This window comes from Pinus tabuliformis, chromosome 9, assembly GCF_031772625.1.
Source record: "Pinus tabuliformis cultivar Carrire ecotype Pingquan chromosome 9, CPIR1, whole genome shotgun sequence".
Lineage (NCBI taxonomy): Eukaryota > Viridiplantae > Streptophyta > Pinopsida > Pinales > Pinaceae > Pinus > Pinus tabuliformis.
The window spans coordinates 981,814,347-981,886,435 of record NC_142307.1 but is presented as its reverse complement, the minus strand read 5'-3'; positions in this window follow the sequence as shown (position 1 = coordinate 981,886,435).

The window sequence follows — 72,089 nt, the reverse complement described above, 5'->3', positions numbered from 1 at the left end:
AAATGGATCGTTATCCTGCAAGAGTTCGACTTGGAGTTCGAGAAGTCCAAGTCTAAGAAATCCTTAGTTTTTGCGGAATTGATGTGTGATTTCCCGCGTGCTGACACAGAGACTGTGGCAGAGGAGTCCATTGCGGACGAATCTTTGTTTCTTATCAGTACTTTAGATCCGTGGTACGGGGATATAATCATCTATCTCCAAACCCAAACCTTTCGGCCTGAAGCTTCAAAGGCGGAACGTCGAAAAATTCGGTTTCAATCCCAGCAATACAAAATTATTGGAGATACACTTTATCGCCGGGGGGCAGACTTAGTTTTTCGACGTTGTTTAACTCACGAAGAGGCTGAGAGGGTTTTGAATGATTGTCACTCTGGAGCATGTGGCGGTCATATGTCTGGGTATGCCACAGCTCAGAAGGTGTTGCGCGCTGGCTATTTCTGGCCGTCTATGTTTAAAGATTGTATCATTGCAGTCCGGAAGTGCCACAACTGTCAAGTGTTTGATCGCAAGATGCGCGCACCACCTGCTCCTCTCCACCCTATAATTGCCGTTGGTCCATTCGCCAAATGGGGTATCGACTTTATTACTTGTAACCCTCACTCGGCCGGGGGGCATGCGTATATCATCCTCGCGGTTGATTATTTTACTAAATGGGCCGAGGCGATGCCTACATTCGACGCAAGCGGCAAAACAGCTGCAGTTTTCGTATTCAATCATATTATAACTAGGTTTGGTGTCCCACAAGCAATCATTACTGACCATGGGAGCCATTTTCGAAACATCATGATGACTGAGCTTACAAGCCAGCTTGGTTTGCGCCACGATAGCTCTACTCCTTATTATCCGCAAGCCAACGGTTTGGTTGAGTCTATCAACAAAGTTCTGGTTATCATGATCCGACGAACCATTGGTATTCATCGGTCGAATTGGCACAACATGTTATTTTCAGCGCTATGGGCATACCGAACCTCAGTGAAAACTTCAACAGGGTTCACTCCTTTCCAGCTAGTTTATGGCTTGGAAGCTGTGTTACCCATTGAATGCGAAATCCCATCACTTCAAATGGCTGTCGAATTACTTCCAGCTACTTCCGAAGAGGAGAAACGTTTATTGTACTTAGCTAAATTAGATGAGACTCGACGTGACGCTGCATTGGCAATCGAGACTCACGCGAAGCGAATGAAAGCTCAGTATGATAGAAATGTGACCCCTCGAAGTTTTTCGGAGGGAGACCTAGTGCTATTATATGATCAAGCTAACGATAAGCTAGGTGCTGGAAAATTCGTTCCTATGTGGCATGGACCCTACATTGTAAAGCGAAAGCTAGCAAAAGGGGCTTATGAGCTGGTAGATTTTGATGGGGACTCTTTGGGTAAACCCAGAAATGGACTTTACCTAAAGAGGTATTATGCTTAAATGGTGGGTATGGAGAATTTTTAGTTAGGTTAGGTTTTCTTTCTAGCTAGTATGTTTGTTAGTTTAGTCAGTGTGCTTAGCTTAGAGAGTGTGTTTTTCGTCGTTATTCTGGCTTATCTTGGTTTTACTCTTGATATTGCAGATGTCGACGCCTCTCCAAACATACATTGGATTTGCTGATGGTGCTTGTCGTAGTACACGGAATATCTCTTCCGCAGCTTGGGTTATCTATTCGCCCTCTGACGAGTTAGTTTCTATGCATGGGGTAAGCCTCGGTCAAACAACGAACAACATTGCAGAATACAGTGCAGTGGTTGAATTATTATCCGAATCTATTTCATTTGGAATTCGACGTTTGATAGTGAGGTTAGATTCTGAACTTGTTGTATTACAGCTTAATAGAGTTTATGCCATTAGAAATCCTGTGTTATTAAGGTTGTTTTTGAGAGTGCGTCTCTTGGAACGTGAATTTGATTACATTGAATATCAGCATATTCCAAGGTCTTTAAATACATTAGCAGATGCAATTGCTTCTCGAATGTTGGACAGACATTTACGATAATCATGCAAGTAAATTTAAAAACATTTCATCACATATGTTAAACAAGATAAGCCGGTAATAGTGATATATATATAGATAGGAGTGTGTCAAAAAATATACATCGTCTTCGATCATAGGTTGAAAAACACCTTATGATCGGCAAAAATGATAAGTACAAAAAGTCAAAAATGTCACATGTGTCTACAAAGTGACTAGCCAATCACTGGTGGTGCTCCCTATACGACACCACTGCACGGGCTACCTTACACAAAAATCTCCTAAACGGTCCAGGGACTGCGACTACATAGCGCTGAAGTCTGATAGGAATATCATCTATGGTAGTCTCAGGTATATCCGCCGTCAGACGCTCTAGATCCTGCTCCAACTCAGCTAGTGACTCTGCAGCCGCGTCCTGTGGGGCCGGTACCGGTGCAACTGGATGTCTCCTCTCAAAAGGCCGGAGGTTGGCTGGGCGCTGTGGACCAACATCTGCATTTTGAAAATTTTTACTGTCAGTTTTGAGACGATATATATAAAAAACAAAAAAAAATACATAATTTGAAAACTTGTGAAAAATAAAGTACCTCTGTCATCCCATTGTTCTCCCTGTGGAAGAACCATGTCCGGATCACCTCGAAAATCTACTCCGGCATACGGAAAGTCCTGGATCGAAAAAACCTGGTCCTCTAACCAGTGAAAATAACTATCAGAGAATCGAACAACTGCCGCGCCCTCGTCAGGATGCCGGGCCATCACCGTAACCCATCGTATCAGCTTTGGCTCCCGAGGACCCAAGATATCAACAGTGAGTTGCTGAGGGATCAGCATCGGAACTCTCTCTAAGGCAAAGCTCACAACTAGAGGCCCATATCCAAAGGTCTTCAGTCGTCCGTTCTTTGCCCTAGTCAGTTGGCTCTTCATATTAGCCGACACAGCATCACACCAGTTGAAAATGGTGCCTTGGTAACAGTCAATCGCCATCCGCATTTGGGACCCGGAGGCAATATGTAAAGCGGCTGCGCCGCAAATTCTGGTAACCGTGAAAGCTATAACTTTGAGTTCACGCAGAGAGATGTGTTTGATTTCCACGCCTTTCGCATGGTGTGCATTGGGTGTGCACCAATCTGCCCGGAGACTAGCAAGGGATTGGCCACCCGGCCTAGTCCCGGCTAGATTGAGTTGCTCGCCTCTATTTGGCAAGCCAGTGAGAAAGTATATGTCAGAGGGCTCTATCTCGAGCTGGTGCCCTCCGATGTAAAAGCATTGCTCTTGAACGTTCCATCTCTCAACCAGCCATTCCAAGAATCTCACCTGAGCCCTCATGCCAGGTATGGCCCAGTATTTATATAGTCCGCATGCTTTTAGGGCATCAATGGAAGGTTGATGTTCAATTGCGGCTAAATCAACGTCCTCGTGCTCTCTTTCTCTCCAATCCAACATGGTGAGTGCCCTACACACCAAGAAACAAAGATTAGAATTGATTTGGGAAATTTTAAATGGTTATTGTGGAGTTTGGGGTTTCAAATTCCGCCTTTCGCGGGGACGCACCCCGCGTTTAGAACACAGGGCGTCGGGACGCAGCTGGCCTGAAGGTGGGCTGCGTCCCCCGACCTTTTTCCTGTATAGGAAAAAGTCGGGGGACGCAGGTCACCCGAAGGGCACCTGCGTCCCCCGCAGAGCGCATTTTGAAACCCAAAACCCCCCAAAAATCAAAACTAAAACCTAAAACACAATTTTAATCGGATGAAATTGAAGAGTAGGATGTTGTAAAATACCTGGAAGAGACGGCGTTCGATTCTGACGGTCGGATTTTCCGCAGCGACCACGGGAAGTTTCTTGCCAAAAGCCCTTTTTTCAACCTCAACAGTAAAATGGTAAAAATGACATGGTAAAAAGTCTTTTTATAGGTTTTTTGGATGAATTTGTTCATTTTTCACCATGGAAGGATGTTTTTCGATGTATTTTTGCCTATCTTAAACAGGTATGAGTAATGTGTCGTTTTTGTGCAGGACAAAGGGATTTAGAGGGAAAATTGTCATTTTTCACGAACCAAAATATCAGAGTCATCTTTTAAGCCCTTTTCTGACTCCTAAAAAATGAAAAGATTGCCGAGCGTTTCTTTTACACTCGTTAAAACGGAATTAAAAGACGGTCCCCTTATAGCTCTTTTCTGACCGTAAAATCAGGAAAAGATTGCCGGGTTTTTGTCGTTTCAAACTCGATACGGAAATAAAACGACGTGTCCTTGATCGCTTTTTACTTTTCAGGTCAGTGGCACTAATTATGAAAGTACTCCTTGGTCGCAAGATCAAGCGGTTCCCCCAGGTATTATTTTATACTTTTTCGGGCTTGAGGGACACAAATCTACGAAAAAGTTCAACTTGGAGTCTTCTTAAGTTTTTCAGACTCTCTAAAATTGAAAAACGCCGAGTTTCTCCTATACTGGGCTCGTTAAACATTTCACAGTAAAGGACCTGTTCAATTACAAACAGGAACGAACCACTCCTTCCTAGGGTTCGAATCAAAACTAGGTTGGACTCATCCGAAGGATGAGCTTATAATCAAGCATATGTTATCCTCCTCAAGCTTGTTAAAAATAAAGAGGTACTTGCCAGAAATGGTGGGGGAAAAGAGAGAAGAATGAGCCTATTTGTTACCTTTTGTCTCAGAAGAAACTTTATTACCACTCTTGAACACGACACTTTTCATTCACCTGGGTTGGGAAATCCTTTACCTCACAGTTGATCAAACCACTTTGAAAGTCTTCAGCCGGGTTCCGGGGATTAACTTTGAGTTATTCATCACCAAGCCATCTGTCGTGTCGTTATGTGTTCAAGAGGTCTGCAAGCAAAACTTTCATCTGCAAAATACTTGTCATCCATTTGACCATCCCTGAGTCAGTCCTTACAGCAACATTTCTTCAACTTGAACAATGATTTCGTGTTGCGGGCTTGCCTGCAACGGGTCGCTTTCTATCGACATCAGCACATTATCTAGAGAGATGACTTAGAAATCGTCAGTACCTTGAAGTCTGCATGCATCAATGGCAGGTTTCTCGCCTTTGACGTCAGTTTACATCATTGACTTTCGATCGAAGGATTCCGTGAAATGTTCGACATCAACTCATTCATTCACATCTCATGGATTGTACTGGGTACTTTGAGAACCATTGACATTACTGGTGGTCTCTCTCACGCTTGTTAACAGTTTACATCATCGACTGGTAATCAAGTGGTTTCTACCATGTTCGACATCAACTCATTTATTCGCATGGCTAGAATCGTACCAATTCGGGAAGTAGAAATGAAGACCCTGGATCTAGTTTCCACCATCCAGGCTGCGAGGAGTTTTGTATTCATTATCTAAGTAGACTAATCATAAACAGATGGCTGCGCCCATACTGTGTCTACAAAAGTCTATGATTATGATGTACTGCAAGATCATTCCTGTATCAGAGTAGTTAGTCTGTTAGTTAAAGTTTTGATCTGAGTATGGGAATGCCTACCTCAGTGATGATATAATCTTATACATGTATTTTGTGTTGAAAATTGCAGGTTCTGACCAGGCTCTCCACGAGATAATCCTTGAAATGATAAAGCGCTTCACCCTTCCTAGATAATACAAAACCCTAATCTATTACAGGCTTCGCACTTTAGGGGGCAATCTGTTACACTAAAAAATGTCACCATGACTATTTACAGTTAGTATGGCTCTATCAACAGTCATGCTATCCTCTTAGGCAAGTCTTATGCCTCTGCTCTCCATGTCAAACTCCAAAAAGAGAGAAAGTCTTTATAAATGTATTTATCTCTGGGGACGCAGGTTCTCTCAACCTTACCTGCGGGGACGCACCCAATGTTCACAAAAGCTGCGTCTTTGGACGCTCTGTATGTAAAGGGGCAGGTGCGTCCCCCTGTAAAGGTTAAAATGCGCAAGTTTCATCTTTAAAAAGTTACTTGTGGTCATTTCTAGAGCATTCTAGAAGGTTGTTCGACGTGTATTGAGCGCCTCCAGATGGTTCATGCACTCCTACCAAAGAGGAACTTATCCCATCAATAAGGGAGCTATCCCATCCAAAGAGGGGATTATCCCATTGATGGTGGACCTGATTAACTTCCTCTTGAGCACTATAAATACAGGCATTGGGCCAGAAGGAGAGGGGTTGGAAGCTATACATTTCTAAGGGTAAATGCTGCAGGAATTAGGACTCCCATTTAGAAGCTTGTGAGGAGAGATTGCCATCTTTGCTTGTTCTATTTGGAAGTGGGTGAGCTTTGTCAAAGTAAAGGAGAACTCTTGATGGACCCTGGGAGGGACTTGCACAACACCAAGGCTCAGGTTGTATTTGTTCCTTTTGTTACCTATTAATGCAAATGAGTCCATTCTTCTCAATAACTTGTTATTTATGAGTTGTTTCATGTACTCCTTGGTCTATGTGTTAAATATGTTTTATTCTATGAGATTATCAAGTGCTATTTAATCGTTTGATTGTTAGTGTATGCAGGTTTCAAAGTGAAGGAGGAGCTCATCCGGATCAGCGGAGCTGGACTGCTACAACAGCGTTGGATTACAGGTAGGATCTAAACACTTGATTTCCCATATAGTAAATGCATGTTTAGAGAAGGATTGCTCTTGTTTGTCTTGTTTGTCACTAGAGAGTCTTAGGCTCCTAGGGAGGTTGGTTGTGTCCGCACAATCGACTCTTTCCGCCTGACACTATTTATCTCCAGCAGCAAGAATTATTGTAAGAGGATATTTCTTAAGGTCTAATTCACTATACTAATAGCAAGGATCTACTATCTTCTCTAGTATCTCTTGACTTTATCTTCCATCCATATATTTCATATTTTCCAACATTTATTTGGAAGTCTCATAGTTTCTTAGCTTATCAGAATCAGAATCTGATCAATCTTTCATGGTAATCTTCTTTGCATATGGCATTATATTCATTCTTCATTCCACTCTCTGCAGTTGTCCATACATCTGCACTATAAGCCTTTAAATATACTTTCGTCCTTACCTTCAAAGGTAAATATTCTGATTTATTCAAGAATTGTACTCCATTTGGGGTAAGCCAATATGAATAAGCCATGGCCTCTTGTGATTTTCTTTCTAAAGGAGATTGTGCTACAATTGATTTCTCTTCTCCATCCATGATCAGGAATATATTATCTTCATGGGCATCTACAACATATTATACATTGATTGGGAATTCATAGCATCTGATATGATTTATCTTCTTCTAAAATTTCTTGTTCTTATTCTTCCTTCTATTGGCCATATTTTCTTGGATATACCTTCGAGCATTAAATTGTTCACTCTAATACCCATTGTTGGAAATAATATTAATAATGAGATGGGGGGTGAATCAATATTAAGGCCAATTTAAATTTAAATTTTCATACATTCAACAGCATATGATGTAACCAACAACATGAACCAATGCATAAATCACACAACAACACCATAAATAGTATACACATGTGAACACAGAGATTTTAGGTGGAAACCATAAAGGGTTGAAATCACTATCATTTCTTCTTATTATTCAATATTTTTTTGCATATGTTCACTAGAACCAACCAATAGGAAGCCCTTACTCCCTTTTTAATGTTTTGTTAGCACCCACTAGCAAGAAGCACTAACTCCCCTAATTTGCAAGCACCTAATTTTAGGAGCACCAACCCCTAATTGTTTTGTTGGAACCAAACAGTAGGAAGCACCAACTCCCTTCTTAGTTTTTCAAGCACCCACTCCCTCTTTGTTAGACATCCAATTAGTTTACAAAAAGCACCAATTCCTTGATTTTGAAAGCACCGAATTGCAGGAGGAAACAACCCCCAAGCTATTCTTCAGACACCCACTTAAATGGAAGCACCAACTCCTTGATTTTGCAAGCACCCACTTGCAGGAGGCAAAAACCCCCAAGCTATTCTTCAGACACCCACTTAAATGGAAGCACCAACTTCCTGATTTGTAGGCACCAACCTGTTGAAGCTACAGACCATTATTTCATACATTTTCAAAGTAAACCCACAAATGCTCTATTCATAGAAATCTTGTTTCTCTTCACTACAGCTCTCACTCAATGTGATTTCATCTCTTTAGTTCAACAATATTTGTCTGCCTCTGTCTTAATTCTGCAACTCTTCTAACATTAAAATCTAACAACATCGTATATCAATATCATGCACTCTATTCTCCTTAGATTCCAACACTCATGTTCTTTGTATCATTATTCTCACTTACTCAACCTACTCTACAACATCTTTTAGCCTCCTTTTCTCTACCGGCCCATGCAACCTTTCTTGTTAGCACTATCTCATACGCTCGGCCTGCTCATGCATAATTCTAATGTAATGTCTCTTAGCTCATATATAGATGCTTGGCCTTCTCGACTCTCAGATTTCTCAGCTCTCATATGGTTGGCCTTCTCCATCTCTTAATCTTAAATATACAAACCAACTCATTTTTTAAACAAGTATTATGCCTCATGTAGTTTTTATGCTCCAAATACCATGGGCATCAATCATAGTTTCACCCCTGGTAAACTTGTTGTTAGACCAAAATCAAGAGGTTGGGTTTTCATAACCATAACAATCCTTTGACTCGCTCTTTAACGCCAAATTTTAATTGTGCCACGCCATGCTAATATTTATAGCTTCTCCAACTAAGTTCCTAAATATCCAATACGTAATCAATGTCACCCATCACTTTATCAACGGGATGTTATCGATAAAATATGATGCACCAATCTAACAGTCCACCATTTTCCAACCACGAAACTGTTCCTTTAGTTTCCATAACAAAATTCATCGCCAACCCTAACTTTATTTCTGTGTTAATTTAGAGATGGAATACTAAGTTTAAAGTTTAGACTGCCTAATTTTATTTACAATTTTAACTCTACTGACTTCAATGATATTCCAAATATGGCGTAATGCCCCAAAAGTTGGCATATAATGCCAAAGCACTATCAAACAGTGGAGTTGAACCTACTGTGGGAAAAATCAATATTGTAGAGAAATTATTGCAATAAACTTCCCAAAGGCCCCATATTCCTCAAACATTGGGTCTGTCACAATGACTATAATCCTGGGTAATACTTATCCATAGGCCAGAACACACCTTTTGTATCGAGGGATAAAGGCCCAAAATCAAGACTATATATCAATTAAGTCCTCATCTCCCAATCATTATGCTCCCAAATCTTTTGTACTGGGGGCTTAAATGCTCAAACATTAATCATGACTGTAGAACAATCCACACCCTTCTCATACGCCCAAATCATTGTATACAGCCCAAAGTCTAGAAGGCCAAAATTACTTGTATAATAAGCCTGGTCATATGCCCTTTGTTTAACACATAGAAACGTTACAAACACGAAACTAGTGTTATTTCCAAATCCTATACAAAACGTTAGATGTCAAAAATATTCTTGTTCCTTGCTTTGTTAACCTCGAGCATGTCTAGTGTTGCACCTTTCTTTCTACCTCTGTGGCGGGATGTGAAAATTCATGTTTGTTGAGGGTGAAGTTTCTATCTCTTGCTCTATCAACGTTAGCCTCGTTACTTTGAAACATTCGAGATATCCTTTAGCTACAAGGTGAGATGACCTCATCCTTGTGTCACCTAACTACCAGGTGTCACTTGAATTTGGCCCTCATCTACCTAAAAACGCCAAATCTGTATGTTGCGTGTGCTCTACCTAGGCTACCACATCATCTATTAACATCATGTTGATGTCATCATACCATTTCATATACCACCTATGCACCACATCACTTTATTCAACCAATAAGTTCATGCCATGTGTCCTTCACATGTTCTTGTGCCATGTCATATGTACAAAAGAAGGGGGTTGAAGGACTTGTGTTTTTGGCCATAATCCTTCGTTAATTTGAAAAAGGGTCGGGGAGAGATTTTAATGTTAAATGCATGTGTTTTGAATAAACTAATCTCTTGGTATGTTATCCTATGCCACACTCCATAACCTTGTCGCACTCCAATATGCCATGCCTTGATCCTGCCTGGGGTGAGACTTAAATATTGATGGAAACTACCAAGATTAAATCTCATCTCTCGAGTTCGTCACCTTATCGTGTTGAATGTCATGACTTAATACTAGGCTCTAGTCCTAAGGTGGGACATGAATATACATAGCATTTGACGGGAGAAGGTTTTATCCCTCGATCTCTAACTCTCGGGACTACGAGGTTGTAAACATAATACTTCAATAGGAAAGGGTCAGGGCACAGTGAATTTATGTTGTGTTGTGATTTCTGCAATCCCTCCTTAGCTTGGAAATTTGTTAACAAGTGTTGTTTCTTCTGGGCTTGGAAATTTCATTAACAAAGGAATTTGTTAACAAACACAAGGTCATGTGGAAGCTTGAGGCCCATCACTTTGCATGAACTTCAAACTGAAATAACTTTTGATTCCCTTAGAAATTTTCAGGCTGCCATATACCATTGGAAATGTATTTATGAGTCCTATCCAACCATGCACTTTACAAGAGCATCTGAGATGATCCCTTAGGGTATAAATTCCTTCATCAATAATCAATTGTACATTGTATCAACAATTCCCATACTCAAAATCATCTTATCTATGCACTGATGTCGACATCGGCACCAACACATAATTCCAACAATCTTCCCCCCTGGAATTTATGGAAATATCCCATAAGAATAATATGTGATTGATGTCTCTTCCCCCCTTTGACATCAATAGAAAAGGGCGACATCTTTCTCTCTCCTGATGAGCACCCAATATTTTTTTTCTTTTCATTCACCTCAATGAATGATATCTCTCTATTGAGGCACTTAAATGTTGCTATCCAATCTCAACTACAATTACTTATTTACAAAATTGGCCAAAGACACCTGCAAAAACAATCATTAGTAAACAAACTTCCTGATATTTAATGTTTTTTTTATTTCTCCAAGGAGGAAAAACTTAGGTCAAGAGATAAAAATTCCTGCAATCAAGAAAAAATGTCATTTCTTTCTTGTATTTTTTGAACTTCTTTAGAGTGTTGTGTATATTTGATATGCTCCCCTTGAACATATACTATATCTTTTGGATCTTCATCTAGTTTTGAAACTCTATGGCTATTGACTTTGTGTGTGATGATCCAGTGACTAATCACTTCCACTAAACAAACTCACCATCATCTTTTCTCCCATTGTTATAGACATTTTTGGGCACTGCAACCCCAATCATAAATGTCCATAAACCAAGGGCTCCTAAGTCCCTAAAGGTGTTGTTCCAACCCCTAAAAGAACAAGGTCAACTAATTACAGCATCTCCCAGAAGTTCCCCATGAAAAACTACTCAGATTTGGTCAAAACTGGACCATTTCACCTGCTCCATGGTCAAAGTGTGTTGCATCCCACCTGCCTACACACAGTAGGTGCGATGCGTGTTGAAAAGCCCTTCTATGGGGTGCGATGGGTGAGAGTGGACAAATGGAAAGGTCAATCCGCAAGGTGGAGGATCATGGAATCTTCCAGAAACTTCTCCTGTGACACTTGCCTCTCTGCATTCGCCCAGGGATGAGTAAGAGATCATCAATCTCCAAGTGGAATCAAGAACTATCAGAGACAGGACACTAATCAAATCTCAAAAGCTGACTCACCCCCCTTGAAAACATCTATATATGGATCCCTCATCCCAGAGATCCAGAGGCTGGAATTTTGTTTCTTGTAAGGAACTGCTGCTGGTTTCTTGGTGCAATATCATAGTGTTGGGTGATCTAAGCTTTTCATGAGGTGAAGAAGGGCTTTCTTGCTGAGAGGATGATGCTGGGTCAGAACAATTGGTTGTAATCCTCTTTGCTCTTCCTTGATTATCAATAAATCTATTCAAGTTTTCCTCCACATTCTTGTATGATTGATGTTATATGCATTTTTGTGATCAATATATATCTAATCCTATATTGTTTATGATAATAGATATATGTTCTTGGATAGTGTTATGCTGCTTTGATTCTACAGGTGCTCTTTGAAGCTGGGTAGACGAGGAAGCGAATGGTGAAGACCTATCAGAAGGGGGAGGAATCGAGCAAGGAACCAAGCGCAAGACAGAGGTTGGTCTCCTTTATTCCCCTCTTATCTATTTCTCATAAAGGAAAACGAAAGTGGTTTTAGTTTGTTTGTTTCTAAGGTAGCTACCAGCCTTAGTGGGACTAGCAGCTCTGCATAGACACTAGATTTCTCGATAACAAAATGGCGACTCCGCTGGGGAGCGAATAGATTGTTTGTTTATCTGCATTTGTTTACTTTATAAACTTACATACGGATCCTAAAGTCAAGCCAGCTAGCCTTCGAACTACATTTTCTATGCAAGTGCAAAGTAGATCAATGTTGTTTCAGTCTATCTCTGGGTTTTGTTTATGAATTAAACAATTGATTTACAAGCTCTCTAATTGCCCTTGTGGTGGCTCTAGTAACCTCCTTAGATCTACCCATGTGATTGATTTACTGATTACCACTTACTCGGCCTAAATCCCTGAACTGAGCTACAAACTATGACCCGGAACCCAATTAAAGTCTCGTCCCTGGTCCATCGCATTGTCTCTTCTTTGAAACCTGAATGCATCGCACTTCCTGAGTGTAGTAGGTGTGTTGCATTTCAGTTTCCCTGTGCTACAGGTGCGCTGATCAGACCTCTTCTGCTCTTAGATTTTGACTTCTGTGTCCACTCTTTTCAGCTCTATTCAGGAGTTTTTCTGTCTGTAGTCAGTACACCTCTGTTAAAAACCCCCTTCCTTGCCATTATTCCTCCTCCATTGTGCAAAGAATTGTAAATTTTTTTATGTATTTTGATTCATTTTCAGTTCTCCTTTACAAAGAAGTAGCGTAATTGTACTGTCGTTTCTTGATTTGAAAGTGTCGCAAGTGTTGTTTTCAGTCATAGAAGAGAATCTGATTGTTCTTGATAGTCGATTACACTGTTACTCTTGTATTTGATTTGAATTAGTAGTTTTTCAAGTGTTGAAAGAAATTTTTCAATTCCGAATAGCAAAGTGTCATCATTGTCCTCATTTTGTCTTGAAAAGAAACTTGTTAGTAATGTCGCTTTGAAAAATAATTTAGATTTGCGCTTAGATTTCTTTTTATCATTCACACATTAAGAAGGATGAAAACAAATACATGCATGTGCATTTTCATTTAGACTGTTTGTTGGTTTGATTTAGGACAGTGCATATAGTGTGTGCTCTCTGCTCTTTGTTGAAAGAACGCCATCTCTCTTTCCTTAGTAGCTAGGATTTTCATTGCAAAAAGAAGACTAAACGACTATTTATCATCTTAGATTGCATTTTAGGAATTGTACATCTACATCACGTGGTGAACCTGAAAGGAAAATTTCTTAAACAATATCAACTGTAAAATCAATTTAATGAATCTAAAAACGCTTTGGAACCTAACGCACAACATCTAGAAGTCTAGGCTAGAGACGTATTTCGGCGTCGTAAAGCCTGGTAACTATTGTTTTCACTGTTGGTTGGGTTATTCCTCCACTTTGAGACTATAAGTGCCAGTACAGACTTGTGCTCCCACATACCGTCGAGTATATTTTGGGAGACCACAATAGGCTTTATCCTTTATCCATAGGAAGCCGTATATGCCGCCCTATCGATCGCAATGCACTGAACACAACATTCGGGAAGATTGACTGCCGTACCGTAAAAAGTATTCTGCAGTTTTGCGATTGGTTTGGTAATCCCTCTGTCTAGATTTCCAGAGCATTCTCTTTCGTTCCTTTTCAGACTCCTTAAAGGAAAAGGTCCATCCGAGCACTTGTCACTTCAAGCTCATTAAAAATCGAAGGCAACTAGAGTCATCTTTTGTTTTTTCTCAACTCTTAAAAATTGAAAAAACAAGTTGTGTCAAAGCATCTAAAATTTATTTTAATCGGAATAAACGTCACCTTTCCTACGTTGGTCTTAGGTTGAGAAAAATGGAGTCCACCAACCAAGGAGTTCCCCTTGGAGGAAATCCTAGTCCCTTCTCCTCTTGGGGAGATGTTGGTGCACCCCATATGGCCACATTGTCTCTTCCAGGATTGACAATCGACTTGCCCGTATGGATCTTCTCAACTTCTGTCGTTCAGAACACCGTGATTCCTGAACAATCAAGTCAGCAACTAAATGATACCAGAGTTGCCCCCCAACCCTCCACTTCATCCAATTCTTCCTCTCCTCCTTCCTCTTCGCTTGATGAAGCTGGTAAAGCCAAAAATCAAGTAAATGAGAAGAAGAAGGAGAAGAAGAATAAAGAGAAGAAGAAGAAGGAGCCTAAGGCAAAAAGGGGCAACCAGGCATCATCTAGCAAAAATCCACACACTGCACCATCCAGGCCTAAATCGCCATGTGTCATTTGCAAAGGGGACCACTATCATCGAGATTGTCCTTGCATCCTTCGGATCTTAAGGGACTGGTCTCCTCGTTTGCACAATCCGGTGTCATCAACCTCTGACGATCATGTTGAGCATACACCGTCAACTAGGGAAAGTGAATCCCCTGGACAAAAAGGAAAATATAAATTTCCTTGTAAATTGTTTGAAGGCAATCACGCCGTCCACCGTTGTCCCTTCTTGGATGAAGCTAAAAGAGTTTTGGACGACCGTCTGGTTTCACCGTTACGGTTTCCTCCTTGATATAAGAAACTCTTGCCGAGTTCATCACTAGTTGAAAATCCTGCTGACACGCCCTTGTGGTCGGCCGAAGCATCTATCATTGAAGATAAACCATTTGAATCCATACCAGACAAAAGTCAAAAGGTTGAGGCGGCAGTTGACCCGGTCTTGCCTTCAGAGGACCTGTCTTCAGATGATACAGTCACCGAAGAGAACAAGGATGACACCGTCCAAATTCTCTTCGTAAGCACAGACTCCGATGAACATGGGGGTAGTCTACCCGTTCCTTTACCGCAGGAAGGAAGTTCGTCAGAGTCATATCCGGCCGTTTATTCGGTCCCACCTCCAAGCAACCTGGTTTTTTCCTTCGCCTGGAATCTACTAGGCAGACCCCGTTTACCAGCCAGTGCACCATTTCGAATCATTGCTCAAATATATAGAATGGTCATGGCCGGTACCATCATAGATGAAGGGGCTTCTGTGAGTATCCTTTCCTCAACTACTTGGAAAGCGCTTGGTTCGCCATCGCTTTTGCCTGAGATGAGAAATCTAACAAGATTTGACAAAGGAACCAGTCGACCGTTAGGGATCCTTCCCAATGTGCCGATAACATTGAGAAGGAAAACAGTTCACATGAACGTAATGGTAGTCCAAGGACCCCTGGATTATAATCTACTCCTTGGACGAGACTATATTTATTGCATGGGAGCCATTGTCTCCTCACTGTTTAGAGTAATGTGTTTTCCGCATGAAGGAAGAGTAGTCAAGCTCGTAGACCAGCTTTCATTCCCTGGTTCACACATAGCAAATAGTCATATACCATCCCTAAATGGTCTTTTCACGCAAGGAATGTCTCATTAATCCCCAGTCCGTCCACCCGATGAGCGCGAGTGATTCGGAGGACATGACTGAAACCCAAGGGGCATGCACCCTGGCCTATTTCAACAGGAAAACCTTGGGTATCGGGTAGGTTTCTGCGGAGGATATATGATTGGCTGACGCACCCGTCCATTTTGCAAAATTGGATTAGACCGGAATAAGATACCTCCGCGAGAAGGTAGGCCTTTCCCGATAGAACAAATGTTTTGTCTGCAAATTGAAGGGTAACCTGAAAAGGTATGCTTTTCCTGATAAAACAAATGTTTTGTCTGCAAATTGAGGGGTAACCTCGAAACTCTGCTTCACTATACTTGGGGAAATGCAAACCTTTTGGCGTGCAAGCAAAGAGTGACCATTTATTTTTTAAATTTATAGGTCCTCTAACCCTTTAAACTCATAGGATTGGTCGTTTCCCAACTTGCATAAAGAAAGGATGCAGGGCAAAGCTTTGAAAAGATGTCGTTTATATATGAGACATCCTTATTATACGACTGGATTATCGAGCAGTTTTAACGCGGAATTCAAGCTCGTTAAAAAATGAACATAAGAAATGAGCAAATGTTCCTCCAGATTTTAAGCTCATTAAAAAATGAACCAATCTCCGGTAAATAACCATCGTGAATGTATTATCATCAGCCTTTGAAGCCCTGGTCGTGTTCTCATCATCACCTCCACTCTGTATTGGCCGATCATTCACCTCCACTTGATTGTTTACCCTTTTTGAGGAACAGCTGCGAAGAGTGATCCTATTAGCCATCCTTGTGACACTACCGTGATTGTAAAATTCCAAACCTTACCTGGAATCCACTGCTACCCGAATTTATCACTTGTTCCTCAAAAAACGAGTCTCCTTTGAGCTCTTTTCAACTGACTCGTAAAATATGAAAATATTGTCGAGCCATTGGCCTCTCCAGCTCGTTAAAGTGACCGGAAGTGCTATCCCTCTAGATTTTAATCTTTTTTGGACTTGAGGGGTTATTACACAAAAATATCGAGCGCTTGTTTTGTTCGGCTCGTTAAAAGTACCGAAAATTCATCCCTTTTGTATTGTTTTATACTTTTTCGGACTCAAGGGATTATGTGACGAAAAAGGATTTTTGGAGTTTTCTTTACGTCCCTTTTCAGACTCTCTAAAATTGAAAAGGACCGAGTTATCTTTGTCGTTAAACTCGTTAAAACCGAATAGCGACAAACTTGTCCATAACAGACAAGAACGAGTTTCACTATCGCTAGGCTCGTTAAAACATAGCGATGGGTTTGCCCGAAGGGTAAATTATAGAACAAGCATATGTTATCCTCCTCAAGCTTGACAAAAATAAAGAGGTACTGGTCAGCAATGACTGGGGAAAAATTGGGAAGAAAACTTGAAGAAACATTGTTGGTAGCAAGTCGCTCTTGAACATGACACTTTTTCTCCGCATCTGAGTCGGGTTGGGTTGTTCCATTCACTGGTCACATCGCCATGGTTCCGTCACACCATCCATATTTGGGGTTAATGCTACCAATCCATCATGTCAGTGTCGCCGATATGTTCAAGAGAAGTCGCTCAAAGAATTCACCTGTGTCTCATCCGCTGCAATACATTCATGCTCCATTCTTTCATGACTGCCACCCTGAACCTTATATCACCAGATCGTTTTCACCTCCATTAAAATCATTTTCTCCGTTTTGTGTCATTGATGTGGGATTCACTAAGGCCCTCCTATGATGGATCGCTTCTTGTCGACATCAGCTCATTATCCAAGAAGTCGATCTAGGAACAACCCTTTCAGTACTTTGAAGCTTGCATGCCTCAATGGCAAGTTTCTCACTTCCGGCGACAGGTTTACATCAATGGCCTTCGACCGAAAGATTTTGTGTGGTGTTCGATGCCAAGTCCCTTATTCACACCACGTGAATTGTACTGTAGTACCTTGAGGGTCATCATCATTATCGGTGATTCCTCTCACCCCTGTTAACAGCTTACATCATTGGCTGGTAATCAGGCGATGTCTTTCCGTGTTCGACTTCAGAACATCTCTCACATGGATCGACTTATACTTTGAGTGAAGATCGAACGAGATTGAAGACCCCAGATCTATTTTCATCCATCCGGACTGTGATATATATTCAGGAAAATAAAGACATCAAATGTACATCATTGTTGCACAGATAATCATCCAATCTAAGGGATGATGGCTCTACCAGAATCATCAGTCTACACTCAGATGATTGTTTGTCTTATGTACATGAAAATGAATTTATAAATATGAGAATGGGAAATGCCTGCCTCAGCTAGATCATGAAAATATTATGAAGATAATGTATTGTATTGTATCTTATTACAGGTCGCCTTCTAGCTCGAAAAAACTTCAGATCCTCATGATAAAGAATTTCACCCAACATCAAAAGATTAACGACCTCATGCTTTAGGGGGCAACTGTTATATAAATTTTTGGGCACTACAACCCCAATCATAAATGCCCATAAACCAAGGGCTCCTAAGTCCCTAAAGGTGGTGTTCCAACCCCTAAAAGAACAAGGTCAACTAATTACAGCATCTCCCAGAAGCTCTCCATGAAAAACTACTCAAAACTGGTCAAAACTAGACCATTTCACCTGCTCCATGGTCAAAGTGCGTTGCATCCCACCTGCCTACACACAGTAGGTGCGATGCATGTTGAAAAGCCCTTCTATGGGGTGCGATGGGCGAGAGTGGACAAATGGCAAGGTCAATCCGCAAGGTGGAGGATCATGGAATCTTCCAGAAACTTCTCCTGTGACACTTGCCTCTCTGCATTCGCCCAGGGATGAGTAAGAGATCATCAATCTCCAAGTGGAATCAAGAACTATCAGAGAGAGGACACTAATCAAATCTCAAAAGCTGACTCACTCCCCTTGCAAACATCTATATATGGATCCCTCATCCCAGAGATTCAGAGGCTGAATTTTGTTTCTTGTAAGGAAGTGTTGCTGGTTTCTTGGTGCAATATCATAGTGTTGGGTGATCTAATCTTTTCATGAGGTGAAGAAGGGCTTTCTTGTTGAGAGGATGATGCTGGGTCAGAACAATTGGTTGTAATCCTCTTTGCTCTTCCTTGATTATCAATAAAGCTATTCAAGTTTTCCTCCACATTCTTGTATGATTGATGTTATATGCATTTGTGTGATCAATATATATCTAATCCTATATTGTTTATGATAATAGATATATGTTCTTGGATAGTGTTATGCTGCTTTGATTCTATAGGTGCTCTTTGAAGCTGGGTAGATGAGGAAGCGAGTGGCGAAGACCTATCAGAAGGGAGAGGAATCGAGCAAGGAACCAAGCGCAAGACAGAGGTTGGTCTCCTTTATTCCCCTCTTATCTATTTCTCATAAAGGAAGACAAAAGTGGTTTTAGTTTGTTTGTTTCTAAAGTAGCTACCAGCCTTAGTGGGACTAGCAGCTCTGCATAGACACTAGATTTCCCAATAACACCCGTGAGATTAGGCTACTCCATATAGAGATTGTTGCTAGCAGTATTAACACCAATTGTACCAATGATACCAATTGGATGATGCCTTCTATTGTTGAATGTGTAGATCTTGCTAAGTATGTGCACTCTTCTTCTCTTGATCTCATACCAGTTATCTTCTTTGCTTCTGCTTGTGATTCATTCTTGCATACCTAATTTTTCTTTTATTCCCTTTTATTACTCTGCTCTTCTGCTATAGCCTAAATTCACCATTCAACATGACATGCTATTGTGTACTTCCCCATGAACCATGTTGGTTTCACCTTCCCTTTCTCTTGCATAGCTATTATATACAAATAACTGAATTCATTTTTCGTAATAGAAAAGGGTTCAACTTAACTTCAAATATTCAGATGCACCCCTCTATATATTTATTTTTTGCTTTCACTTGACACTTTTGGCTTCACTTTAAGCCAATCTCTTCCTTTTAATGAAGAGAAACTAAGGATCTTCTCCTTTCTTTCATACCTTCGTATGTTGAGTCCTAATGGGAGCATCTCCTTCCATGTTCTTTTTCAGCCTCCTCTTGGTTTCATATTTTCACTCATCATCTTTCTTCATCCAAATCTTCTTCTATCCCTTTTGATTGGTCAGCACTAAATGGTTAGTTGGCCAAATCATGCTTTCTCTTGCATGAGACTTATGTTTGTTGCAATTGATACTTGGGGTTTTTCTTAAAAGAATAGTTAGATCTATGTTGATTCCATCTTCCTCTTAACATTTTTCCTTTATACTAAACACAAAAAGAGAACGTGGGTTCCTCTTTCATATTATTTCTTTTCATATTTATTGGTCGGGTTGCTTCTTTTGGTGCCACGCTCTATGAGGGATGTCTATTTCTTCCATATCTACACTCTGTCGCCTTGTGCTCAAATTTTCAAATGTTGTAGAATTCAACAAAATTTAAGAAAAGGTAAAAAGTATTGTGACTCCTCACAACATTTTTACTATTTCTTCTATTGTTTCTATCATACCCAGTCCTTCGGTGATTATAAGCTCTCTTATTTATACTACTCAACATACTCTAATTTTTTGCATCATATCTACATTCTAATGCTTTATGTCCATCATTATTGCAAGAAAAACAATATCCATTAATGAACCTTTGATGCCTAAGGGTATTTTGTCATGGATGATTTTTTCCTTGAGGAGGAAAGAACCTTTGTTGGTCTTTCAATTGATCATCGTGGCAGATTGAATTGTTGCCCTAGGAAAATATTTGTTTCTAATGAAACGCATTGTTTCTTCTTGTTATTTGTCATTGATTTCCAGCTCCATTTCCTTAATATTGTTGCTTATTAAAGCTAATATTCATCCTTACTTGTTTTTGTTGTCCAATTCTTCCTTTGGTTGCGTTGTTGGTAGATTATTTATCTTTCTTATCATGATTATATACACTTTTATTTTTTGCCTTCTTAGAACACGATTCTTCTTTAAATCCTTACCCTTTCTTGATTAGAGGAAATCTTTGGCTACTGAGAATATCATCCAAGACCTTGGTATGCTTCTCAAACTTATAATATTGAGATACTTGATCATTAACCTTATCTAGATCATGTCTCAAAAGGTTATTCTAACTTCCATTATTTCACAGTAAGATTCTCCTTCCGCGAGCTGGTTTGTCAATACTTCATTCATTATTTTGATTACTTCTTTCTTAGTATTGATATTAACAATCATTTTTCTCAATTCATTATTCTCATGCTCGTATCCTTGCAATTGCTCTCTTTGCTTTAGATTTTCTTCTCATAGTTCCTTGACTTCTTGCATTGATGAGATTCTTTCTATGATATATTTTCTCATATAGATCTTCTTCTCCCCAACGAGAGGTACTAGTAGATCCACAACCAATATCTATTTCACCTTCTACTCCTTTATCGCCACAAGGGATGGATTCACTTTCTTCTACAGATGAACACTCATAGGACTTTTTCTCATTTTCCTCACGAAGTGTTCTTTCCTATTCTTAAGAGGTATCCTCATCTGTTATTGATATGAATGTAGGTATTTCTTCACAACTACTAGATGTATGACTATCTATGTCCTCAAAGGAGGAACATGAACATCTTGTTAGAAAATTAGAAAGGCGAAAAGATTTTCTTATGTTTATAATTACTTGTGTTATTCTTGTATTCTTATTATCTTCTTGATGTTCTTCGTTTATCTTATTTTCATCAAGAAATCATCAAATTAAAACATGAAGATCAAAGACACCAAAGGTAGGCACTCATTCAGGGCTAAAACCCCTCTCTAGGGGAAAACCAAGTCAAACTGTAGAATTCCCTGCAAAATCTCTACAAATCTACCTCTGAGATCTATGTAGAAAATCTAACTGTAGATTAACTCGATAATGCAATATACCAAAGCAAAATACTATAATCTACTTCTACTATCAAACTTGCGGAAGCTTAGAGATCGAGTTGAATCAGAGCTGAACACATATAACCATAACAAGAAGAATCAATACACATGAAACACAGAAAATACTCAGGGGAAAGCCTCAGCTAAAAACCCTGATCTCTGTATTATCATACAAGGTGGAAATACATCAGAATTATACAAATCCTTAGCTCTCACAGCTACCCAGTTCTCAGTACAATCCTCCTGGATGCTCACAGGCAATCAAAGCTTCTCACAAGCCTTCTTCTCTGCCCTCCAAGCTCCTATTTCCTTGCGTAGTTTCTCTTGGGTGATCCTCTTGTTGCCAAGTGGAAGACTGATCTCTCACATTGATCCTACACCTTGTCAGAACTGCGCAATCCTCAAGGAACCTTACCTTGACTGCATGCATGAGTTTCCTTTATATGAGAAAACATGCAACTGATAGTACAGTTTCCTTGACATTTAGCTCAACTGGGTCTTTCTCATAATAGACATACATGAGTTTCTGATGAGGGAATCTTCAGTTATCTGGAGTACAATGGTTGAGTGCATGCATGCATCAACTGACTGATAACTCACAATTAGTTCCTCAAACAGTTTGGAACTAATTTAACTGGACTTAACTCAGTAAACTTAGTTAACTAATTACAACTCAAATATAACTCAATCTTATCTCCTTAATTAAGGGATAATCTCTTTAATTTAAGGGATAACTCTTTCATGACTGCAGAAAGACTTCTAACTTGAATTTCTCCAACTAATTAACCCATAATGAATTAATTAATTATTTCCAAGCAGCTGGTGAGACTAAATTCGATTTTAATTCAAGGACAAATTAAAATTGGAATTTATGGATTCTGTTTTTATTATTTCTTGTTTCTATTTTCAACACAAACTCTTCCACTAATCAAATTGAGATAGACGAAGACCTCATACCTGACCAAAAGAGATTCCTACTCCGCCAATTCAACCTTCCAATATGATTTGGAAAACTTCAGTAGTCTCTTCTTGTACAGCAGTTATAGCCTAGCAACAACCCATAATTTCAACCCCCAGCTACTCCAAATTTTTGGCCCAACAACAATCTAGAATTTTGACCCTAACTACTTCAGAATTTCGTCCCAGCAAAAATCCAACAACTTCGCGCATGTGAGACAAGAAGAGAGAAATTTTGACTTCCTTTTGCTTGAAAAATCCTTCCTTCTTATTTTCTAGGGTTTTCTTCCTCTTCCTTGAACTTGGCACCCTTTTTTAGCCTCCAGCGACTACAGATCGAACTTTTGGTTGATGTACTCCAAATGAGTCGAGTTTTTACCCATTTATAGTGGTTTTTGCCTCCCTAATTAGGCTAACTTGTCCAGGTTGAGGCTAACTTGGTGGAGGAGTCCTAAAAGACCTCATTTACATTAAAATAAATTTATTTCTTGACATATGATGCCCAAGAAGGGTCTTTTACATAATGATAAAGACAATGACTCTTAACACAAACCCTAGAAGCCTACATTGGAGTCTTTGACCTAAAAATCATTGACCCAAGAATGAAAGCCATGCTTTAATAAGTAAATTTCTTTTATAATAAAATTTTCTTTTTCTTTTTTTTGACAAATACTTTTTAAAGACAATTATGAAGACTGATACTAGTTACATTTTTCAACACTCCCTCTTAACTAGGGAGGTATTCATAATTACATATATACAGAGGTACATGGAATATCTCAAAGTGACATACTCTATGAAGAGTTCACAGCACATGCAGTGCTACAGATTAGATAGATGACCAAAGTACTCTAATCGGGTTGGACTAAGGTGTGTTCCAAGCTTCAGCCTTTATAGGTATCATCAGAATTCCACTCTAACACCAGCCCGGGGATCTAGGTACATATCCAAGGTCAGAGCTCTATGACCAATGCCACCCTCCCTACTTTGGGAACTAGACATCAACACATAGATCGTCCATATGTCCTCCCAAGCATCTTGTTTCCATGAGATGCTTCATCTCTCCTTATCAACCAGTCAAATATATATCCATCACTCCAAGCATGCTTCAAATGTTCAATATTTTTACAGAGAGATCCTACACAATCACAACCTCAATCAGCAATAAACCTTTAAATGTATATACAAGTAAACACAAACCTTTGGGGTCCTCAATCATTTTGATGCTACTTATATCATCAAGTTATCCAAATACAACTTGTCGAAAGCTTTCTTCTTCTTTTACTTCTTCAGTAGAACCAAATACATCCTCAGTACTTCTCAAATATTTTGCTAGAAAATCCATTTGTAGTACTTCCATTCATTTTTTCTTCAAGGTATTTACTATAACATAATATATCCTCCCTCTTGAATGGGGAGATATACCCTTTCTTCTATCCAAGCTCCCTCTCAACTTAGGGAGAAACTTCAACCTTTCAAGGCTTCATTCGTTCTCATGACATCAAGGCCATCTTGATCATCATCATCATGCTCATCATTATAATCATCTTCAATTACGAACATCTTCAACATATTAAAGATCATGTACCTGTAAAACTTTAATAACAGGTACAACCAAATATAAATATATAGAAGCATGAATTTAACTACCTCAAAATTACAATCAAAACATTCAAACTTTAGACATCAAATACCTAAACCTAGTTAGGTTCATAATCAACAAAGATTACATCCTTTTATATTCTATACTTAAACAACTTGATAGGTTTTTGTCATAAACCCTAGACTCCATCTTTGAGACACAGCCTTAGATATCAACAATAACAATCCAATCATAGTACTATACATCTAAGGTTTCAACAATATGCTTTTAGAATTACATGACAGACTCTACTAGGGTTTGTTGCAAACTGTAGATTTTATTAACTATCAAGATAACATACTTGCATATACATATCTATGATGCACTAATGTTTCACATCAATATCTACTATGAAAACCCAAGATACAACTATCAATATAACGAAGTTAGATATACAACAATTTTGACCAGACTAGGGTTTCAATCATGCAAAAGAATATACACCCAAGATTTCTTTCTTAGCATATTACTATAACTATTGCAAGGGTTTTGTTCATAAACTTTAATTCACCAAACCCTAAAAAGCTAGGTTTCATCATACAAGATAGACATTAACAACAAACCCTAAAGGACTAGGGTTTTTACCATAACATTATCAAAACCCTAAACTTCAAAAGATTAGGATTTCATTATATGTTCTAGATTTTATCAACAACCCCTAAGTAGACTAAGGTTTTATTATTTAACATTGACATACCCATAGCATCAAGAGGCTAGGGTTTTACAATGAACCCTAAGAGTTAGGGTTTCAAAAAATGATCAAGTGACAAGAGACATTATAAGAACTGTAGATTCAATCTAATGATTAATCACCTTAACTAGAATCTTTATGATTCAAAACCCTAGGCATAAAGATGTTAGTAATGTAAAGTAAATTTCAAAAGAAGAATGAACATACTTTATGTATGAAGAGAAACTTGTAACAAAATTTGTAGTCTGAAACATACCTTAAGTTGTTCTTTAACAAACCTTGTAAGACTTCAATTCCTGAAGGGCTTCCTTTGCAAATAGACTTCTTTCATGATTCATGTCTTTCCTTTGAAGTCTCCTCCATAGCTTTTGTGCATTTTGTAAGCTTTCCTAACCAAGGAAGATATAAGGAAAGGTTATTAGCATATAATACAAACAAATCTCGAAGTGAGGAGGAAACCAAGCATGAAAGATAAAACAAAGAACAATATACTTATCTTTTGGTAAAATGGTAAAGGTTGCCTATTAATCCAATCTTTCTAAGAGTTACCTACAACTTATCAAAACAAATTAAAATATTCCAATAATATATATTGAATCTATGAACTAAGAAAATCAAAACATAAAAGAAAACATTATAAAACTTAAAGTAGGATATGCAAGGGATAGTATCCCTAAGAGTCTCTGGAAAATAAGTCTTTGACTTTGAATTCTTTTGTCTTGTTCTTCTTTGGTGGAGCTTCATCAACAAAATTCGCATGTTCTCTTTCTTTCTTCTTATTCCTTGGATTTTCAAGACAATGACTTTTGTAATGACCCATATTATGACAATTGTGGCATTCAATCTTGGATAGGTCAACTTTCTTCCTAGGTCCTTTAAACTTGTTGAATACACTCCTCTTCTTATGTTGGGTAGTGTATGCATTTGAAATGTTGTCTTATTCATCCTCCTTTTTATTTACTAATGAAATGTGGAATTCTTTATGATTGAATGCATTCCACATTTGTTCAAAGGTTGGTGTGTCTTTCCAACTGCTAATTCCTTATGCAAATGAGCTCCATGAATTTGGTAGACGTAGTATTGCAACAATCATGAGTTCTTTCTCTGGTACAATTTCATCTATAGCTTGGAGTTCATCTCTTAATCTAGAGATTCTTACAAAATATGATGACACGGTATCATATTTTGTCATTTTTATTGTCCTTAGTTCATTCTTGAGGCTAGCTATTTGACCAATGTTCTTGATGATAAATAACTTGGAGAGGGATACATACATTTCTTGAGAAGAATATATATTGGATATGCATGGGATTAGATTGTCCTTCACTCCATCTACTAGTATATTCATGGCCAAGGTGTCGATTTCCCTAAATTTCTCCTTTCCTACATCATTTGTAGGTTTCTTAACTTTTCCTTGAACAAGATCCAAAACTTTATGCTTAGAGAGAATAAGATCTATCCTCTTTTTCCATGCCCTGTAGTTGGAGGCTCCTTCTAGCTTGTTTCTGTCTTCATTGAGGTTGTCATAGTTTCTATAGATAATATGCCTCTATTCTTATATGATCCTTTCCTTAATGATCTTATTTTGTTCCTTCCTCCTTAACCCTTCTTTCAATTGACCTTAAAGCTGCCTTTTTCCTTCCTTCTTCACCTTAGCTCTGATACCATGTTAGAAAATAAGAAAGGCAGAAAGATTTTCTTATGTTGATAATTACTTGTGTTATTCTTCTATTCGTATTATCTTCTTTATGTTCTTCTTTTATCTTATTTTCATCAAGCAATCGTCAATTTAAAACATGAAGATCAACGACACCATATGTAAGCACTCAGCCAGGGCTGAAACCCCTCTCTAGGGGAAAACCCAGTCAAACTCTTTCACTAATCAAATTGAGATAGACCAAGACCTTAGACTTCACCAAAATACATTCCTCATCCACTAAGTCAATATTCCAATATGATTTAGTAAACTTTAGTAGTCTCTTCTTTTCCAACAGCTACAACCTAGAATTTCGATCCCCAGCTACTCCAGAATTTTGTCCCAGTAAAAATCCATAATTTCAACCCCAAGTACTTCAGAATTTCAAACCAACAACTCCACACGTGTGATACAAGGAGAGAGAAAATTTGACTTCCTTTTTCTTGACAAAGCCTTCCTTATTCTTCACTAGGGTTTTCATCCTCTTCATTGAACTTCGCACACTTTTCCTGGCTCCAGCAACCACAAATTGAACTTGTGGTTGAGGTATCTCAAATGAGTCGAGTTGTTTCCTTTTATATTGGTTTCTGCCTCCCTAATTAGGCCGACTTGTCTAGGTTGAGGCCAACTTGGTGGAGGAGGCCTAAAAGACCTAATTTACATTAAAATAAATTTATTTCTCGACAGATGAAGCCCAAGAAGGGTATTTTACATAATGAAAAAAACAATGACTCTTGACATAAACCATAGAAGCCTACAATGGAGACTTTGACATAAAAACCATTGACCCAAGCATGAAACACATGCTTTAATAAGTCAATTTCTTTTATAATAAAAAATATTTTTTCTTTCTTCTGACAATACATTTTAAATAAAATTATGAAGACCAATACTAGCTACATTTTTCAACACATCTAGATGATAAATGACATATTATTTACATTTGCAACTAAACAACAACTTACATGTAGATCGCTCCTCAGTGTCTTCTTCATTTCTAGAGTGATGAGTAGTAGCTTACACATGGAGGGACAATCTTAGACCTTCTAAGTTACTTTCATCTTCTTCTTCCTTCTTTTCCTCACTTTATCTCCAGCAGTAGGACTTCTTGTAAGAAAAAACAATTTAAGATTTGATTCACTACACAAGTAGCAAGATCTACTATCTTCTCTGGTATCTCGTGACTTTCTCCATACATATAGTGCAGATTGTCGAACATTTCTTTGGCAGTCTCATAGTTTATTAGCTTATCAAAATATGAATCTGGTAGACCTTTCAAGATTATATTCTTGGCCTCTACATTATATTCATTCTTCATTCAACTCTCTACATCCATCCATACATCTACACCATAAGCCTTTAAATAGACATCCATCCTTACCTTTCAGAGTAAATATTTCGAGTTATTCAAGAATGGTAGTCCCTCTAGGATATGCCAATCTAGATAAGGATCCCCTCTTGTGATATGCTTTCTGAAGTGGATTGTGCTACAACTAATTGCACTTCTCCATCCACGATCAAGAATAGATTGTCTTCGTTGGCATCGACAACATCTAATGCATTGCTTAGGCATTCACAACCTTTGATATTATTTATTTTCTTCTTAAATGACTTTTTCTTATTCTTCCTTCTATTGGTCATATTTCTGTGGATCTACCTTTCAGTGGTTAAGATGTTTCTGAAGGAACTTTCTCTAATACCAATTGTCGGAAATAATATTTATACTAAGAGGGGGGGTGAATCAATATTAAGGTTGATTTAAAGAATTATCACCATATTTAAATCCTCATACATTCAACAGCATATCATGTATCCAGCAACATAGATCAACACATAAACCATACAATAGCACCATAAACGACATATACATGTGAACATAGAGTTTATATGGAAACCCATAAGGGGAGAAAACCACCGTCCTACTTCTTCTTATTCTTCAATATTTGCTTACATATATGTTCACTGGAACCAACCAATAGGAAGCACTTACTACCTTTGTAATGTTTTGTTGGCACCCACCAAAAGAAGCACCCACTTGCAGGAGCACCAACCCCTAATTTTTTTATTGGCACCAACCAACAGGAAACACCAACTCCATTCTGATTTTTGCTAGCACCCACTCCCTCTTTGGTAAACATATGGTCAACTTACAAGAAGCACCAACTCCTTGATTTTTCATGCACCCACCTGCAGGAGGCACCAACCCCCAAGTTATTCCTCAGATACCCACTTAAATGGAAGCGTTGACTTCCTGGTTTGCAGGGACCATCCTGTTGAACCTGCAAACCATTATTTCATACAGTTTCAAACTGGACCCATAGATGTTCTATTCATAAAAATCTTGTTTCTCTCTGCTACATCTCTCACTCGGCGTAATTTCAACTCTTCAACTCAAAAATATCCATCTCTGCCTTTGTTTCTACTCTACAAATCTTCTATTCTTCTAACATTCAGATCTAAAAACCACCTATATTAGTATTCCACCTATTGTTCTCCTTAGCAGTGAACACTCATGCTCTCAATAGCAGTGTTCTCACTTGCTTGGCCTGCTCTTCAACCTATGCTACAACAGTGTTTAGCCTTCATTTCTCCACTAGCTCACACAGCCTTTCTCAGCAACATTCTCTCATAATCTTGGCCTACTCATACATACTTATATTGTAACGACTCTCAACTCATACACAAATTCTTGGCCTTCTTGACTCTTAATCTTCAATACACTGACCAACTCATTTTTTAAACAAATACATGCCTTTTATAATTTTTGTGCTCCAAATACCATGGGCATCAACCATAATTTACCTATCATAAACTTGTTGTTAAACCAAATCAACAAGCTAAGTCATCATAACCATAAAATCCCTTGTGACTGGCTCTTTAACGCCAAATTTTAATTCTGCCACACCATGTTATTATTTATAACTTCTCCACGTGACTTCTTATAGGGCCAGTATGCAATCACTATCACCCATCACTTTCTCAACAGGTTGTTATCAGTCAAATTGGATCCACAATCTCGCAGTCCGTCTTTGTCCAGCTATGAAATTTTTCCTCTGATTTCCATAACAAAATTTGGCGCCAGCTCTGATTTTCTTTTTGAATTGATATAACGCTAGAATACTAAGTTCAAAATTTAGAATCTATGATTTTCTCTATAGTTTTAACTCCACTTAAGACTTAATTGATATGCAAAATATGGTGTAATGCACCAAATTTTGGCATACAATGCCAAAACACAATCGAATAGTCGATTCGTGCCTGTCATGGGCTAAATCAATATTGTAGAGCGGCTATTGCAATAAACTGCATGAAGGCCCCATATGCCTCAAAGTTCGGCTCCATCACAGTGACTTAACGCATGGGCACTACTTATCCATAAGCCAGAACATGCCTTTTGTATCAGGGGCCAAAAGCCCAAACTCAAGACAATAGATCGATTAATTCCTTGTCTCCCAATCACTGTGTTATTTCCAATGCCTAGATAGAATGTTAGATGTGAGCAATATTCTTGTTCTGTGCTTTGTTAACCTCATGCATGTCTATTGTTGCACCTTTCTTTCTACCTTTGCAGCGAGATGTTGAACTTTACATCCGTTGACAATGAATTTTTTGTCTTTCGCTCTGTAAACCTTGGCCCTGTCACTCTAAAACCTATGAGACATCCTTTAGCTTTGAGGCAAGATGATGTCATCCTTGTGTCACTAAAAAAGTGGTGCTACATGGTGCACTTGGCCACCTAAAAATGCTAAGTTTTCATGCCATGTGTCCTCCATTAGACTTCTACATCATCTGTTGATATCATCATGCCATCTCATATGCCACTTACGCACCACATCACCTCAATCAATGAATAAGATAATGCCATGTGGCCATCACCTATTCCTGTTCCATGTCATACGTATAGAAGAAGGGGGTTTGACGAACACATGTTTTTTGCCATAATCCTTTCTTAAATTGAAAGAGGGTTGGGGCGAGATTTTAACGTTAAATTCATGTGTCGTGAATAAACTTGTCTCTCGGCCTGTTATCTCTCACCCCGCTCCATAACCTCCCCATGCTCCAACATGTCATGCCTTGATCCTTCTCAGGGCAAGACTTGAATATTAATGTCAGCTATTGGGAATAATGCCCGTCTCCCAAGTTTGTCACCTTGCAGTGCTCATCATCATGACTTAACACTAGCCTCCAGTCTCGAGGTAGCCTCCAGTCTCGAGGCAGGACGTGAGTAAACACAACATTTAACAGGAGAAGGTTTTGTTTCTCGGCCTCTGTCTCTTGGGACCACGAGGTTGTAAACATAATAATTGATAGGAAAAGGATGGGGCGAGGTGAATTTACGTTATGTTGTGATTTGTGTCGTCCCTCCTAAGCTTGGAAATTTCGTTAACGAGCGTTGTTCCACATGAGCTTGGAAATTTAGTGAACAAACGAATTTGTTAACAAACACAAGGTCATGTGGAACCTTGAGCCCCAAAACTTTACCTAAACTTCAAATCGCAATAACTTTTGATTCCTTTGGAATTTTTCAGCTTGCCATATACCATTCAAAAGATCATTTTGAATTGGTATCTTGAGGGGAAAATGTCTTCATCAATACTCAATTTTAGGTTGTGTCAACAATGTACATAATGACAATCATCTTATCCATGCACTGAGTTTAACATCAATTCCAACACAACAATGGCAACATAGAACCACTCTAAGCATAAGGAAAATAGGTTGGCAACTAAGACCACTCATCACAGTGGATCCTTCAAGAAAGGTAAGGACACCACATGAATATGATGGTACAAAAAAAGTTCTCACAACGAACACCAAACCAAAACTAAAATACATATGTGCAAGGTGCAAGAACACCGAGATATTTACCTTTTTCCGAATCAAGGAGAATAGAGGCATCAAGAGGCGTAATCTCCCTAGGATTTTCAAGTGAATTTGTGACCTCCAAGATGAATTTCCGAGGAGGAGACTCGTCATTGAGGGAGTCACATGTAATAGGCGAGTGACAACTCATGTGGACAAGGAATCATGATAATATTCCCTGTTGTGATCGAGTTTCTAACTAGTGTCGAGGTGTTTGACATGAATGTTGGAGAACGTAACTAAGTTCGGTCTTCATAATTGTATGAAAATGTATTTTATGTAAAAAGCAAAAAGAATAAAAAGAAAAATTTTATATTCAAGCATGGGTTTCATGCTCAAAAAATTATTATTTTATTAATTAAGCATGTTCTTCATGCTTCTAGGATTTGATGAGTCAAAGAGTCAAAGTCTTATTTGGACGTGTTGTAAAGAAAAAGGAAAAAGAATTTTTTAATATGTATTTTGGGTAAATTTCCCTCTAGAATTCAAGTCATCCCCGCGTTTCATGTAATCTCTACCCCAAAGGACATGTCTATTAGCACCCCTCTGTACAGTATAAATAGAAGGTGAGTTGGAGCTCATTTTGGAAACACAATTTGGAGCATTTATCTGAAATTTCGCAGAGAAATAGGAGGGCCGAAATCTGAAATTGAAGGAGGAGATTTTTTGAAGTCTGATCTGTGGAAATTTTGCCTTGATGTATCTCTTGTTAAAGATATGATGTTGCATATATTGTTGGTATCTTGTTGTTGATGGATTTGCATAACAGAATGAGGGTTTGACTTAGCTTCTAGAGGGATGAATGGTATTAGATATCTCATTTTGATCTGATTTTATAAAAATATATTTTTTTGGGTTTTCTCCTTGGAGGGGTTTTGTGTTGGATTGGAGGCTATATCTTGTGTTCTCTGTGTTATTGTGATCTTCATGTTCTTACATTTGGTAGTTTCTTGATGAAAGAATAAAAACATAATAAGAAAATTTCAATAAATTCACAAGTAATTATCAAGAAAATGAGAAAATGAATTTAATGTGCAAACCTCCCATTTCTCCAACATGGTACCAGAGCTAAGGTTGAAGGATGTTTGTTCAAACATCACATTATGTTGGCATCATACCTAAAGTTTGAAGAATAAGGAGGTCTGAAGCTTACTCTCTGAATTCCGAGGAATGGTAACACTTAATGGTGATTCGATCTGCTCATTACCTGAAAAGGACAAAAATTCTATGAAGCCAAGGGTGAGATAATCAAGGGCTCATATTAAATGGCAGACTATGAAAAATTATGTACCTGTAACTCGTTCAAAAATTTGGTGGCTTCTGGATTGGACAAAATTCAGAGCACATTGTTGTAGCTCGCAGTGGTTCATTCTATACACCAATGGCTTTCGCATATGGATCATGTTTCTATACTTTGTGCTCACATATCTTCGGTGGTCACTCATTAAGTTTGGCATCATGAAATGGAATCGCTATACGATTGACTTGCTCCTAAGGATCATATATAAATTATAGTAGTTTGAATCTATTCTACTGTGACTCGAATCAAATTTTTTTATGGTTCGATCGATTCTTAGAGCTACATCTCTATGGAAGTTGTGATCGCATGTATATGTGGCTCATTACAATGACATATTACAGTGGCCCGAGGGTTCTGTATCACTTAATTTACACAACAGTGGCATTGCTGGCTCCTGCAATAACATGCACTTGTAAATGGTGGCACAAATTAGTCTATGGTAACTTATTTATAATGGTTCATGACATACGCTGTCTTGCATGGCAAAGTTACAGTGGCTTGGGATCGTATGGTACATAACAATAACTTGTAGCTCGTGGCTCTCTTTTCATATAATGGCTCAAACGTACATACAACATAATGACATCGCTACAGTGAGACAGTATCTTAACGTATGGTTAGTGAAACTACAATTTGTATAACATTAACCGTGAAGCTTTGAGAACGACAGTAATGACTTGGCAGTTGACATATATATAGCAACTGTGTAACGCCGAACCACTGGTGTAGCCTATCTATGCACTATAGATAGCTTTATAGTTGCCATTGAATCTTTGTAGGTCACGGCTAGCTCCATGATCTAAGACTCGCATTTGAAGCTCATATTTATCAACAATGCATTATATGTAAGTCTGGGACCCTTAATTTGATCAATCTAAAAGCGTGACCTTCACAGTGAATGTGTTGACAGTTATTGATAAGAAGAATGTGATATTTATTAGCAACAACAGTGATCTTGGTTTATATGATTCTGAAGAGTTATGATGACCATGTCCTCTATGACATACCTATGACCTTGTTTAAAATCATGATCCAAAGGCATGACTGTAACCTGTTAGAGCCTAGATTTGCCTCAGGCTGAAAAGACAAGGTTCTACGTCCACATCAAACCACGCTCAGCCTCGTAGCTAGCCCTGCAAAGACAGGAGAGGGCTCCCTCTGGGTCAATCTCGGCAAAAGATAATTGATGGGGCTCGAGATGACTATAATAAAAGCTAATCTTAGGCTAGGTATTAGGTACAAAGGATTTGATTTGAGTTTTTGGTGGTTTTTGTTGGAAAAAGGGAAAGGCAAATTTGGGTCCGGGGAGGAGGCACAGTTTCTGCAGAGTTCTGATTGGGGCAAGGAAGGCAATCATTTTGATGCTTTAAATTGAGGGAAATGGACAGATCAGACTGGTGAGGAGCTAAGGAGAGCAAGAGAGTATCAATAATTCTCCTTAAACAGATGAAAACATGGAAATTGAAACAAATTCAAAGGCACAGCATAACAGTTAATGGATTCCACCTTAATCACTCATTTGTTAAAATTCAGAAGAAAAGATAGGAAAATGATACACATAACACTAATGAACTTACAATTACTTAGAGAAGCACACCATCAAAAACATAAAGCCACATGGATCCCAAACAGTGCTGCAAAACCCTGGTCTTTCCTTAGCCAAAAATGCAGAGATAGAATGTACAATGATATACCAAAGCAATCCCAAGTGTCCAACCCTGAAAATGACTTAGGAATTACATGATATAGACTAGCCCAGCCCATTCCCTTGCCTCTAGGGGTCGAGCTCATCATTCTAGGAGCTGTTTGAACTAATTCTAAACAAGGAACTGAAAACTAGGTAGTCAAACAACTTACCCCTATATGCTAGGAAACTCATTCATTCACTCAAATTTCACCTTTTGGTGATTGAATCTTCTAGAACAAGTAAAAATGTGCAAAAATTAGATCATAGTTGTCAAATTACATCATGAAAAGTCAAGAATAACTTCAAGAAGCAAAACTGGTCAAAACTGGGTGAATTGCTAAGTTGAATAGTGAAAAACAAGGCAAAATTCTCTATGCGCCGTGCCAAAATCTGTATGAGTCGCGCCACTTTTGGGCTGATTTTGAGGCACTTCCTGAAGTCCAAATTGAGACCAAGTGTTCTTGTTGGAAATCCCTGCCTGTCTAATTTCAAACCTAAGTGGAATTTCTGAATTTGGTGCCAATTTACGCCTCCAAAACTTCAATCTTCCAAGATTGCTTCCTGTGTGTCAAAATAGGGGCAGTGAGGTCATTTTTTGAGTGTTTTTGATCTCTTGGGGACTCAAAACTTACCCAAATTTCTTGGCCATGCACCAGAAGTCATGATTTTTCATGCCAAATCCAATGATGTAAACTTTTTGCAATTTGGAGCTCCCTAGCAAAAGCGCGTGCCACGTGGCGCGGCGCATAGGGAGAAAAACCCTGTTTTTAGTGCAAAAAATTTCAAAATGTCAAAAATTGCTCCAAATTTCTTGAAATTTGGGCTGTAGGTCCCCCATCAAGTGCCATGCTCATTCAAAGAAGCTTCGGTCAAGACTTGGAGCCGATCATGTGTTTTGCGCCTCCTCAGTACCCTCCTGGTGTATGCAGTTTCAGTTGTAGAGTCGTTGTCTCGGTCATATGATGTATCGGTGTCCACCTTCATGGTGTTTCAAAGTCTGTTTGGCTTTCAATGAGATGAAGAATGTGAATTTGGTGCAATTGCCAAATGTGGGAGGGACTGTGGGAAATAGGGCAGTGTGGATAATGGGGTCTTGTCAAGTGATGTTTTGCCCTTTGTAATTTTGACAAATATAGGAACAATGGACAGTTACTTGACTGTTTGGAAAATTTGAGGTTTTGGGAATTTTACAAATGAGATGGGGAAATAGGAATAAGATGGAATGATGTGACTTAGGGATAGGAAAATCAAGGGAAAATGGAGTAGGGAGTGATTGAGGTGAGGGGATAACTTGGCAGCCAAATAATTAGCACAAAACCCTCATACTATTTTCTTTGGTAGGGTTTGATGATAAAAACACCATAAGACAACCACGAGCACTAACCTTGGATGAAAAGCAATGATGGAAGCCCATCTTACTTGTACAAGTGAAGACCCACGCATTTTGAGCGATTTGGAGCAAGTTTTTGAAGTTTTTGGTGGCGCGGCGCATTGGGAAATTGGTGCAGAGAATAGGGAAGGTGCGGCGCATTGGGGTGCATTTCTCAGTGCAAAAATACACTGGCACGACGCATAGGGAAGGCGCAGCGCATTGGACTTGAGGCGCACCGCATAGAGCCTATGTGTAGCACTTTTTGCAGGAGACGTTTGGAGGCCTTCCCGGTGTCCAAATTGGGCACAAGATAGCTCGTTGGAAAGGTATTTGAGTATAATTTCCAACCCGAATGGAATTTTTCAATTTGGAGTTCGTTTTCCCTGCAAAAAATCAAATCTCTCAAGACTGGTCAAAATGTGCCAAATGAGGCTGCATCAAGGCAGAGTGCTGTTGCAGTCAACTTTTGAATGCCTTTCTCAACTCCAAATTGAGCTCATGATAGCTCATTGGAAACATATTTGTGTATAGTTATCATTTGACTCATCAAGCAAGTCATTTGACCAACCAAGATATGAGAAAACTTGATTTTCCCAAGGTCACTTTAGAGGTCCATCGATTCTCCCAAGGCAACTGTATTTTTGACATTTCTCTAAAACCATGATACTTGTGTAAAAAGTGAAAAAGGTTTTTTTTTCCTTGGCCTGTTGTGGACAAAAAAATCTCTCATTTTTTCCAAATTCATCATTTATTGCTCAGAAACAACATTTGAGTAAAACCTACCCCGATGTGTGGAACAGGGGATTTGTTGAAATGAGGCAAAATGAAGGGGATAAGGGGCTTCTAAATTCTTGAGAAAAATTTTGGAAGTAGGGAGGGATGTTAGGAAGTAGGGGAAAGTACAATTTTAGAGATTGAGCTAGGGGAAGGGGTCCAAAAGGGAAAAGCACGGGCCTAGCCTTGAAAATTGTCAAGTTGTAGCAAAAAACTAGGGTTTGTGCGAAAATGAGGAATTCGGGGGATCTCAATGGTGGGAAGTGTTTAAGAAGGTACATTAAGGATAGGGGAAGGTGGATGAACATTAGGATACAAGTTTTGCTGATGATTTGACCGTCCAAGAGAAATTTCCTTCAAAACCCTAGGAGAGGGAAATGAACCTTACCTAGGCGCAACTGAAGCATGAACAACGTGTAAAATGACACATTGGAACCTGACATGATGATGACAACCCTCTGAATGATGGTTGACTCAGCTGAATAGTGACATAGACCGACATTTGGACAACTTTGAAAGGAGTGAAAGCAAACCCTAGACGTAATGCCTAGTGACCAAATTTTGCTTGAAGACTCACTCAAATGATAAAATTTGACCTTGAAACCTTAAAATCACTTTGTAAGAGAAAATTTGATCACTGGAGGAAGGCTGCAAAGACCGACACTAACATTGGCTCCAATGGGGATGGTAGCTCCTTGGAGGTGCCAAGAACTACAGATCTTTGGAAGAGCAGACAAGTGCCTTCATCCGTTGGGAAATGGAGTCAAAAACTCAAGCTGAAATGCATGACTGAAAACCTACGACTTGACGACACGAACTGACTCTCACTCAACTAAAAACTGACTCGATACTTAAACACAATCGAAAAACTGGAAATGATGCTCAAAGTGGAGCTTATTCATCAAAACCTACTCTAACAGTTTCATTCATCACCTGATCAAGTGAAATGAAACAACCAATGCAACCAAGTAAGTATTTCCTCTGTTGTTTGAAATCTCCACAAGTGCTCGCTTATGAACAACAAGAGAGAACTACTGAAGGGAAACTCCCATGACAACTTGGAAACAGATCCGTTGAATGCTACGAATTCTCTATTCGCCTCTAAAAACACTGCATAAGGATCTTGAAATTCATGGACACTGGGACTTAGCTCATCCAATGGATTACTTCTCTTCTCTTCATACCATGAATGCAAACTTTGATCTGAGATTTGTGACGAGACTCCTACTGAAAATGACAAAGAAACCAGTTGTCGGGTCAAGTTTATATTAGTACACGTTTCAAGCTCACATGTAGTCAATGGAGAAAGACTTTGACTACAAACCTCATCCAAAACATCAGCTATTGGATCATGAAAAACTTGAAAAGACTACTGCAACCCATTTTCTATTGGTTCCAATGTGATTACATGATTGCCTACATGTTGCTCATTTTTTACCGAAGATGTACTATGAAATTTTCCCTTCAAAAACTGAAATGATTCGAAACAAAATGGTATCGAAACATCTTGCATCATCTGAGCATATGTTCTAGCTTCAAAGTCTTCATGTGCAACTTGACAATCAATGGCATTTGGGGGCTGCAAATCTAGATATGAAAAGTCTTGAACAAGGTTTTCATTGCCCTCAAGATGGTCCAAATTAAGACTTGTTGACAGCTGATTTCTAATTGCATGGAAGTTGTCTCTGATGAACTGACATGAATCAAAAAAAAGGAAAAGATCCTTCACTTACTTCAAAATTTGCTGCACTTTCCTCGTCATTGTCATAGCTGATATGCATCGGTTGATCACTGTACTCGAGCTGCTGTAAGTGAACTTCCTCCTCCCGCAAACTAGCTATTGATTTGTCTGCAAGATTATCTTCTGTTTGGAGATCATAATTATCATCATACTGATCAAACTGAGGCAAATCATCAGTATAAAAGACATCATCAAGCATACATGTCATATCAACAGATCTCTCTTCTCCAAGATGATCTATAAAATAATCATTATCATATCTATAACAATTGGGATAAGAAAGAATATGTTTTGGATCAACAACTTGTTCTTCTTCAATCAGCGAGCGATGGACTTGAACACTATTCTCATTCCTTGCGTTGATCTTGTCCATCATATTTTCCACTCCACTTACCAACATGTCAAGCTTTACCACTAGAGATGTCGATTCCTCTGAATCTATGTTTCCCATCTCTTCTTCCTTCAACCTTGCCCTTCGGATCAGCAGATGAGCCTCTACATTTTCTGCCCTATTCTGCATCTCTTCAAGTGTTGCAATATTCCTTTCTCTCGGCTGAAACTCCATTTCCGGATCAAAGGCACTCGGATAATGCAAGATAGAAGCTCTAGGAGGAGGCCTTATATCAACTGGCATTGAATAATAAACTTGGTTAAATCTGGCAGAAAACTATTGTACTGTCTCCCCTGGCATTCTTTTCAGCTGGTTATACTCTTCTATAATCAAGAAAAGGTTATGTCCGATCATCCACCTGTCGAGAAAAACTTTGACGAACTGTCGGAAATCTGAGATGCTCGCATCAGGCAGGGCTTTGAACCAACTCTTCACTTTAGCTTGCAAAGAAAGAGAAAAAAGCCTAATACTAACATCCTCTTCATCAACTTCAAAAAGGTCAAGAAAAGACTCAAAATTCTGCACATGTTGCTCAGCGTTGACATTCTTACTTTCACCATCAAACCTCGGCAAGTATAGATCATAGTTTTTGGGGAAAGCATGAAGAACAGAAGGTAAAACAAGAGGTTTATACCTATCTGGGACTATAAAAGGTGTAGGAGTATATACAAGAGCTACAGGATCAATTTTGTTTTCTTTAGGTTCATCACTCTGAAGAGGGTCATCACAAGATTCAGAAGAAGGGTCTTGATCAAGCTCAAAGTTATGCAAATCTTTGGCATTCACAATCTTCAAAGGGAAAGAATCAATCGCAGGCTGAGGATCTCTTCTCAAATACAAGATACTTTGCAAAGCCTTCTTGACATTCTCGGGAAAAGAGAGGAAATAATTTAGAACAAAGAACAAAATGTCTTGGATGAAACTCCAACTTGAATACATGATCTTTCCATATTGTCTTTGCATGTTTCTGCTCGCCAGGTTCATCATCCAGTGGAGTCTTTGGATCTGATCTCGAAAATGATTTGGAATCGCCATGTGAATGATTTCAGCCTTTCTAGTGTCTGATTTTTGTCCACCATCAACAATTAGATCTGAACTTGATACATGTACTGGGGCAGTTAACAAGTTAGATGTCACATTTACAAGCTAGACCGGAGATTGACTGAAGCAGCATTTATCTACTTCAGCTAATGCAAAGCAAAAGCGTTTCGAAGGCTACCTGGCTGACTTCAGGCTCGTCTGTAGCTTATAAAACAAATGAAATCAACAAGCAAACCATTTTCTCCCCAGTATGGTCGCTACTATGTTAGAGCCTAGATTTGCCTTAGACTGAAAAGACAAGGTTCTAGGTCCACATCAAACCACGCTCAGCTTCGTAGCTAGCCCTACGAGGACAGGAGAGGGATCTCTCCCGGTCAATCTCGGCAAAAGATAATTGATGGGGCTCGAGATGACTGTAATAAAAGCTACTCTTAGGCTAGGTATTAGGTACAAAGGATTTGATTTGAGTTTTTGGGGGGTTTTGTTGGAAAAAGGGAAAGGCAAATTTGGGTCCGGGGATGAGGCACAGTTTCTGCAGAGTTCTGATTGGGGCAAGGAAGGAAATCGTTTTGATGCTTTAAATTGAGTGAAATGGATAGATCATACTGGTGAGGAGCTAAGGAGAGCAAGAGAGTCTCAAGAATTCTCCTTAAACAGATGAAAACATGGAAATTTAAACAAATTCAAAGGCAGAGCATAAGAGTTAATGAATTCCACCTTAATCACTCATTTGTTAAAATTCAAAAGAAAAGACAGGAAAATGATACACATAACACTAATGAACTTACAATTACTTAGAGAAGCACACCATCAAAAACATAAAGCCACATGGATCCCAAACAGTGCTGCAAAACCCTGGTCTTTCCTTAGCCAAAAATGCAGAGATAGAATGTACAATGATATGCCAAAGCAATCCCAAGTGTCCAACCCTGAAAATGACTTAGGAATTACATGATATAGACTAGCCCAACCCATTCCCTTGCCTCTAGGGGTCGAGCTCATCATTCTAGGAGTTGTTTGAACTAATTCTAAACAAGGAACTAAAAACTACGTAGTCAAGCAACTTACTCCTATATGCTAGGACATTGATTCATTCACTCACATTTCACCTTTTGGTGAATGAATCTTCTAGAACAAGTAAAAATGTACCAAAATTACATCATGGTTGTCAAATTACATCATGAAAAGTCAATAATAACTTCAAGAAGCAAAACTGGTCAAAACTGAGCGAATTGTTGAGCTAAATAGTGAAAAACAAGCCAAAATTCTCTATGTGCCATGCCAAAATCGTATGTGTTGCGCCACTTTGGGGCTGATTTTGAGGCACTTCCTGAAGTCCAAATTGAGCCCAAGTGTGCTTGTTGGAAATCCCTGCCTGTCTAATTTCCAACCCAAGTGGAATTTCTGAATTTGGTGCCCATTTGCCCCTCCAAAACTTCAATCTCCCAAGGCTGCTTCCTGTGTGTCATAATAGGGGCAGTGAGGTCATTTTTTGAGTGTTTTTGACCTCCTGGGGACTCAAAACTTACCCAAATTTCTTGGCCATGCACCAGCAATCATGATTTTTCATGCCAAATCCAATGATGTAAACGTTTTGCAGTTTGGAGCTCCCTAGCAAAACCTCGCCCCACGTGGCGCGGCGCATAGGGAGAAAAACCCAGTTTTTAGTGCAAAAAATTTCAAAATGTCAAGAATTGCTCCAAATTTCTTGAAATTTGGGCTGTAGGTCCCCCATCAAGTGCAATTATCAGTCAAAGAAGCTTCGGTCAAGACTTGGAGCCGATCATGTGTTTTATGCCTCCTTAGTACCCTCCTGGTGTATGCAGTTTTAGTTGTAGAGTCGTTGTCTCGGTCATATGATGTATCGGTGTCCACCTTCATGGTGTTTAAAAGTCCGTTTGGCTTTCAATGAGATGAAGGATGCGAATTTGGTGCAATTTCCAAATGTGGGAGGGACTGTGGGAAATAGGGCAGTGTGGACAGTGGGGTCTTGTCAAGTGATGTTTTTCCCTTTGGAATTTTGAAAAATATAGGAACAATGGACAGTTACTTGACTGTTTGGAAAATTTGAGGTTTTGGGAATTTTACAAATGAGATGGGGAAATAGGAATAAGATGGAATGATGTGACTTAGGGATAGGAAAATCAAGGGAAAATGGAGTAGGGAGTGATTGAGGTGAGGGGATAACTTGGCAGCCAAATAATTAACACAAAACCCTGATACTATTTTCTTTGGTAGGGTTTGATGATAAAAACACCATAATACAACCACGAGCACTAACCATGGATGAAAAGCAATGATGGAAGCCCATCTTACTTGTACAAGTGAAGACCCACGCATTTTGAGCGATTTGGAGCAAGTTTTTGAAGTTTTTGGTGGCACGGCGCATTGGGCAACTGGTGCAGCGCATAGGGAAGGCGCAGCGCATTGGGTTGCATTTCTCAGTGCAAAAATACACTGGCGCAGCACATAGGGAAGGCGCAGCGCATTGGGCTTGAGGTGTGGCGCATAGATCTTGTGCGTAGCACTTTTTACAAGAGACTTTTGGAGGCCTTCCTGGTGTCCAAATTGGGCACAGGATAGCTCGTTGGAAAGGACTTTGAGTCTACTTTCCAACCCAACTATAATTTTTCAATTCAGATTTCATTTTCCCTATCAAAAATCTCATATCTAAATACTAGTCAAAATGTGCCAAATGACGCTGCCTCAAGGCAGAGTGCTGTTGCAGTCAACGTTTGAATGCCTTCCTCAACTCCAAATTGAGCTCATGATAGCTAATTGGAAAGCTCTTCGTGTCTAGTTATAATTTGACTCATCAAGCAAGTCATTTGACCAACCAAGCTAGGAGAAAACTTTATTTTCCCAAGGTCACTTTAGAGGTGCATCAATTCTCCCAAGGCAACTGTATTTTTGACATTTCTCTAAAACCATGACACCTCTGTAAAAAGTGAAGAAGATTTTTCTTCCTTGGCCTGTTTTGGACAAAAGCTCTCTCAGTTTTTCCAAATTCATCTTTTATTGCTCAGAAACATCATTTGAGTAAAACCTACCCCGATGTGTGGAACAAGGGATTTGTTGAAATGAGGCGAAATGAAGGGGATAAGGGGCTTCTAAATTCTTGAGAAAATTTTTGGAAGTAGGGAGGGATGTTAGGAAGTAGGGGAAAGTGGAATTTCAGAGATTGAGCTAGGGGAAGGGGTCCAAAAGGGAAAAACACAGGCCTAGCCTTGAAAATTGTCAAGTTGTAGCAAGAAACTAGGGTTTGTGCGAAAATGAGGAATTCGGGGGATCTCAATGATGGGAAGTGTTTAATAAGGTACATTAAGGATAGGGGAAGGTGGATGAACATCAGGATACAAGTTTTGCTGATGATTTAGCCGTCCAAGAGAAATTGCCTTCAAAACCCTAAGAGAGGGAAATGAACCTTACCTAGGCGCAACTAAAGTATGAACAACGTGTAAAATGACCCATTGGAACCTGACATGATGATGAAAACCCTCTGAATGATGGTAGACTCAGCTGAATAGTGACATAGACCGACATTTGGACAACTTTGAAAGGAGTAAAAGCAAACCCTAGACCTAATGCCTAGTGACCAAATTTTGCTTGAAGACTCACTGAAATGACAAAATTTGACCTTGAAACCTTAAAATCACTTTGTAAGAGAAAATTTGATCACTGGAGGAAGGCTGCAAAGACTGACACTAACATTGGCTACAATGTGGATGGTAGCTCCTTGGAGGTGCCAAGAACTACAGATCTTTGGAAGAGCAGACAAGTTCCTTCATCCGTTGGGCAATGGAGTCAAAAACTCAAGCTGAAATGCATGACTAAAAACTGACGACTTGACGACACGAACTGACTCTCACTCAACTAAAAACTGACTCGATACTTAAACACAATCGACAAACTGGGAATGATGCTCAAAGTGGAGCTTATTCATCAAAACCTACTCTAATAGTTTCATTCATCACCTGATCAAGTGAAATGAAACAACAAATGCAACCAAGTAAGTATTTTGTCTGTTGTTTGAATTCTCTGCAAGTACTCGCTTATGAACAAGAAGAGAGAACTACTGAAGGGCAACTCCCATGACAACTTGGAAACAGATCTGTTGAATGTTATGGATTCTCTATCCGCCTCTAAAAACACTGCATAAGGATCTTGAAATTCATGGACATTGGGACTTAGCTCATCCAATGGATTACTTCTCTTCTCTTCATACCATGAATGCAAACTTTGATCTGAGCTTTGTGACGAGACTCCTGCTGAAAATGACAAAGAAACCAGCTGTCGGGTCAAGTTTATATCAGTACACATTTCAGGCTCACATGTAGTCAATGGAGAAAGACTTTGACTGCAAACCTCATCCAAAACATCAGCTATTGGATCATGAAAAACTTGAAAAGACTACTGCAACCCATTTTCTATTGGTTCCAATGTGATTACATGATTGCCTACATGCTACTCATTTTTTACTGAAGATGTACTATGCAATTTTCCCTTCAAAGACTGAAATGATTCGAAACAAAATGGTATGGAATCATCTTGCATCATCTAAGCATATGTTCCATCTTCCAAGTCTTCATGTGCAACTTGACAATCAATGGCATTTGGGGGCTGCAAATCTGGATATGAAAAGTCTTGAACAAGTTTTTCATTGCCCTCAACATGGTCCAAATCAAGACTTGTTGACAGCTGATTTCTAATTGCATGGAAGTTGTCTCTGATGAACTGACATGAATCAAAACAAAAAGGAAAATATCCTTCACTTACTTCAAAATTTTCTGCACTTTCCTCGTCATTGTCATAGCTGATATGCATCGGTTGATCACTGTACTCGAGCTGTTGTAAGTGAACTTCCTCCTCCCGCAAACTAGCTGTTGATTTGTCTGCAAGATTAGCTTCTGTTTGGAGAACATAATTATCATCATACTGATCAAACTGAGGAAAATCATCAGTATAAAAGACATCATCAAGCATACATGTCATATCAACAGATCTCTCTTCTCCAAGATTATCTACAAAACAATCATTATCAGATCTATAACAATTGGGATAAGAAAGAAGATGTTTTGGATCAGCAACTTGTTCTTCTTCAATCAGTGAGCGATGGACTTGAACACTATTCTCATTCCTTGCATTGATCTTGTCCATCATCTTTCCCACTGCACTTACCAACATGTCAAGCTTTACCTCTAGAGATATCGATTCCTCTAGATCTATGTTTCTGATCTCTTCTTCCTTCAACCTTGCCCTTCAGATCAGCAGATGAGCCTCTACATTTACTGCCATGTTATGCATCTCTTCAAGTGTTGCGATATTCCTTTCTCTCAGCTGAAACTCCATTTCCGGATCAAAGGCACCCTAATAATGCAAGAGAGAAGATCTAGGAGGAGGACTTATATCAACTGGTATCAAATAATAAACTTGGTTAAATCTGGCTAGAAAATTGTTGTACTGTCTCCCTTGGCATTCTTTTCAGCTGGTTATACTCTTCTATAATCAAGAAAAGGTTCTGTCCAATCATCCACCTATCAAGAAAAACTTTGACGAACTTTCGGAAATCTGAGATGCTCGCATCAGGCAGGGGTTTGAACCAACTCTTCACTTTAGCTTGCAAAGAAAGAGCAAAAAGCCTAATACTAACATCCTCTTCATCAACTTCAAAAAGGTCAAGAAAAGACTCAAAATTTTGCACATGTTGCTCATCGTTGACATTCTTACTTTCACCATCAAACCTCGGCAAGTATAGATCATATTTTTTGGGGAAAGCATGAAGAACAGAAGGTAAAACAAGAGGTTTATACCTATTTGGGACTATAAAAGGTGTAGGAGTGTTATGAAACCAGCTCAAGAAAAGATAGAAAAGATAGATCAACGCCTTAGAATTCAGCCTCTTCGAGGGGGCAACCTCCTTTACATTACATAAATGAATAATTCTTGGATGATACAAATGAAAAGACCTCCTTTCTATATATAGGAGTCTAAGGGGTCATAACATAACCAGAGCCGACACAACAATAATAATGTAAGGGCACAATAATAACAATAGTGGGCTTCTATGGGGCACATTAGTAACAATATGGACACTACATGGGTACATAAATATAATAAGTGGGTTGTACTAATAACAATAAGGGGTTACACTAGCATTATAGGGGCCTAACATGCCCCTCTCCTTCAAAAAGCGTTGTCCTCAATGCTTGAGTAGTTCTTGATGCTTCTGTATAAAATTCTTGTCCTCCCATGTGGAATCTTCAGTGGGTAAGTTCTTCCACTTGATGAGATACTCTGAAATTGATCGATTTCGTAGCTGTCGGGTTCTTGTTTCTGTGACTGCTCCAGGTCCCAATATGATTTTTCCTTCCTTTTCAATATCTAGCAATATTGTTTGAATTGGGATCTTTTGCAAGTTTTGAATAAGTGGCCATACTTCTTTGTCCTTCTTCCATTCATCCCTTGCTTCATTTATCCAATCTGGTTGGATAATAGAAATAGCACAAAACAATGCTTCCACATCCTCATCCTTGAAGAGTCTTCCCATTCGGTAAGGTCGCCATTTTTTAAGTGCATGTAGTATTGCCAATGTTTCCTTCTCATAAGTAGCTTGCTTTAGATGTAGCAGTAAAAATACCCAATCGCCTAAATCAAAACATTTTTCACTATGATCTTGATCTACCTGTTGTTTCATTTGATTTTGCACCGAAGTGGCGTTATCCTTTAAAAGTTGGAGAACTTGTTGTTGATGCTCGATGTGATCTTTCACTGCTTGAACCTTTTTCTTCTTGATATGTCCTTCTATCTTTAGATTTTGAGGAGTGGTAATTTCTTCCAATCCTTTACAAGATATGGTCGGATTCATTTCTTGACGCTCGATGTGATCTTTCACTTCTTGAACATTTTTCTTCTTGATATCTCCTTTTGTCTCGCTAGTTTGAGGAGTGGTAATTCCGACCAGTGAATTACAAGATATGGTTGGATTCATTTCTTCTTTCTTGATGTGATCTTTCACTTCTTGCACCTTTTTCTTCCTGATATTTCCTTCTATCTTGAGAGTTTGAGGAGTGGTAATTCTTGCCAATAGTTTACAAGATATGTTCTGATTCATTTCTTCTTTCTCTGGGATCGGGTCCTGGCATATATCCTCTTCTTTTGATGTTTCTTGATCCTTTTCTTCCTCCTCTTCATACTCTATGTAAAATAATTTCTTCTCAACACACTTATCACCTTTAGTGCATTTTCTATCACAATTGTAACAAAGCCCTTTTTCTCTTTTTTCTTCCAATTGTTGTGGTGTAACCCTTGTAGGTTGTGGAAGGCTAGGAGGAACAACACGTCCATCTTTATAGTTGTGAGGGGTAGACTTCCTTGTTGCCATAATTTTACTTTCAAATATGTCACAAATCCCTTTTACTCTTTCCAATTGTTGTGGTGTTGCTCTAAAGAAGGTGTTGCTCTTTGTATCCTCATAATGTGCTATCATTTCCTCCGTGAGAATTGACCACGTAACAAGTTTTTTACGAGAACAAAGCACTTTATACCATAAAAATTGATCCGGTTCTAAATATGAAGATGCAATACATACCTTTTGTAACAGTGGTACACCATGTAGATCAAAATATTACTCCATCTGAAGTATCCAATTTACCGGATCCTTGCCATCAGACTTCCTCATCTTGCTTTTTCTTGACTTTAGGAACTCGAACTTGAAACGACTGTAACTCTGTACTTGCGGATATTTAAGTTCTAAAATTACTACCTGTAGTAGCCCTCTGTGTCCTCTTTCCAATGCCACTAGTCTGATCCAAATTGGATTCCCCAAAAAAGCGTTATGCATAATCTCCCAAGATGACCTAATTATAGACCTTTCCAGAAGAGTGAACTTGTATGAAGTGCCACGTGTCAATTTTTCGACCTATGGATCTGAAAAATGCATACAAGCAACTACAGTCCGTCCTCTTTCTGTACCTTCTTACGAAATTTCAATCCAATGCTCAGAGAGAAATTTATGACTATTTTCCGCAGGTCACCTGTTTTGAATGTAATTCAGGAGTCTGCAAAAAGACCAATTTCCTCATATCATATCTCCGCAAATATCGTGTGAAAAGCTCTGAAATGTGGACCTAAGGTTCAGCGCGATTTCTTCTCAAATTGATTTTTTTTGCAACTTTTGAAACGTCACAAAAAAAAAGTTATAGCGAAAATGCCACGATGACCTGTTTGGAGCAGCGAAACCCTAGAATCCAAAGCTCTGATACCAAATGTTATGAAACCAGCTCAAGAAAAGATAGAAAAGATAGATCAACGCCTTAGAATTCAGCATCTTCGAGGGGGCAACCTCCTTTACATTACATAAATGAACAATTCTTGGATGATACAAATGAAAAGACCTCCTTTCTATATATAGGAGTCTAAGGGGTCATAACATAACCAGAGCCGACACAACAATAATAATGTAAGGGCACAATAATAACAATAGTGGGCTTCTATGGGGCACATTAGTAACAATATGGGCACTACATGGGTACATAAATATAATAAGTGGGTTGTACTAATAACAATAAGGGGTTACACTAGCAGTATAGGGGCCTAACAAGGAGTATATACAAGAGCTACAGGATCAGTTTTGTTTTCTTTAGGTTCATCACTCTGAAGGGGGTCATCACAAGATTCAGAAGAAGGGTCTTGATCAAGCTCAAAGGTATGCAAATATTTGGTATTCACAATCTTCAAAGGGAAAGAATCAACTGCAGGCCAAGGATCTCTTCTCAAATACAAGATACTTTGCAAAGCCTTCTTGACATTCTCGGGAAAAGAGAGGAAATAATTTAGAACAAAGAACAAAATTTCTTGGATGAAACTCCAACTTGAATACCTGATCTGTCCATATTGTCTTTTCATGTTTCTGCTCGCCGGGTTCATCATCTAGTGGAGTCTTTGGATCTGATCTCGAAAATGATTTGGAATCGTCAGGTGAATGATTTTAGCCTTTCCAGTGTCGATCGTTGTCCACCATCAACAATCAGATCTGAACTTGATACATGCACTGGGGCAATTAACAAGTTAGATGTCACGTTTACAAGCTAGACCGGAGATTGACTGAAGCAGCGTTTATCTACTTTAGCTAATGCAAAGCAAAAGCGTTTCGAAGGCTACCTGGCTAACTTCAGGCTCTGTCTATAGCTTATAAAACAAATGACATCAACAAGCAAACCATTTTCTCCCCAGTATGGTCGCCACTATGTTAGAGCCTAGATTTGCCTTAGACTGAAAATACAAGGTTCTAGGTCCACATCAAACCATGCTCAGCCTCGTAGCTAGCCCTACGAGGACAGGAGAGGGCTCTATCTGGGTCAATCTCAGCAAAAGATAATTTATGGGGCTCGAGATGACTGCAATAAAAGCTACTCTTAGGCTAGGTATTAGGTACAAAGGATTTGATTTGAGTTTTTGGGGGGTTTTGTTGGAAAAAGGGAAAGGCAACTTTGGGTCCGGGGATGAGGCACAGTTTCTGCAGAGTTCTGATTTGGGCAAGGAAGGCAATCGTTTTGATGCTTTAAATTGAGTGAAATGGATAGATCATACTCGTGAGGAGCTAAGGAGAGCAAGAGAGTCTCAAGAATTCTCCTTAAACAGATGAAAACATGGAAATTTAAACAAATTCAAAGGCAGAGCATAACAGTTAATGGATTCCACCTTAATCACTCATTTGTTAAAATTCAGAAGAAAAGATAGGAAAATGATACACATAACACTAATGAACTTATAATTAATTAGAGAAGCACACCATCAAAAACATAAAGCCACATGGATCCCAAACAGTGCTGCAAAACCCTGGTCTTTCCTTAGCCAAAAATGTAGAGATAGAATGTACAATGATATGCCAAAGCAATCCCAAGTGTCCAACCCTGAAAATGACTTAGGAATTACATGATATAGACTAGACCAACCCATTCCCTTGCCTCTAGGGGTCGAGCTCATCATTCTAGGAGCTGTTTGAACTAATTCTAAACAAGGAACTGAAAACTAGGTTGTCAAACAACTTACCCCTATATGCTAGGAAACTGATTCATTCACTCACATTTCACCTTTTGGTGAATGAATCTTTTAGAATAAGTAAAAATGTACCAAAATTACATCATGGTTGTAAAATTATATCATGAAAAGTCTGAATAACTTCAAGAAGCAAAACTGGTCAAAACTGGGCGAATTGTTGAGCTGAATAGTGAAAAACAAGCCAAAATTCTCTATGCACCGCGCCAAAATCTGTATGCATCGTGCCACTTTGGGGCTGATTTTTAGGCACTTCCTGAAGTCCAAATTGAGCCCAATTGTTCTTTTTGGAAATCCCTGCCTGTCTACTTTCCAACCCAAGTGGAATTTCTGAATTTGGTGCCCATTCTCCCCTCCAAAACTTCAATCTCCTAACACTGCTTCCTGTGTTTCAAAATAGGGGCAGTGAGGTCATTTTTTAAGTGTTTTTGACATCATGCAGACTCAAAACTTACCCAAATTTCTTGGCCATGCACCAGCAATCATGATTTTTCATGCCAAATCCAATGATGTAAACTTTTTGCAATTTGGAGCTCCCTAGCAAAAGCACGCGCCACATGGCGTGGCACATAGGGAGAAAAACCATGTTTTTAGTGCAAAAAATTTCAAAATGTCAAAAATTGCTCCAAATTTCTTGAAATTTCGGCTGTAGGTCCCCCATCAAGTGCCATGCTCAGTCAAAGAAGCTTCAGTCAGGACTTGGAGCCGATCATGTGTTTTGCGCCTCCTCAGTACCCTCCTGGTGTATGCAGTTTTAGTTGTAGAGTCGTTGTCTCGGTCATATGATGTATCTGTGTCCACCTTCATGGTGTTTCAAAGTCTGTTTGGCTTTCAATGAGATGAAGAATGTAAATTTGGTGAAATTGCCAAATGTGGGAGGGATTGTGGGAAATAGGGCAGTGTGGACAGTGGGGTCTTGTCAAGTGATGTTTTGCCCTTTGGAATTTCGACAAATATAGGAACAATGGACAGTTACTTGACTGTTTGGAAAATTCAAGGTTTTGGGAATTTTACAAATGAGATGGGGAAATAGGAATAAGATGGAATGATGTGACCTAGGGATAGGAAAATCAAGGGAAGATGGAGTAGGGAGTGATTGAGGTGAGGGGATAACTTGGCAGCCAAATAGTTAACACAAAACCCTGATACTATTTTCTTTGGTAGGGTTTGATGATAAAAATACCATAAGACAACCACGAGCACTAACCTTGGATGAAAAGCAATGATGGAAGCCCATCTTACTTGTACAAGTGAAGACCCACGCATTTTGAGCGATTTGCAGCAATTTTTTGAAGTTTTTGGTGGCGCGGCGCATTGTGAAACTGGTGCAGCACATAGGGAAAGCGCAACGCAATGGGGTGCATTTCTCAGTGCAAAAATACACTGGCGCGGCGCATTGGGCTTGAGGCGCGGCGCATAGAGCCTGTGCATAGCGCTTTTTGAAAGAGACTTCTGGAGGCCTTACCGGTATCCAAATTGGGCATAGGATAGCGCGTTGGAAAGGTATTTGAGTCTACTTTCCAGCGCATCTAGAATTTTTCAATTTGGAGTTCAGTTTCCCTGTCAAAAATCAAATCTCTCAAGACTAGTCAAAATGTGCCAAATGAGGCTGCCTCAAGGCATAGTGCTGTTGCAGTCAACTTTTGAATACCTTCCTGAACTCCAAATTGAGCTCATTTTACTCATCAAGCAAGTCATTTGACCAACCAAGCTAGGAGAAAATTTTATTTTCCCAAGGTCACTTCAGAGGTGCATCAATTCTCCCAAGGCAACTGTATTTTTAACATTTCTCTAAAACCATGACACCTATGTAAGAAGTGAAGGAGGTTTTTCTTCCTTGGCTTGTTTTGGATATAAACCTCTCTCATTTTTCCTAAATTCATCTTTTATTGCTCAGAAAAATCATTTGAGTAAAACCTACCCCGATGTGTGGAACAGGGGATTTGTTGAAATGAGGCGAAATGAAGGGGATAAGGGGCTTCTAAATTCCTAAGGAAAATTTTGGAAGTAGGGAGGGATGTTAGGAAGTAGGGGAAAGTGGAATTTCAAAGATTGAGCGAGGGGAAGGGGTCCAAAAGGGAAAAACACAGGCCTAGCCTTGAAATGTCAAATTGTAGCAAGAAACTAGGGTTTGAGCGAAAATGAGGAATTCGGGGGATCTCAATGATGGGAAGTGTTTAATAAGGTACATTAAGGATAGGGGAAGGTGGATGAACCTCAAGATACAAGTTTTGTTGATGATTTGACCGTCCAAGAGAAATTGCCTTCAAAACCCTAGGAGAGGGAAATGAACCTTACCTAGGCGCAACTGAAGCATGAACAAGGTGTAAAATGACTCATTGGAACCTGACATGATGATGACAACCCTCTGAATGATGGTAGACTCAGCTGAATAGTTACATAGACCGACATTTGGACAAATTTGAAAGGAATGAAAGAAAACCCTAGACCTAATGCCTAGTGACCAAATTTTGCTTGAAGACTCACTGAAATGACAAAATTTGACCTTGAAACCTTAAAATCACTTTTTAAGAGCAAATTCGATTATTGGAGGAAGGCTGCAAAGACTGACACTAACATAACCTATATGGCAGCGACTGAATGGCCCTGGTAATACTGTATGGATTGAAATTATTGACAATGACGATCAATGGAAAGCCGTGTGGATCGTCTCCAAGAAGTGTGATAACCTGGTTCAAGAAAGGATGATATCTATGAAATCGACATAGAGCTCTGAAGGATAATCGATGTGCAGATGATTGAAGATTTTAAAAACAGGCTCTATGAATGGAGTGGTTTATCCTTGAAGCAGTTCTGGACAAATCTAAATGAGGCACCTGTGTTGAAGATAAACACTTTTTGAGCAAGTGTTGACAAGGACCAAGATCTTGCAAAGAAGATAAAGTGGCAAAGCATGTTTTTGAAGAGGGCATGAAGGCCTGAATGTTTTGGGAACCAAATGAAGTTGAAATGCCTCTTTAATGCAGCTCCTGGTAATCACGAAAGACATATGTATGTAGTCTTTGGATATGAGGTATGTCTATACTATGGTTATGGTTTTGTAGTTAGCTTGTAAGGTTTTGCAATTCCGTTGTGATAAGTCTTGATGACTATGAAGTTGCTAGGGTTTGTAGGACTTGTAAATTTGTGAAGTCGTGAAAACCCTTGCTATAGATATCGTTTTTGGGATTCAACTACATTAAGTAAGTCATTAACGTATGGCCTTTTCCATGAGAGTTAGTCGTAACTGACTAATTTCTCATGATTTTTGAATTGTTCACTTAGCACTTATTGCATCGGGTGATGCTCACAGGGGTGAAGAAGTGGGATTGAAACTAGTGAAATGAATCACATAGCGTCAATCGTCACTTACGGGGCTTGCACCCGATAACCAGGACTTCCCGGGAGGTCACCCATCCCAGATCTCCTCTGGCTCAAGCGCGCTTAACTGTGGAGTTTTCCCCACAATCAAGCCCACTTAGCTTGCTACCCCATTTGCAAAACCTTAGCAAGTATTGTGCCTCATGAACCATTCAAGTAGAGATCCCTTCACTCTTTTTGAATTTAAGTATTAGGGGTTTACGCAGTGCATTATATTAGATATCGTTTTTGGGATTCAACTGCGTTAAGTCATTAACGTATGACTTACTTAACGTAGTTGAATCCCAAAAACGATATCTAATATAATACACTGTGTAAACCCCTAATATTTAAAACCCATGCCAGAGGAGATCTGGGATGGGTGACCTCCCGGGAAGTCCTGGTTACCGGGTGCAAGCCCCGGAAGTGACGATTGACGCTATGTGATTCATTTCACTAGTTTCAATCCCACTTCTTCACCCCTGTGAGCATCACCCGATGCAATGAGTGCTAAGTGAACAACTCAAAAATCATGAGAAATTAGTCAATTACGACTAACTCTCATGGAAATGGTCATACGTTAATGACTTACTTAACGCAGTTGAATCCCAAAAACGATATCTAATATAATGCACTGCGTAAACCCCTAATACTTAAAACCCTTGTTATTTAAGGTTTTTGAACCCTAGACTGAACTAACCCTAATCCTAATTGTTTGTTCCCTCTAAAGAATCCCTAGCTTTTGGTTAAAGATATCTAGGGTTTGCAGAGCTAAAACCTTAGTCTTGGAGAAAGATAATCTTGGGAATGTGTTAAAACCATAGAAAGGGTTGAATGGAATAAACCCTAGGGCTTGAAAGTCAAAACCCTATGCCTAATGTTTTTGCTTAAAGTAAAAACCCTAATAAGGGTTAGGTCAAGGAGGGTTTGTAACTAGAACCCTATAAAACACTTTTAAGAAATCATAGAAACCTTAGATTGATTGGATTAACATTGTGCTCTTGTATTTGTATATATTTCTTGGTTGGTTGTACTTGTTGACAAGAATTGCAGGCACATAATGAAGGTTGTCAAAATTATGAAAGCAAGATGAGAAGGAAGGAAAATCAAGGCTCATGCTCGATGATGACTCCTTGATAATCATGAGCATAATGGAAAGAGGTGGTTATAAGAAGCCATATGATATTGAATCTTCCAACTAATAAATTCATTCTAGGAACACATTGATCATTGAAAGTTGAAGTTGAACCTTGTTGCAATATGGAGAATGATCGACTTCAGAGGGAGCAAGTAGCAGAATTTGACATGAAATTCTAACTAGAGGACATTGTGATTTGGCAACTTTGATATTGATGATCTGCTTGGAATAAGACTTGGCTCCCTGGTACGACATATTACAAAAAGATGTGAAGAGGTTGGAAGGAGAATTTGCTTGATGATGTTGTATCTACAGCTGCATGGTTTGATCATGGAACACATGGACTGTGTGGATGGCACTTTTGATGGCTTGGACAAGCATGAGGACAAAATTGATATTGGAAAGTTGATAGGACTCTTTGAAGAGTATGACGCAAAACTCTATAGAAGACATGTGCTAGCAATTGTGAGGAAGTTTTGGCTCCTTGAAGAAGACTAATGAATTGGTTGATGATAAACTAAGATCTAGAAAGATCGAAGTCTAATATGTTATGACACTACGAGGAGTCAAAAAGCCCTATCATTAAGAAGGAGTTTAAAATAATTTGGCTTCATAAAATAATTGAAAGATCAGAACCTAGGCATGGTGTAACATGAGAAAGAAGCCATGTAGCTACAATTATATCTCCACGGAAGAACAAGTAGTTGATGTTTTATGAGACCAAAGAAGATGATTTTTCCCTAATGAAAGGGTGTAAGAAATTCCTTAATGTTTGAGGAGTAATGATCTATTCATTGATCAAGAAGGAAGAGGGATCTTCTCTTTAGTTGAGTGGGAGTGATGATGGACATTGCATTTGTATTCTCTTCTTCGTGTCATGCACTAGGAAATGACTAGCAGTTGTACGTCTAGTGAGGATTGGATAAGCATCTTAGACTAATACTCCTTAAGGATTGGAATCCAAGATACGTAGCAGTCTTGTGGAACGATACACTTTAAGGATTGGACAAGGTATCCAAGATAAGAGTGGTTGAAGAATACCGATATTCTTTGAAGATTGGGAATCCAAGATAAGAATAGTCCTAGGACATAACCGATGAACATCGAGATGGGGTATGTGCCTTGAGAGGTAGTGTGGTGTCTCATGTAAAGCCTCCTAGCATTTTTCTCTTATATGGTGGAGAGATAGAACATGCTAGTCAAGGCCTTGTTATGTGGACAACGTTGGTTATGGTGTTGATGCTTAAAGATGGCTTATCAATCTAACTCTTCTTATGAGAATATTTCAGTTTGAGAGTATCCTTGTATCGAGTGTACAATTATAAATACATCCCTAGTTAAGAGGAATTGTTGGATAATGTAACTAAGTTTGGTCTTCATAATTGTATCAAAATGTATTTTATAAAAAAGTCAAAAAGAAGAAAGGAAAAAATTTATATTCAAGCATGGGTTTCACGCTCAAGAAATTAGTATTTTATTAGTTAAATGTGTTCTTCATGCTTCTAGGATTTGATGAGTCAAAGAGTCAAAGTCTTATTTGGACATTTGTAAAGAAAAAAGGGAAAAGAAAATAATATGTATTTTGGGTAAAATTCCCTCTAAAAGTCAAGTCGGCCTTGCCTGTCATGTATGCTCTACCCCAAAGGACATCTCTATTCGCACCCCTTTGGAAAGTTGAATATAAGGTGAGTTGGAGCTTATTTTGGATACATAATTGGGTCATATGATCTTAAATTTCACAGAGAAAGAGGAGGGCCGAAATCTGAAATTGAAGGAGGAGCTTTCTTGAAGTTTGATCTATGGAAATTTTGGCTTGATGTATCTCTTGTTAAAGATAATGTCACACATGTTGTTTATCTCTTGTTGTTGATAGATTTTCAGAACAAAATAAGTGTTTGAATATAATTTTTTAGGTTTTCCCCTTGGGGGGGTTTTGCCCTGGCTTGGAGCCTATATCTTGTGTTCTCTATGTTATTGTGATCTTCATGTTTTTACATTTGGCAATTTCTTGATGAAATAAATAAAACATAATAAGAAAATTCTAAGAAATTCACAAGTAATTATCAAGAAAAGGAGAAATTGAATTTAATGTGCAAACCTCCCATTTCACTAACAACGTCTACTGAAGAGGCAAACTCTTCTACTAAAGGTGGCATATTCTCACCATACAGGCCTACTTTCAAAGGAGAAAGCACCACCCAAGGATTAAGGGATCTATGGGGTCCATTGGTGACAAAAAAGATCATGTGCATAGGAGCAACAAAAGGTGAAGGAGCATCACGCGGGGGTAAAAGAAAGATATTGATATGTGACGAGCTTTTAAACAGTCCCACACCAACACTCTCATAAGACGTAGGTCTATCTCCAATGAATGGCACATAATTCTCTGTAGTAGTATACTTGGTCAATGGTATGTAGTAATCTAATTGATTGGTCGTGACAATCTTTTCATCATGAGGGAAGCAAAACACTAAAGACACGACAACAAACATGGCATATAGCCAACTATGGCCAAGGAGAAAACTATATTCTAATGGAGCATCAAAAGCTTCAACATCCACAATCACAGTTTTGTCCCCTAGCTCGATGGAAAATGAAGGAAAATTACCTTTAGGCACAAAGGTGTGTCCATCAAAGGCCTGAAGAGTTGAGGTTGACTTGACGAGTGTTGGAGAACCAATAGTCTTCTAACATGACGCAAGCATAACACAAGTAAAAGACGCTTCATCTACAAAAGTGCGTTACTTATTGTTAGCCTCCTGTTGCAACAGGTGTTCATCTTTCATGATTGACATTTTTATATGCCAAATATGTCATACTTTGCATGCTACAATGCTCCATATTTCCAAAAAGAGGCCAAAGAAGAGGTCATGAAAGTGTGCCAGTCTAAATGCCACTACTGTATTCCAATTTTGATAAATTAACCATTTTTTGAAGAATTTTGGTAAGGGAAGTCCAAACAACCTAATCTTGGCTTCCCTAGGTTTCAATTTCTTGTTTTAGAATATAGAGAATCATTATCTATCCAAACTGTTTAATCTTGGCAGATTTGTAGATAGGTAGAGAATCTTGGGCGCTCAACAGCTTAATCTGAGCCCCGGCAGAAATAAGGATTGATTTAGATAGGAGGGCAGTCAAAAGAAAAATTGTAAAGCAGGGTCTGCAAGTCTAAGTGCACCCAAACCAAAAAGAAGAAAAAATGCTAGGTAAGTAAGCTGGGTAGGTAGTTTTGAGGTTGCAGAATGTTGAATTATGATCAATTTTGTGTTTCAAAGTGATATTGTACTTCATATCACAAATGCAAGGCAATTTCCATTTGGAGGAGCTCAAGCGAGGCATGCCTAACTCCCCCTTCTTCTTATTCCCCAAAGTCACTCACTAACTTCCCTGAAGAGGTCAAGATCTGCTTGATACCTCCTAGTTTCATCATCTTCCATATCATTTGCCTTAGTAAAGATCTGCTTTACTCAAGGAGTGTTAATACTTCCTCTATGAATCATTTCCCCCCTATTAGCCTAAGATTCACATACTTAGCGCTTTCTTATCACTTGTCATATTAACTACTAATTTTACTATGTAGATCCCTATCTATCTCCCCTTCCCCTACTAAAACTATGTTAATAAACTCCCCTATGTACATATTCCCATCCCTTGGCATTATAGCCATATCTATCAAGTTCGGGAAATAGTAGTCCATCTGGGGCTGCTACTAACCCTTCCGTGTCCTAACCTGTAGTTAGTCTGACATCTGGTCACCCTAACAATCATTTCCCCTAAGTCCTAATCCTACAACACTCATTTCCCGCCCTTATCCTAAAGTCATACTTGTAAATATGTTTCCCCCGCTTGTAAATAACCCCAAACCCATATTTCTAATGTTTAAACCCCCGTCATATGAATAAAACACATAATAAAATATGCGTGGGCCCCGTTTTGACCCTCCGCCGCCTTGTCTCTCCCGTCGGCCGTCAGATCTGGCGCGCCCGAGATCAACGGTGGATGAGTCTTTCCATATGCTGATATGCCGAGGGTTAGCGCCCGGGAGATGGGCGGTTTTCCCATCGTACTCCCGCCATGCGTCACCCTCTCGGCTATGGCGGAGCCCCCTCCTCCGAAACCGCCTGCACACAAAAGCGGTGCGCCTGAAACCAGATACCGCTTTCCCCCTCCTACGTCAGCACCAAGTCACCGCTGATGTCATCATCCTGCGTCGGCCTCCTGCCACCGTGTCCTTGCCATGTAGCTGCCACCGTACTACCACGTCACCTCCTCCACCGTACCGCCACGTCACCCGGCCGTACTTCTGATGTCACCCTGCCACATCACCGTCGTACTGGGACCCACCACTGACATCATGCTGACGTCACCGTCAAAAAGCGCGAAAGGCGCAAATCGCAGCCTAGGAAGCCCGGAATCAAAATCTGAGGCAGTTTTTCATGCACGATTAGCGCTTAGCGCTAATCACGCATGGCTAAGGGAAATAGGCCAAAATGGAAAGCCCTTTCGTGGCTCGGCCTCCAGCAAGCCCGAAAGTCGCAAAATGACATAAATTTCTTCGCAGAGATTCAGGAAAGGGGCAAAGACAGTTTTTAAAGCAACAGAGGGCCGAACAGCAGCCATGAAAGGTCGATGCGACAGTTTAAAGAGTATCAGAAGTGAGAAAGGCGCACATTCAGTGCCAAAGCATATCTAGGAAGCGGCAAAGAGTATCAGTCGAAAGTTTTAAATGAAAATCTTTATTCCCAATGCAGGTGAACATTGAATGACCTCCAACAAAGTCAAAGAAAACGGTGAAAGCCCATCAAAGCTCTCCCATCACAATTAAAAGCATTTAAAGCCACCGAACAGCAATGGATCAAAACCCAAAGCACAGTTATGGCTAAGTGATCAACACAGAGCCATAAAGACAACACATTAAACTCCTTTTTGGTACAGCTGCACCCAGCACAGCCCGAGGATATTTTCCCGCATTTATTTCAGACATGTGTTAGGTTAAAGACAGTTATTACAGTAGATCTGATTTTTGTAGATATTTTTCTTATATAAACAACCCTAATTCATTGTTTAAAGGGTTGGTTGGTTGATTGTATAGCTCAAAGAGAGACTCGCTCTGTGTACATGATGTTTTACTTAATCAAAGACTGTTGAAAAGCTTGGAGGAATGACTGTCTGCTCTGTGTTTAATGGTTTGAAGAATTGAATTTGGAATTCTTGTGCTGCAACATGACTCAATAAGTGTTTCTTACCTTTTTTTTCCATTGATGTACCATCTAAATAGCAGAAAGAAATATTATCTTAGAATTGGTTCAATTTCCCTCTATGCTCAATTTTTGTTGTTTCTTTATGTTTTCATCTGAGTTAGTAATGAATATGAATTCTCTGTGGCTCATATTTCCCCTAATTCACCCATGTTTGACAGTTATCTAGGGATTCTTCACTGCTTCTAGATACAGCTCATTCACCTTCCCTCTGCTAAGCTAAACGAGAGATTCTTAATTGCCTCTCAGTCCTCAGCCCTCATTCCATCCTTTTAACCTTGAATCATTGTTTCATATGCAGCTAGCTTGCTCCATATTCCTTCTGGTGACCAAGAAAACGCACCAGCAGTCCTACTCCTTGACTCCACGCCCAATGGTTCTGAAACTTTCATGCTATCCCTGCCTCTTTACTTGAAAGCATCATCCTTCCCACCAAAACTCAAACAAAACCCCTTGTACTTAATAACTAGCCTAAAATCATCATCAACAAAGCTAAATCCTAAACAGAGAGCCCTCTCTGACTGCTGGTAGGCTAGGACCTGCACTCCAAAGATTGGTTTGTGGTTACCTCGGCCGTATCCCTTTAAGGAGCTTTAGGGACAACCTGAGTGATAACATAATAGCGACTCCACTGGGGACCATCCTCAATTAAATCTCACAAATCAAGTTGGAAAGCTCCGCTGGGGAACATCCTCAATTAAATCTCACAAATCAAGTTGGAAAGCTCCACTGGGGACCATCCTCAGTTAAATCTCACAAATCAAGTTGGAAAGCTCCACTGGGGAACATCCTCAGTTAAATCTCACAAATCAAGTTGGAAAGCTCCACTGGGGAAAACAATGAATTTTCCAATTGTTGCATATTCCTTAAAACTACAGATGAAGCCTTTGAAACTGTTCTTTCTTTGCATTTTCAGGAGTAAACAAATGTTGCTTCAGTCAATCTTCATGCTAGTTTTAAGTTATAGATAGCTATTCCAAAATTTGATCAGTTCCTTGCTAATTCTAAAAACATTCCCAGAAAATACCAAAACAAGTTCAGAATCTGGCTCCCAAAAGGAATCCACGTTATACAAGGTCAAATCCAGACCCAAACCCCCCAGCTGTTTTTGAAAATCCCAATTTAATCCCAAGGAACCTCAGGAAGCTAGAGCAAAGAGAAGATTTTGTTGACTTTAGCTGCCCTGAAGCAGTTCAGCCAAGTTGTGTTCCAACCCCTGTCAAAGTTTTATTTCGGTCAACCCCTACTTCCCCTTGTTCATCATCCACCTCTCAAAGCACTCCTTCCACACCTCCATTCACTGCACATACTACCACCACTGTTGTTACAGTTGTTCCAGCTGTCCCTGTTGTTCCTGTTGTTCCACTTATCCCCGTAAACATGGCTAATAGATATGCACCCTTGCAATTACCTACAAATCCTGGGGCTATGCCTCAGGATTATCAAGCTAAAATTACATATTTTGATGGAACTGGTTCTTGCACAGCCCTTCAGCATACAAAGAAGATGCAAGACTATTTTGAGAACTACGAAATACATGACGATAGCGTGAGAATGAAGATTTTCGTCCAAACTTTGATAGGTGATGTCAGGACTTGGTTTAGAGCACTCATAGCCAATTCCATAGCAGACCCAGAAGCCTTATATCAGTCATTTATCAATAGATGGGAGAAAAAGAAAGACCCCTTGCACATATTATCTGGATATGACACCATCAAAAGAGGCCCTCAAGAGTCTGTCTTGGATTATTGTGCAAGATTCAATATTATAATGCAAAACCACAGAACTTAAGACCTCCACCTAATCTTGCTTTATATAAATTCCCGAATGGTTTTGACACTAACATGGCTTATCAGTTAAGGGAAAGAGCCCCTCAAACCCTTGCAGACATGCAAAATGTTGTTGTTAGCGTAGAGGCAAATCTAATTGCCAAAAGAAATAGAGCTAGAACCGAGAGAAGAACCACCTTTAAAGAGGAACCCTCAACCTTAGATCAAAAGCTGGATGCTATTATCAGTGGCATGCACAGGCTGGGAGACAGAGTAGAGAGTGTTGAGAGGAAATCATCATGGGAAGGACAACAACCTAATACCATAAGGAACCCAAATTTTTGGAAAACTCAGAATACAAATGTTGGTAGGTCTAGCCCAGACCATGATGTAAGGCCCCCTTTTCATGAAAATTATGCGGAAGCATCTACATCTAGTGAGCCCATAGAGGACACTCACATGAACTTGGTGGATTCGAGGGCTGAGCAACAAATTTTCCTAACTCAACAAGACCAAGATGAGCATGACTTTAATCAATTTCAGACTAAGTCTGGTGAGTCTTTTGATTTTAAACAAGGTTATGATACTGTTGTGTATGAGGTCCACAAACAATATAAGCTGAGAACTAGGACCATTGACATTCCTGAACCTAGCAAACCAAAGGATGGCAAACAGCCCAACAAGATTAAAGGCAAGGCTGTCATAACAGAATCAGCTGATATACCTGTCCCAAACCCGCATCAAGTGACTGTAGAGGACATAACAGAAATGCAGCCTTCTAATGATCAGCCTCTGCCACCCTCTTCCTCAAAAGAGAACTCGAACAACATTCCAAAAAGCCCTCCTAAAACAGAAAAACCGCAATCAATCACTTCCCTTAACACTGATAAACAAGACCAAATTGCTGATACTCCAATGGGAAAAGGGAAGCCTGCCTCTCATAATACTAAAACCCAATCTGAAAAATCATTTGACTTAGAGGCAGAAATAGGTAAACTGAAGATATCCATCCCCTTATCTGAACTTGCCAAACATGAGGTATATAGGCAACAAATTCAAAGATCACTTCAAATGCCAGAGGTTAAGGATGATGTGAATGTTCTTGATGATCAACCTGAACTGTTGTTCGGTCCAGAAGTTAATGGAAAATCAACATATGGATCTGTTTTACCTTTTTATGTCAGTTTGCATATACATGACAAAGTCTTGCACAATGCTATGTTTGACTCAGGTGCCTCACACAACCTTATGCCCAAAGCTGTAATGGAGAAGCTGAACCTTGATGTTACAAGACCCTACAAAGATCTATTCTCCTTTGACTCAAGTCAAGTCAAGTGTTTAGGCCTCATCAAAGACTTGTGTGTCTCCTTAGTCCAATATCCCAACAAGACAATCCTCATGGATGTGGTGGTTGCTGACATCCCACCAAAGTATGGCATGCTATTGTCAAGATCTTGGGGAGCAAAACTCCAAGGATCCCTCCAATTAGACCTCTCTTATGCCACTATATCTGTCTTTGGGCAACCAAAGAGACTATATAGAGAAACACTGATGAAGTATGTGGTAACTAGTGAGGACAAGCCCCAAAATTTTCCTATTCACTCAATCCATTCTGATATGGATTCTTTTATTTTATTTAATGATGAAACAAATCCTCTCACTGATGACAAGCCGTTGGCTTTAGAACTGAACACACACACCAATGAAGAATTGGTTGCCCATACTGATGAAACTGTCAAAACAACAGACGCAACCAACATACAAGAAGAACCTCCCCAAACAGAAATTTCAAATCTATCCACTGCAAGAATGACTGAAACTCTTGATACTAACCACAAGCAAGAAATCACATGGTATTTAGAGTTTGATGGCTCTGTTAACAAGTTAGGAGCAGGGGCAGGTGTCTGGATTCACAATACTCATAATAATCATGCAGAAGGCCATGCCTACAGATTGAATTTCAAATGTACCAATAACATGGCAGAGTATGAGGCTCTCCTGTTAGGCCTTAAACTGCTCAAATCTCTAGGAGCTGCAAAAGTGTCCATTCTAGGTGACTCTGATTTAATCATACAACAAATGAAAGGCAACTTTGTTACCAATGACAATAGAATGAGGGCCTATAGGACTGCTGCCACTAATATACTCAATGCATTCACTGAATCCAAGCTTGCTAAGATTTCAAGAGATCATAACATTCATGCACACAGCCTAGCCACTTTTGCTAGTACATGCAAGCTCCCCTTTGAGCCAAATCACCATTTTACTGCTGAGATAAAACATAGGCCTGTTGTCCCAAATAATGTTAAAGATTGGCAAGTGTTTGAAAGTGATGCCCAGATTAACAACTTCCTCACTCTTGAGCATGAGTTTTCAAATATTAACATTGACATGGATGTTATGAAAGATGAACAACAGCAAACAAATGAAAATCAGCAGGTTGTAACAGCCAAACAAATGTTGAACCCAACTGTTTTTGACAATGCAAACATAGAAGAGCTGAAATAGATGCATTTGGAGGAAATAGCAGAAACAGAGGCCCAAATCGTTGATCTGAAATATAACTTTCTCCCTGCTGGCCTCACTCCATTAGAAGATATGTTTGATGCAAATGATGTTCCCAAAAAACCAAAAATGCAGCCCCTAAACGATGTTATAGAAGAACACAACATTGGGACAGCAGAGAAGCCCAAAATGATCAAACTATCTCAATCTTTACCGCCCGATCAAAAGCCTAAATATGTTGATTTGTTCAAATAATTCCAAGATGTATTTGCTTGGAGTTATGAGGACTTGAAGTCCTATGACACCTCAGTGATTCAACACACCATTCCCTTAAAACCAAACCAAAATCCCTTCAAACAGAAACTAAGGAGAATCAATCCTATGCTTCTCCCTTTTATTGAAAAGGAAATGAAAAGACTGTTTGAAGCAGGTATCATAGCACCCATCAAATTCTCTGAATGGGTATCCAATCTTGTTCCTACAAGAAAAAAGACAGGTGAGATTAGGCTATGTGTAGACCTAATAAATTTAAATCAAGTCTCCCTAAAAGACCACTACCCCTTGCCAAAAATCGACCACATCCTACAGAGAGTAGTGGGGTCATCTAGAATCTCTTTGCTAGATGGCTTTTCAGGTTTCAATCAAATACTGGTTCACCCGAATGACCAAGACAAGACAGCCTTTACCACACCGTGGGGAACATTTAAGTATGTGAAGATGCCTTTCGGACTTAAAAACGTTGGTGCTACCTTTCAAAGGGCAATGGATATTGCATTTGCCAAGGAAATACATGATTTCCTAGTTGTCTACCTTGATGACTTAACCCCTTTCTCCAAATCTGATCAAGAGCACCTAAAACATTTGAGGCAAATATTCATGACATGTAGGAAATATGGCATTTCCTTGAACCCCAAGAAGTCCCTCTTCGGCCTTGAAGAAGGCAAACTTCTTGGCCATATCATATCAAAAGATGGGATTAGAATTGATCCTGAAAGAATCCAAGCCATCCTCCAAATCCCATATCCAAGAAACATAAAAGAGTTGCAAGCATTCCTTGGAAAAATCAACTTCCTAAGGAGATTTATTCCAAATCTAGCCGAGCTAATAAGACTGTTAAGCAACATGTTAAAAAAGGATGCTAAGGTAAAATGGTCTCTTGAGACCAAGCAAGCCTTTGAGAGTATCAAAACTGCCTTAACCCAAGCCCCATTCCTCACCAGTCCACAATTTGACAAAGATTTCATCATATTTTCATTTGCATCTGATCACACCATAGTTGTTGTCCTTTTGCAAAAGGATGACCAGGGAGCTGAAAAGCCAATTGCATTTTTCAGCCGAGCCTTAAGAGATGCCCCTTTGAAGTACCCAATCATGGAGAAGCAGGCCTATGCCCTGGTCAAAGCAATCAAAGATTTCCGAGTCTACATTTTATATTCACATGTGATTGCTTATGTGCCAAACGCTGTTGTAAAAGACATATTAACCCAATAGGGGCTAGAAGTCAAAAGAGGCAAATGGATTGCTAACATCCTTGAGTATGACGTAGAAATAAAACCAACCAAACTGATAAAGGGACAAGGTTTAGCCAAACTGATGTCCAAAACAAACTTTCAAGCCTTAGACATTAACCAATTGGACAATGAACAGCAGCAGGTGACTCCACAGATCAGTGAAACCTTTTTTCAATCTCCATGGTATGCTGATATATGCTTTGTATTGTTAAACCTGTTTGCTCCCCCAGGATTGTCCAGAACCAAGAAAAGATTTTTGAAAATGAAGGCTCTAAAGTTTTGTGTCTTAGATGGTGCTTTATTTTGGAAAAATCATGAAGGCATATTGCTTAACTGTTTAACCATGAATGAAACTAACAATGTCATGAAATAATTCCATGCAGGTGACTGTGGAGGACATCTATATTGGAAGTCCACTGCTGACAAAACTTTAAGGGATGGTTTCTATTGGCCCTCTCTTTTCGCAGATGTAAAGAAGTTTGCCATTTCATGTCACAAATGCCAAATCTTTGAGGGCAAAAGAAATTTGTTGCCCCTGCCCCTTAAACCCATCTCAACTGAAAATCCTTTTCAACAATGGGGTCTTGACTTCATTGGAGAAATCCATCCCTCTTCCTCAGGCCAGCACAAGTGGATTTTAACAGCCACCAACTATTTCACTAAATGGATTGAAGCCATCCCATGCAGACAGGCCAATGACTCCATCATTATCCAATTCCTTGAGTGCAATATCCTTTCTAGATTTGGCTGCCCTGAGAAGATCATTACTGACAACGCCGCTGCCTTCAAATCCAAAAAGATGATCAATTTTTGCCATAAATTTCACATCACCTTGGGGCATTCCACAGCCTATTACCCCCAAGGTAATGGCTTGGCTGAGTCATCTAACAAGAGCCTCATTAATATTATCAAGAAGATATTAGAGGAGAACAAGAAGAACTGGCATAGAAAGCTCACAAATGCCCTATGGGCAGATAGACTTTCAACAAAGAAATCCATTGGGATGAGCCCTTATGAGCTAGTATATGGCATGGAGGCCAGATTTCCTTCATCCTTGGGCATCCTTATTATCAAACTGTTACAGGCGATTCAGGCTTAGCCAAATGACATTCAACGAAGAATCAATCAGACCATTCATCCTCAGCAAACCAGAGATCAGGTTTATGACAGATCTCAGATTTTGCAAGAGAAGCTCAAAAAGATGTTTGATAAGAGAGCTAAGGCTGAGGATTTCTGCATTAGCGACAAAGTTCTAAGGTGGGATTCACGAAGATAAGACAAGGGAAAACATGCAAAATTTGATTTTTTATGGGAAGGGCCATTTTTTATTTCTGTTGTTCAGGGAAATAACACATATTTCCTCAAATCCGTAGAAGGCAGCACTGTTGAAGAAGGCCCTGTTAATGGCCGAATGTTAAAACATTACCATGATCCCTTTTAAAGGAAACAATGCAGCTCTGTATATATCTCTTTGTACATTGATATTTGTATATATCAGCACTTTGTTTTTTTGTTTGTATAAGCAGTCTGAGTGTTAGAGGAGCAGCAGCAAAGTTTGTGAAGACACAGCCAATCTTGCAGTCTTCAGTCAAACAGTATCAATAGGAGAGGAGCATTTTTTAGTTTCATATCAGCAACTGTTTCTAGATCAAGGCTAAGAGAAATACATCAGTTTTGATCCATGTTTTGGATCTATTTCAAAGGCAATGCTCAAGCAACATTGTATATAATATCAAGCACGCAGAAGAAAGCAAGCAGTGCTATGTATTTCACAATATTTCAGTTGAGGAGAGGGCTGCTCATATTTCAAAGTTTCACACTTTTAGCAGCCAGCACAAAGAAATTTTTTAGTCCATAGCAACAATAGAAGATCAAGGCAGTCTGACCTGTTGTTCTTGGCTTTTCACAAGGAAAAGCCATCCCCAAGTGGAGCCACTGTTAGCCTCCTGTTGCAACAGGTGTTCATCTTTCATGATTGACATTTTTACATGCCAAATATGTCATACTTTGCATGCTGCAATGCTCCATATTTCCAGAAAGAGGCCAAAGAAGAGGTCATGAAAGTGTGCCAGTCTAAATGCCACTACTGTATTCCAATTTTGATAAATTAACCATTTTTTGAAGAATTTTGGTAAGGGAAGTCCAAACAGCCTAATCTTGGCTTCCCTAGGTTTCAATTTCTTGTTTTAGAATATAGAGAATCACTATCTGTCCAAACTATTTAATCTTGGCAGATTTGTAGATAGGTAGAGAATCTTGGGCGCTCAACAGCTTAATCTGAGCCCTGGTAGAAATAAGGATTGATTTAGATAGGAAGGTAGTCAAAAGAAAAATTTTAAAGCAGGGTCTGCAAGTCTAAGTGCACCCAAACCAAAAAGAAGAAAAAATGCTAGGTAAGTAAGCTGGGTAGGTAGTTTTGAGGTTGCAGAATGTTGAATTATGATCAATTTTGTGTTTCAAAGTGATATTGTACTTCAGATCACAAATGCAAGGCAATTTCCATTTGGAGGAGCTCAAGCGAGGCATGCCTAACTCCCCTTCTTCTTATTCCCCAAAGTCACTCACTAACTTCCCTGAAGAGGTCAAGATCTGCTTGATACCTCCTAGTTTCATCATCTTCCATATCATTTGCCTTGGTAAAGATCTGCTTTACTCAAGGAGTGTTAATACTTCCTCTATGAATCATTTCCCCCCTATTAGCCTAAGATTCACATACTTAGCGCTTTCTTATCACTTTTCATATTAACTACTAATTTTACTATGTAGCTCCCTATCTATCTCCCCTTCCCCTACTAAAACTATGTTAATAAACTCCCCTATGTACATATTCCCATCCCTTGGCATTATAGCCATATCTATCAAGTCCGGGAAATAGTAGTCCATCTGGGGCTACTACTAACCCTTCCATGTCCTAACCTGCAGTTAGTCTGACACCTGGTCACCCTAACAATCATTTCCCCTAAGTCCTAATCCTACAACACTCATTTCCCGCCCTTATCCTAAAGTCATACTTGTAAATATGTTTCCCCCGCTTGTAAATAACCCAAAACCCACATTTCTAATGTTTAAACCCCCGCCGTATGAATAAAACACATAATAAAATATGCGCGGGCCCCGTTTTTAACCCTCCGCCGCCTTGTCTCTCCCGTCGGCCGTCAGATCTGGTGCGCCCGAGATCAACGGTGGACGGGTCTTTCCATACGCCGACATGCCGAGGGTTAGCGCCCGGGAGATGGGCGGTTTTCCCGTCGTACTCCCGCCACGCGTCACCCTCTCGGCTGTGGCGGAGCCCCCTCCTCCAAAACCACCTGCGCACAAAAGTGGTGCGCCTAAAACCGGATACCGCTTTCCCCCTCCTACATCAGCACCAAGTCACCGCTGACGTCATCATCTTGCGTCGGCCTCCTACCACCGTGTCCTTGCCACGTAGCTGCCACTTTACTACCACGTCACCTCCTCCACCGTACTGCCATGTCACCCGACCGTACTGTTGATGTCACCCTGCCACGTCACCGCCGTACTGGGACCCACCGCTGACAACCATCAAAAAGCGCGAAAGGCGCAAATTGCAGCCTAGGAAGCCCGGAATCAAAACCTAAGGCAGTTTTTCATGCACGATTAGCACTTAGCGCTAATCGTGCATGGCTAAGGGAAATAGGCCAAAATGGAAAGCCCTTTCGTGGCTCGGCCTCCAGCAAGCCCGGAAGTCGAAAAATGACATAAATTTCTTCGCAGAGATTCAGGAAAGGGGCAAAGACAGTTCTTAAAGCAACAGAGGGCCGAACAGCAGCCATGAAAGGTCGATGCGACAGTTTAAAGAGTATCAGAAGTGAGAAAGGCGCACATTCAGTGCCAAAGCATATCTAGGAAGCGGCAAAGAGTATCAGTCGAAAGTTTTAAATGAAAATCTTTATTCCCAATGCAGGTGAACATTGAATGACCTCCAACAAAGTCAAAGAAAACGGTGAAAGCCCATCAAAGCTCTCCCATCATAGTTAAAAGCATTTAAAGCCACCGAACAGCAATGGATCAAAACCCAAAGCACAGTTATGGCTAAGTGATCAGCACAGAGCCATAAAGACAACACATTAAACTCCTTTTTGGTACAACTGCACCCAGCGCAGCCCGAGGATATTTTCCCGCATTTATTTCAGACATGTGTTAGGTTAAAGACAGTTATTACAGCAGATCTGTCTAAGATCTGATTTTTGTAGATATTTTGCTTATATAAACAACCCTAATTCATTGTTTAAAGGGTTGGTTGGTTGATTGTATAGCTCGAAGAGAGACTCGCTCTGTGTACATGATGTTTTACTTAATCAAAGACTGCTGAAAAGCTTGGAGGAATGACTGTCTGCTCTGTGTTTAATGGTTTGAAGAATTGAATGTGGAATTCTTGTGTTGCAACATGACTCAATAAGTGTTTCTTACCTTTGTTTTCCATTGATGTACCATCTAAATAGCAGAAAGAAAGATTAGCTTAGAATTGGTTCAATTGCCCTCTATGCTCAATTTCTGTTGTTTCTTTATGTTTTCATCTGAGTTAGTAATGAATATGAATTCCCAGTGGCTCATATTTCCCCTAATTCACCCATGTTTGACAGTTATCTAGGGATTCTTCACTGCTCCTAGATACAGCTCATTCACCTTCCCTCTGCTAAGTTGAACGAGAGATTCTTAATTGCCTCTCAGTCCTCAGCCCTCATTCCATCCTTTTAACCTTGAATCATTGTTTCATATGTAGCTAGCTTGCTCCATATTCCTTCTAGTCACCAAGAAAACACACCAGCAGTCCTACTCCTTGACTCCACGCCCAATGGTTCTGAAACTTTCATGCTATCCCTGCCTCTTTACTTGAAAGCATCATCCTTCCCACCAAAACTCAAACAAAACCCCTTGTACTTAATAACTAGCCTAAAATCATCATCAACAAAGCTAAATCCTAAAGAGAGAGCCCTCTCTGACTGCTGGTAGGCTAGGACCTGCAGTCCAAAGATTGGTTTGTGGTTACCTCGGCCGTATCCCTTTAAGGAGCTTTAGGGACAACCTGAGTGATAACACTTATCTCAATTAAAATGTGCACCGAGATTTGAAAATCAACCTAATTAGTGAGTCTAAAAAGAGGGGCATCAATGTCAAATGTGATCAAACTCGGCTTTGAGGGATCCACCCCTCCTATAGTGGTGAACAAAGCTTTGTGTTGTGTAGAGTAGCTTTACAAAACCTCCAAAGCAAACATGGCACAAGGTGCTTGGTCTAAATCCTCGACAATACTGAAATGTTGGGCAGTCCATGCATTAGGATTGTGTCAACTTATGGAGAACACCCTTAGGTGGGAATATATTGGTTCCATGGGCTTATCTAATGTGAGAGATCCAGTGGACACAACAAGGTTTTTTCAAGTTATTAGAAGCATAACTTGACTCAGGAGTGTTGTAAGACTTTGCTCTTGTGGACAACTTACCATGTTTGTTACATGAGAACAAGTGCATTTCTCCCAAAAGAAAAATAATGTTACCCCTCATGGCCCCCAGTTGGAGGTGGAAGAGGTTGCGTAACCATTTTTTGTTGTGGTTGGGCAAGGAACGAATGAGTCAAAACGGCCAATTGTTGGGTGGTTATCAATGGTGCAAGAAGATGGTGGACTTCAACCATACATGGGCACTCATAAGTCAAATGATATCCTTGACAAATCTTACAAAAAAATTTAACCTTACAGCATCGCTGATTTGTGCCCTCACCCTTGTTGGGTTGATTTTGAGTAGTTTTCTGAGAAAGTTTAGGATTATTCTTTTTCTTTTTACCGCCAGGTCGCTGAGGATTCTTAGATGTTGTGGAATTCACTGTGAGAACCTTGACGAACTACTCAAAACATTGCTTGCTGAAAACCAAATGCATTTTGCTAGGGTTTTGGAATGTGAAAATCATTTTCCCTAACTGAGCAATTAGCTAGCTCACAGTGTCAAAAGAAACTAAACCAATGACACCATTAGAGTGTGGTCCCAACTTGGGTTGTTGTGGATAAATTGAATTTCGAGGAGCATTAGAAATAATATCATACAAAGTGCTCGACTGAGAATAAATCAAATCAAAATGATGAGCACATAGGATTGCTTACTTCTCAGTAGCCACTCCAACCGTAGCAATATCCTTGGTAATAGGTGGAAATAGGGATAGAGTAAACCAATGTCTAAACACCTCTTCAAGAATTCTAGTTTGAACTAACCTATTGTGTCTTCTCCACTCGTGAATATGATCAGAGATGTAAAGTTATCTTGTTTGAAAGTAGACAAAAGGTTAGTCTCAAGATCATGTCATGAAGGTAATTGAAAGTAATTCAAGAAGGTATGACCCAAGGAAGAAAAGTCATTATAAGATGCCATATCAAGTTCGATATACCATTTAGCGGCATCTTCGATTAGGGTTCGTTGGAAAAGTCTCAACCTCAAATAATCATACACCAAAGAATTAGAGGAACACCATATATGGTAGGTAGCGATATGTGTGGAAGGGTTTTCCCCTGACTTCCCTTAAAATTTCGGAATATCACAAGAAGTTTAACAATCATGGTTGGCCACCTAGATTTATGGCAAAAGTAGCATTATTGTCCCTAGGTAAACTAGCCACTCTAAAGGAAAAGGAACCTCCAAAGAAAGGCATCCCACCTAACATGGAATTATTCCAAGGTTGGCAAGTATTGTCAAAAACATTATTGCCCCTAGCATGACCGGAAGCGATCGTTGATCCTCCCCCACCCCGCATGTTCCCTGAAGTAGATATTTTTGTGCTAAGTAAAGTGACCATAGGTATAGACAAGGTAGGAGTAAATACAGGTTGACTAGGGTTTTCCCCCATTCCAAACACAAAGGTGGACGAAGTCATAAACATAGATAAATTTGGTAAAATTGTCAAGGTCATATAGGTGACTAATGGAACACCCTAGGGAGATGATAGAGGTGATGTAGGAGGAATGGATCCCGACAAAATAAGTGGTGGTAAAGA